Source organism: Oryzias latipes, chromosome 5, assembly GCF_053564925.1.
Source record: "Oryzias latipes strain Hd-rR chromosome 5, Olatipes_Hd-rR_3.1".
NCBI lineage: Eukaryota > Metazoa > Chordata > Actinopteri > Beloniformes > Adrianichthyidae > Oryzias > Oryzias latipes.
In genome coordinates, this window is record NC_136241.1 from 16751785 (window position 1) to 16823548 (window position 71764).

At 38.2% G+C, this 71764-nt stretch overlaps 3 protein-coding genes across 6 annotated transcripts; all 3 read right to left on the minus strand.

Annotated features, from left to right (window-relative positions):
- Positions 1-2287: 2287 nt before the first annotated feature.
- igfn1.3 (immunoglobulin like and fibronectin type III domain containing 1, tandem duplicate 3) lies at positions 2288-13983 on the minus strand. Its single transcript, XM_011475006.4, has 24 exons — positions 13801-13983; positions 12187-12254; positions 11888-12010; positions 11666-11802; positions 11482-11581; positions 11351-11392; positions 11233-11278; positions 10924-11107; positions 10498-10611; positions 9884-10046; positions 9482-9754; positions 8850-9257; positions 8640-8764; positions 8416-8557; positions 8018-8311; positions 7605-7901; positions 7353-7532; positions 7056-7184; positions 6480-6788; positions 6318-6403; positions 4973-5165; positions 4550-4846; positions 3030-3356; positions 2288-2934 (listed from the first exon to the last, which is right to left on the minus strand). The coding sequence occupies exons 2-24, from the start codon at positions 12236-12238 to the stop codon at positions 2930-2932; spliced, it is 4026 nt and encodes a 1341-aa protein (XP_011473308.1). The 5' UTR covers positions 12239-12254; positions 13801-13983; the 3' UTR covers positions 2288-2929.
- Positions 13984-15115: 1132 nt separating this feature from the next.
- Positions 15116-37481, minus strand: igfn1.1 (immunoglobulin like and fibronectin type III domain containing 1, tandem duplicate 1). 4 transcript variants are annotated; one of them, XM_023954965.2, is made up of 24 exons: positions 37265-37481; positions 33044-33121; positions 27786-27905; positions 27418-27560; positions 27230-27329; positions 27086-27130; positions 26607-26640; positions 26337-26520; positions 25994-26107; positions 25726-25894; positions 24203-24475; positions 23211-24068; positions 20786-20910; positions 20561-20702; positions 20178-20471; positions 19752-20048; positions 19186-19365; positions 18969-19097; positions 18568-18876; positions 16865-16950; positions 16559-16751; positions 16161-16457; positions 15654-15980; positions 15116-15530 (listed from the first exon to the last, which is right to left on the minus strand). In XM_023954965.2, the coding sequence occupies exons 2-24, from the start codon at positions 33090-33092 to the stop codon at positions 15526-15528; spliced, it is 4473 nt and encodes a 1490-aa protein (XP_023810733.1). In that variant the 5' UTR covers positions 33093-33121; positions 37265-37481; the 3' UTR covers positions 15116-15525. The 4 variants fall into 4 exon arrangements, with proteins under 4 accessions (XP_023810733.1, XP_023810734.1, XP_078803390.1 ...); XM_023954966.2 differs by having other exon boundaries at positions 23211-24065; positions 37265-37480; XM_078947264.1 differs by having other exon boundaries at positions 31867-33121; positions 37265-37422.
- Positions 37482-48770: 11289 nt separating this feature from the next.
- Positions 48771-51771, minus strand: LOC111947445 (uncharacterized). Its single transcript, XM_023954967.2, has 5 exons — positions 51685-51771; positions 50167-50344; positions 49929-50076; positions 49662-49771; positions 48771-49342 (listed from the first exon to the last, which is right to left on the minus strand). Exons 2-5 carry the CDS (start codon positions 50323-50325, stop codon positions 49055-49057), a joined length of 705 nt encoding a protein of 234 aa, XP_023810735.1. The 5' UTR covers positions 50326-50344; positions 51685-51771; the 3' UTR covers positions 48771-49054.
- Between the last annotated feature and the right edge of the window lie 19993 nt (positions 51772-71764).

Here is a 71764-nt window from a genome sequence, read left to right on the forward strand (position 1 = left end):
AGTCTGCTGTGATTGGGCCCCCTTGAGATCTTAACTTCTACTCCATCTCTGAGCTCAAAGCTGTCCTTAAACCGGCTGACAACCAGAGACTCCAGAAGTGGAAAGGCCATCTTGAAATGTTGGCCCACTTTGATTATCAAAGACTTGAAGGACCTAGAACCTGTCTTTTCTATAGCTTTGTCTATAAAGCGTGAGTGAAGTGATGGTTGTATCACTGTATTACTGTAATTCTGTTTAAGAAGAAAATGTAAATACTACATCCAACATTTACTTTTTCATTTGAGCTTAATATCGTTTAATGTTGATTGGTTAACTACTACATTTTTATCTGTTTTATATTGATCTGCGAAAGGTTTTTTTTTTTTTCAAAACTGCAAAGTCAACAAGAATAGGTTAGGAGTATAACAATCAAAGACATATTCTTAACCCTTGTGCTATCTTAGATGATCCCACCCTTACATTGACGTGTTCTCCCTACCATGACAAGGGGGATAAAGGTGGAAAGATTTCATGTAATCCATGGACACCAGTGAAGATCACAAATCATTGAAGAAAAAAGGTTCAGTGCACTGTCTAGTGGATCTGGATGACCCAACTCCCAACGTTAAAGTGCCTAGGATAGCACAAGGGTTAAATATCTTCTGTTATCACCAAGTGATTCTTTCAGAAAGGGGATACAAAACACATTTAACCTAATTTTATCTTTAATGTGCCATCAACATGCAGGAACGGGAGTGCCCCACCTGGACGGCACAAATGTGAAACTGAATCTAGCACAACTTAGACTGATGAGGCCACTTGGATGAGTGGCAAAACGTTTCAAGACAGAAGAACTGAAGACCATTTGCTATGATTGAACTTCTGGACATCACCTGGATAGAAGAACCTTCACCTACATACCTTGAAAGAGCCTGGCAAAAAATAATGTTGAGATTTGTTTATATATTAAATGAAAAGGTTTCAAAAGCAGAGTAAGAATCAAAAGCTTTCAGTATGACAAAAATCTGTAAAAAAATCATTTTGTAACCCTTGTGCTATCCTAGGCACTTTACCATTGGGAGTTGGGTCATCTAGACCCACTAGACAGTGCGCTGAATATTTTTTCTTCAATGATTTGTGATCTTCACTGGTGTCCATGGATTACATTAAATCTTTCCACCTTTATCCACCTTTGTCATGGTAGGAAGAACACGTCAATGTAAGGGTGGGGTCATCTAAGATAGCACAAGGGTTAATAGAGCATATACACTATCATTCTCAAATCACAAGACATTTCCTTAGTTTACTTATTGGACGTGAATTGTCTTAATAATAATCAAAATGGTTTTAATTCAATTTGACCCATTCACCCAAATATCCAATCAAACTTAATGGTTGCAGAGGTGCTGAACTCCAAAGTCTTACTATGGCAATGTGTTTGGTTTTGATTGGTACCTCATGTTTCTGAAAACATTCTACACGGACAAGGATAGAGCTCGGGCCATGTCTGCATCATAACATGCTCCCATTCAATATGTCAGAATCCCACACATTTAGACCTAAACATTCAGACATTAAAACATGGGAGGCTTGATAATGATATCTATGCTTGAAGATGCACTCAAATTCACTCAGATAAAATGATTACATTGCAAGTCATGATTTTTTTAAATTGAAAATGACTGTTCATATTTATTAATATTATTATTAGAAGAATTGTTTTGTCTGTACAATTTATCCAACAGTTATACATTTCCAGTAAAACTTGGGCAACAGCTGCTGGTTCAGTTTCTTTTTCCATCAAAGAGGAACACTGTCAGATTCAGTGTGACATGAATCTGTTAAAAATGTTCCCTTTTTTCACTTCCACTTAAAGTACATTGATTAAACAATGGTTGCCCAGAACAATGTCTTCCTCTACTGTATAACATCATGCTGAGCAAGCACTCATAGCTTTTCTGAATAAGAAGCTTTTGTTGCTTAAAGTTCAGCTAAAATTGGAGCCTGACAAGGAGTTTTTTTTTATCCCTTTTTAAACTACTCTTTACATTCTTCTCTTAACTTTTCAAATTTAGCTTGTTGCTCTTGGACAATTTCATGTAAATCCACCCTGAATCCACCTGCCCTTTTTGTTTTCCTTGTTGACTTTTTGCCCTTTCGCACAGCTTCATCAGCTTAATACACACACCCGCACAATTCATCACACTCAAGAGGGCATGAGGCAAGAGTAAATATTCATACTTGAGAACCAAAGACGAATAAATTGACTAAGTAAATTAATTCATAATCAATTTAGAGGAAACACTTCTCTCTGCTCAGTCTTTGTTTATTATCTTTTACCTATATCAATTATAGACTGTGAGTCTTTTGCATTGCAGCAAACATCTCAGGATTCAATAAGTTCTTGTCCAAAGCTATGTATTACTTAACAGTGAGTGAGGTAAGCTTGTCTTCAGACACCTTAATTGCAGTCATTATTACCTTTTAACAATGGGATATTATTTTTAACTACAGACTATGGAAAGGTGTGATGCGACGCAGAATGTTTGTTTGTCTTTGCCACTCACTTGCTATGGGGCTTTCTGCCCTGGCAATATACACCAACTGTAGTTTCATGGTAGTACATTTTAGGATGCACAAACACAAAGTGTCACACCTATAGACTCAGGCAAATGTACATACATATACATACTATCTTATAATTCTCACACAATAGAATACAGGTACATGCTGTTTAGGTGTATTTCTAAAAAGGAATGGATTCTTAAAAGATGAGATGGCCTTCTTATTATAGATGACTGCATAGATCCCAGTGTTGTATAATTTATTACTTTTTCTAGTAGTTGTCATCACACTTTGTTAAAATACACTGCAAACACAAAAGTCCAACAGCTGGTTATCTGTGGCACTCCATTTAATCGAAATGAGAGTTCTGGATCATGGAGTTATGCTAATCTGGTGACAGAAGAAAAAAAAGTGAATATGAATGCCACTTTCAGTTAAATCATAATATAGACACAACTATGTAAGCTATGTGTGCTTTATATTACCTTGAATGACAAGTTGTGTTGAACATTCCACTCTTCCCAGAGAATTTTCTGCGACTACAGTGTACACCCCACTGTCTCTCGGTCCAACTGTCAGTATCATCATGGAGCAAACTCCACAGGTATTGGTGATATAATAGTTGATGTTAGTGTTGAGGCTGATGTTATCTTTATACCAGGTAACATGGGGCCTGGGGTTTCCTGTCACAGCACAGCTCATGTGACACTCATAACGCTCAGGACTTTTGTGCATTTTTAATGGAACAGAGAATGAAGGAGGTGCCTCAAAGTTGCAGTTCTTGGAAGCTGGAGGTGTCAATGAGAATTTTACTAAATAGAAGGAAAAAAACAAGAGCATTAAACATACTGACCCATCGGCAGTTTGTTTTTGTTCTCTTTCTTTAGAAGGAAAATGCATACTTTTGAACTTGATGGGTTTAACTCTTTACCCTTTAGCGAAAGCTCCAGTGTTGACATTCTTTCAACTATCCTAACTCTTCAACTCTCCTTTACGGAGTTAACAGTCTAATTCAAGTGGATTCTGAAGAGGATATGCAACACTTTAGTGAAGTGTTTATTCGATAAACGTTTATCTGCTGATTCTGTTGTGGACAAAAGGGGCATAACACCAACACGTGATCCTTTACTCTTCATTCTTTTCTTCGCGTCAGAATCAGCTGATTTTGTTGATTGCGTAAATGGCTGAAGAGTTTTAGAAGATCAAAGAGCGTGTGTTATGTAGGTGACAAGGACATTATCGTCAGTGTTAGAGTTAAATGGAATTACAGACTAAATTATATTCTATTCCTTGGAAAAACTACTGAGAATTTCTTTTTCTACCTAGTGTCTAAAATGTTTAGACACATCAAGTCTCAGTAAGAATTACTTTTTCTGAAACAGATTTCCTCCATCCATTGTTCTATTCCAGCTCATCCCTATCCAGGCACATAGAGTTATTGGATCCTACCCAATTTCAGGTGAAGGTGGGGTACACCTTAAACAACTAACTCGCAAGTTCACCCACGCTCACTTTGACACTTACTGGTAAACTATTTAGTATAATCAATTAACGTATGTAGCATGTTTTTGGACTGTGGGAGGAAGCCAGAGTGGCCCAGGTATGCTTGAGGAGAACAAGCAAACTCCACACAGAAAGGACCCAGGTGGGGTTTGAACCTGGGCCACTCTGAGGTTAGAGCCCTATGCACTACACAACTGAGCAACCTTTGTTAAAGAATTTATGGTGATCAAATGAAGCATATCATGTTCATGTATGCATTTAAACCAGTGCAGACCCAAAAAAGCGTTTGATTGTACTGCATTGTGTGTGGCTGATCGAATTCTGACTCATTTTATGTTGTGAAAAAATGATCTAAACTGGGAACTGTTTTATTTAGTCACTTATCATCATATTATTCTAATCTGGATTTTATTTAATACAATGTTTATATATTTAACCAGTGACTGTTCATGTTCATTCTTTGACTTTTTTTTTTACTCAAATAATTCCTATTGACACTTGCCTTTAGTCTTGTTTATTTCCCAGACAGCTGACTCAGATGCATCAGAGCGTCCCATGTCATTAATAGCATAAACCCTGAACTTGTACTGTCTGCCCGGCATGATGTTAATGACAGTGAACCTATTATTAAAGAGATGATCTGCCACAGTTTGCCAAGTGCACTTGACAGAGTCGTGCTTGGTGACCATGTAGTGCAGTCTGTCATCTTTTTTCTCATCCGGAGAGGGAGTCCATAAAATGGTCACTGTTCCTGAAACATTCTCCTCGAGCTCAATTGGACCAGGAGGTTTGGGGTCATCTTTGGAGAAGCAAAAAAAGGTGTTAGTTCTGTTAGTTCTTTTAAACTTTGATCATCACATCAGCCAGATTTTATTGTTTTCAACACATTTTTAATAGCAACTTTTTAACTGGTTTTAGACGGTACCTGTGACTCTTATCTCAATACTGGAAGTTTCTTGACCAACAATATTCTTGATAATAATGGTGTAGATCCCGGTGTCATGGCGCTCTGATGAGGGGATCATTAGCTGGGAGGATGTATCTGTATTGCTCACTGTCACATGTTTTGCAACAGGCAAGCCATCTTTGAGCCATGTGATGGTTGGTATTGGAGAGGCCTGTTTTAAGGAGGGACCAAATAAAGGTTATATTCTGGTGTCCTTTTTTTTTCAAGCAGTTGAAAATAAATCACATATGGAGGTGTATTTATAAATTTTCCGCTCAGATTTTAAGGAAGCAACTGCTGTTAGAAGCTCAAGACAGAATTAACATGACACAATTGTCTAAATACTATCAAATGTCAATAACGTGATATTTTATTCACATGCCTTTAAAAAAAAACGCACTTATTGTTGCACTTGTATTTTTAATGCTTAGATAAAATATGTTTTACAAAAATATTTGCCATACCTTATCTTAATTGAGTTGTAAGTTCAGGTATCATTTAAACATTGTAAACCTTTAAAACCGGAGCTTTAGCTCCAGTTTTGACGATCTTAGAATTACCATGACTTTTTCAACTGTTTGGGGAATTAATCTAATTCTGAAGTACTTTTCAGAATCCTTACACAATACTTTCACACCGCCCTCTGCAAAGTGCATTCAAGCGGCCACTCCAGTGAAAAGCAGAGAAGTGTAAATCCTTGTTACAGGATTCCATGTTCAAAACTCTCGTGTTCACACTTTAGGTACAAAATGTGCGGATATTGAACGCAAATCAAATGTTAAACCAGATCAAACTTTGACTAAACAGAAACTATGATTTGGTAGTGACATATGGATGGCGTCCCCTTTAATTTATGGAAAGGCCAACCATTTAAAAATTGATCAAGGAGGAGAAAATAATAGTTGTGGTTTGTGCTCGGCCAGAATTATATGACACCAAGTCTTTTGTGTATCGGAATAGAGCTGCAAAGAAAATGGCCTGAAGGAAGATTTGCACGATTTGCACCACTTCCACCAACAAACATCTTCCAACTGTTTGTGATGGACATGCATTAGTAAACAGTAGAAAACAAGAAGGCATTCCATGCTTCTGCAGTGTGAACACCATGGGCTAAAGACGTGTTCTTCAATGGGCATCAAATGCCCGGTGTAAGCATAGCATCACAGTAGTGAAGTCTTTATGAAATCAACGTAAATCAGCTGACTCTGATTCTTGTTCAGAGAGTGTGTTCTATTTTTTTTCACCGACGACAGCTCTGGTGTAAAAGGGTTGGTCCTAAAAATAAAAAAATAAAAAAATAAACAGGATAAAAATAATGCAAAACCTTAAAGTTGAGGTTGATTCGAGCAGAGTTACCAGCTTTCACCACCATGAAGTTTTTTGTTTTTCTGTCAGTGATTTGAGGCCTCACTGTGTTAAAAGGAGAGTCTTTTAGTCAATAATATCCATAAGTTTTAAAATTTACAAAGATTTTCAGATGTCTCACCTGGAGGAGGCATTGCAATGATGTAGTTGTCTAAGTCTTGGGGTTCACCATCTCCACCCTCATTAGTGGCAATCACTCTTACCCAGTACATGGCCATAGACTTTAGACCCACAATCGTGAAATAGGTCAGACTGACAGGGCTAGAGTTACAGCGACTCCACTCTGGGTTTTCTGCTGGTCTAAGTTCCACAAAGTATCCTTTGGCCTCATCTTGGACGCCTTCCTCTTCTGTGGGTGTGATCCAACCCAGTGTTAAGGTTGTATATGTGGAGTCTGTTACTTTTAAGTCAATAACCTTCCCAGGAGGTTCTGCAAGGAAACACAAATTTAGCGATTAAATGTTTATATTTCGACATCTGGATGTTCTCATGCTGAACATTCAGATGTTCAGCATGATGATCTGGTTTGTAAACCTACATACTTGTATATTGGACTGCAGCCCTTTAGAGCGCTGCAATACAGTATCTTAAAAAACCTTAGCTGATAACTGGTTGTAAATCATTGTAATAGTTAAACTAAAGAAAACCAATCTTAATTTAATCAATTAATACAGATATTTACTAGCTAGTTACTTACTCTTTGGATCTCTTGCAATTACAAATTCTGAAGGTCCACTTGGCTCTCCAGCACCAGACGTGTTGACAGCTGATACTCTGAACTCATATTCAACTCCCTCAATCACATCTTTCACAGCACAATGTTTCTCTGTTGACATAGGGATTTCTATTAAACACTCAATAATTAAAATAAAAAAGCAGTTTTCTAGTTTATTAGACAATTGAGTTTTAGATTTTTGCTATGTTTAAACAAAAAAAAAAACAAAAAAAAAAACAAGTTGAAGGTACAAATTCAGACTTATCAGGCAATCCTGACCTTTTATCAGCTGTTCTGGTGGATTGACCATGTTCCATAAATTACTGCCATTTTTGCGTTTCTCCATGATGTAGCCCAAAATATTTGTACCTCCAGTGTTAGCAGGTGCACTCCACGCAAGGTTAATGCAGTCTTTAAAAGCACTCACAATTTTGGGTATAGATGGAGGTCCAGGATATGCTGGAAAAGAAATACAAAATGTGTTTCAAGCGATCAGATATGGCTGTTTTTTGTGTTTCTAAGAGGCCTCACCCTTTGTCCCTGCTTGGATGTCATCTGTCTCCATCATTTCACTGATGCCATGATCAGTTTCAGCCCTGATATGGTAGCAGTATTTCCTGCCATGATCCACATCAGTGTCTCTGTATTTTGCATCTGAGCCGATCTTTCCCAGTTTTTTCCAGCTGTTGCGACCAATTTGCTGCCGCTCCAGGATGTAATTGCTAATAGGTAAACCCCCGTCATCTCTGGGGGGCCTCCACTTAAACTCAATGCAAGACGATGAGCTTTCAATGATTTCCACAGGACCCATGGGGGGTGTTGGCTTATCTGTACATTAAAAAAGGGAAATGTATTATACAATGTATGTTACAATGAATATGTTAAATGATTGCATGGGTTATGGATCAATAATTAGTGTAAGCAGTCTAATTGAGAAACTGTACCTAGCACAATCAGTTGGGTTATGGCCTCATTTGTTCCCCACTGATTTTTCACTTTAATCTTAATTTCTCCACTGGCCTTGCGTTGGCATTTGGTCAGAAGCAGGCGACTATGAGAAGAGGACTTCTCAATCTTGATATTGGTGTCCTCTACCAACTCTTCACCATTGTGGTACCACTGAATTTTCATTGGTTCATTTCCAACAAACGATAGCTTGAAAGCTGCGTCTTTACCAGTTTTGATTGTAATTGGCTTCAAGAACTCAGCAAGATCATCACTGTTAAATCTCGGGGGATCTGTTTAGAAAAACAAAATGAAAGCTGTGTGTCTCAACAGTTAAGAGTGAAGATGGGATTTGCTTGTGTTTTCCACATTGTTTTCAACATTTTTTCTTAATTACCTTCAACAAATAGCATAGCTTCAGTTTTACGCCTGTCAGCTTCACATCTGTACTTTCCAGCATAATCTTCTTTGCAGTTTTTGATAATTAGCTTCCGATAAGTTCCATCTTTAACTATACTAATATCCTCTGTTTCTTCTATCTGAAATGCAATCAGTCAAATATAAACATTTAAAATTGTTCCAGTTAATTGTAAAAGTATGTTTCAATTAGTGTTGTCTTACCTCCTTCCCATCTTTGTACCAAACTGCATCACAGTCTTCACTGCTGAGCCTGCAGACCAGTTCTGCTTCAGTTCCAATAATAGCAGTCACATCAGAGAGTCCACTGGTGAAGTAAACTCCTGGGTCTAGAGACGGCATGACCACATTAACAATTGGAGATATACAGAATACAGCACCATGTTTGGTGGGGAACTTCTAGCCTTGACTCACCTATCACAGTGTCGGGAACAAGTGGGCCTGTTCTTGCTCTCTTTTTTATCTGTTGGACTGGTTCTTCCTCCTCAGCTTTGTTCTCTGTTGGTGCAGGATCCTCAGTTTTCTGTGGCTTCTTACCTACATCGCCTTCTTGAGCAGGTGGATGTGTTTTTTCAGGATGTGCTATCCTTTCTACTTTTGGCTCTTGCTCCACCGCTACCTTAGGTGTATTCATTTCACTCTCTGGCTTTTCAGCAGGCATAGATGCTGCCTCCTCCTTTGCCTTTGCAATAAGCTCTTCTCTATCTTTTTGTAACTTAGCCTGTTGCTCCTGTGCAATCTTGAGAAGATCCTCTCCTCCTCCTCCAGCTTTAGTTGTTTTACGAGCTGCTTTTTTCCCAGCTGCTCCTCGGTTCTTGTCAGCTAAAAAATGTTATTAAAAAGGTTCACGTGTTCAATACATAAATAATCAAATTCAGCTGCAAAAACATAATTCCTTATTTCTATTGAGTGGGAACAATATTGCAAAGAAAAAGAGCATTTAAGGGCTGGTGTCAACTTCCTGTTTGGATTAAAATAAATCTGAAGCTTAAATATCAGAGATCTGTTCTTCTGCTAAGAAATGAGGTGATTCTTTTAAACTTTACCTTCAACTACAAGCCAGGCGCTGCAAGATTTAAGTCCAACCACAGCGGTATAGATTCCTTTGTCCAGTGGCAGGCAGTCTTTAATCACCAGAGTGTGAATCAGCTTGTCCTCTGATACAGTGATATCATATTTTTCACCTTGCTCTACTGCAAGGTTCTTCCCCATCCAAGTGATCTTTTGCATTGGATGGGAGACGACACACTGAAACACAGCATCTTCTCTTTCCTCTGCTTTCACATCCGTAATTTTCACCAAGAAATCTGCAACAGGAACTAAGGAAGAAAAAAGAAATAGATTAACAAAACCTATTCCTTATAATGCGTGTCCAGTCCTGTGAGATTAGACCCTTTTGGTCAAATGTGTGATCTGTAAGTGGTCCTAGAGCAGATGCTTCAACTTACTTTTTAGATCTGTGGAAAAGATTTTAACTCCATCAACTTCCACTTGATATAAGCCAGCATCCTCTGGGTTTACACCATCTATGCTGAACACAAACCTGTTTCCCACTCGCTTCAGTCCATGCTTTACCTCTGCATCAGCATCATAGGGAATCATGACTCCATCCTGTTCGCACATAGACGGACACCAAAGAGGTGACAATGACAATCTTGATCGTAACTTTAACACTCGGTCCACTGGAATTCCATAACTACTAGAATATCCATGTCAGTCATTTTGACTACTCGGACATTATTTGTATATAATTTGAAATATATTGAAAGAGTATTTGAGAAAATAGGACACTAAATCAAACAATAATAATTGAGTTTTCCATGGTCATTTTAGTAATCAGACATTATAGCCTGATTACTAGGTTTTAGCCTCAGAGAGTATAACCAAAAAGACTACAGACCAGGAGAAATATCAGGAAAATGTGGCAAGTACACACACATTTAAAGAAAATGTCAGGATCCTACTGGTCCATAGGTCATCTTTTTAACTGAGTTACAACTTTGCAAATTTACAAAGCAGCAAAAATGACTAGATAGTTCTGGTGTTAAGTGAAATGTCTTACCTTGAATAGGAATATTTTGCTGTTGGCGTCTTTGAGCGACATCTCAAATTCAAACTCTGCACTCCCGGTGGGTTTCAGTTCAATGGGTTTTAGGTTGCAAAGTTTTTCAACAACCTGCATTTTCAAAATTAAAAAGTGTATGTAGAGAATGGTGAAGCAAGTCATTTAATGTTGAACAGCCTTGCACTTTGCTGTATTCTTCCTTAACTGACATGTTTTTCACTTACACTGTTAGAACTGAGAAGCTAACTTATCAAAGTTAGTTTAAGTAATTTGTTGTTAATTAAAACATTGATCACTACAGCCCTGAGGGACATTTAAGGGACATTTAATCAAATCACTGAACAATGTCAGCTAGTGGTCTCTTTATTACTATGAGTCTGCCGGTTAATGGTTTTCAGTCAGTCAAATGAGGGAGAGACAAACCTTTTGCTGCTCCTGCTCTCTCTCCAGCTTCTTCTCGCTCAGTTTCTTGAGCATCCATCGGAAGTCAGTGACACCATATTGCACACAGATGCTCTCATAATCTTTTTTGTCTGCACTCAGCAACAATTCCCAGAACTTTTCATCAATTTCTAGCTTTTTCTCTTCTCTTGGTTCAATGTCAGCCCTCAAATGAGAAAATTATATTGGTATTTACAACAAATAGCTAATCACAGTCTAAGTCATCATGCAAACCTTGAAAAAAAAATATTTGTATATATACTGTACTGGTATATCTTTAGTTTTACTTACGTGCTTCTTAAAGTCTTTTTGAAATCTTCTGGTATCTCCCGTGCAGCTGCAAAATAAACAATACTTAAGCCTTTTAATAAAATCCCATAGGTCCTCTCTAAGGTTGACAACGTTTTACCTGTTCTTGATTGTTGCATGGCTTTGCTTTTTTTAAAGCCCACTGAATCCAGAGAATAGAGGCACAGTTAGAATTTAGTAAGATATAAATAATAAGTTTTGAGTCAGTTAAATACTAGACCTTTTCCACACCTTCAATTATGTTCAGAGTGACTGTAACAACTGCTTTCCCATACTCATTTCTGGCAAAACACTTGTAGACATCAGCTTGATCAACGGATACATCAGGCATCTATTAAAAAAATATGTGTTTATAAAAACCTATATGCCAGTGCTGCTACATAATTTTAAACATTAAACTTTAGTTATGTTTTACCTGGAGTTGGTGTTCACCAGAGATTGCATCAAATACTGTTTTGTACCTCTCCTCATTGATTTCCCCATTGCTTCTTACCCAGGTCACAGCAGGTGTTGGGTTACCAGTAACTATTGCTTTGAAAACTGCAACTTTACCTACAGAAATAGTAGAAAGAATGTGAAAATGTCTGTAAAATATTTACATTGTTAAATGAACTTAAAGGCTAACACTGTACAATACCTTCTTGAATAGTGAGTGCAATAGGTTTGCGGGTAAAATCTGGAGTGGACATGCCTTCAGGAAGATTCTCCACATACTGAGTAATCATGACCCCAGGAACCCGAGACTTCTTTTTGATTTTCACTGTCATCATATAAGATGCATGAAAACATTTGTTATTCAACTGGCATTACTAAACTTAAAAACCTAAGTACATAAATGACTTTATAGCAGTTTAACCGACCAGCTTGAACTCAGTTCTTCCCAGGTGCAATAATGTATTGTAAATAGAATACAATAATGAATCATTTGTGTCTTACCTTGTCCTGAAGCTGTTGGCTGTCCTTCTTTGGCTTTGGGAATCTTAAACATCTTGATAAACTTTTGTCTGTGTATATATATATATATATATATAGAGAGAGAGAGAGAGAGAGAGAGAGAGAGAGAGAGAGAGAGACAGACAGAGAGAGGTTTTATTTTGTTTTTCTGTTTTTCAAGTTGCGCAAAATAAAGTTTCTTTAATTTAGTCTTTGGAAGCATATTTCCATGTTCATATCATACACAACACATTTCAGTCCTGTTGAGAAGTATTTTTCAGGACACTCTCACTATAACGGATCTGACAATCAAAGCAGATGATTGGAATGAGCTCTATGTGTAATTTACCATAGTCCAAAGGTTTAAACTAGAATGCGTTTTTAGGAAATTTCCTGAAAAAGTTGGACATTGATCACCAATTCATCCCAAAAAATAAGTACTGTGATGATTTAAATGGTACTATAAAAAATGTTCATTTAGTTTTTTTTTAACAAACAGTTTCAATATCAGTTTATGCGAGTGCATAATTAGTTTGCAAATAGACAATATCATATTTCTAATGTCAACATAGTACTTGCATTTCATCTCTTCCAAATGTGGCACAGTAGGGCAGCATACCAGTAACACTAGTATTATGGTTTTTTGAATATTTGGCCCACATTATGTTTTATTATAAATAGTGACTTAATCAATATAGTATTTGATATGCTTTATTATAAAATAAAAAGTTTCAAGAGTATTTCAAAAAATTGAATACATACTTTTTATACTCTTAGGATAAAATAAAATAACTTCAAGTCCATAATGTAATTTACATCACGATTATTAATTTTAGCTGAAACCAAATAAAATGTCGTTTTTGTGTTGAGATTGAATGCAGTTTACTACATTAACCAATTGATGTATAACTTGTAAATTTATTCAGAAATTCAGAAATATTCATTTGTGATAAATAATGTTTTTTTTTAACTTCAGCTTATTATAACTTATTCCTTTTTCACTTGCCCTTGCCTTGACTTTTAAAAAGCAATAAAATTCTGTAAATGTGTACATTTCAATTCTATTCCAAATAAAAGGAAGAAGAAAAAAAAACGCATAGATAAAACCACTATAATCTAAAATTAGTCCGAAGGGGCAGCTTTAAGAACCAATTTTAGGCTTTTCTTTGGGGACATCACCTTCTTATTCTAACAATACAGATTTTATTTCCAGTGGAATTCCATTTATTTGCAGTTTTCTTAAAAGCTACTAAAATTATCATATCAAATCAATAATTTGCTTATAAAAATGTGCTTTTTGGCGGAAGTTTACAGAAGTCAAATTCTGAAGCCTTCTTAAAAATGTGCAGGCTTTTACTTAGTTTTCTCATTCAACTATTTGTTTAGAAGTAATATTTAGAAAATCTCTTTTTTTTAGTTAATTTTTGCCTTTTAGTTTATGAAGTTCTGCATAGTAGGACTGTGTGCACTTTCTTTTAACCACATCATTATGACATAAATTTATGGGAACTTGCAAAATACTGACAGCTACATGAAAAAAAGTCTTAAAAGAAAATAAGTAATGAAATACATGCTAAAATGTTTAAATGTTGTGGAGTTCTCGTTAAATGTACTTACTATTTTGTCACGCAAGCAGCTGTGTACTGGAGTCTGTTGCCAGCAAATTTCCAGGTTGATTCTGGTGCGTGTGCTCTTCGTTTTACAAAGCTATAAAGTCTTAAAAAGACTCAGAGCAACACAGCCCTCTAATTTTTCACTGTGGCTCTTGGAGATAGGTTTACCGACATGTTCCTTAGCCTGATAGTGCTGTAATTTCATGCAAAGGAGATGCCTGAGCAATAATGCTGGGAATCTCTGTAATGTCATCCTGTATAGTGGTAGCAACATGTTGGCAGTGACATAGACGCACCTTCATGGCACGTTTAGGTTTTACATTTACAAAACATTTTATTTTAACCAAGACAAAAGTATGTGAACTGGTGCTTAAATAATCTAAAACTGAAATGCTGTATTTCTGATTAAAGCAAAGTAAAGGGTAAGATAAAATTTGCAAACTTAGAAGTGGTTATAAAACTGAACTATTCATTCTGAGAATATTTAATTTAGAAAAAAAATAGAAGAAAAAAATGAGCAGTGTGGTTATGGTTGTCTGCTCCATTTGCCCAGAGTGCAACTTCAATGGACCCTTTCCTTCTCAGTGAGGCTAAACACGGAATACAGTTTGAGACCTCAAAACATGCCCAGACTGGTAATACAAGAGGACTGGGCATAAATTATTCTCATAAACCTGCATGAAGTTGGACAACTGGCATTAGTTATCGGTAATTGCGTTCCACTTTAAGACTCAACCCAGGGATCTTGTATCTATTTTTGGTGATGCACAATGTCAAGAATCTTTGAACTGGTCAACATTTTAAGCGTCAACAGTTTTATTTAAGTTAGAGATCCATTTAAACAGTTCACATCAAAATGTTGAAAAAATATTCTTCCTTTACCCTAAATCTGCACACAGTATCTGCTGTCTATTCACAAGACCCACCGGTATTTTCAAACATCTGACAATAAGGTGTAATACTTAATCTGACAATAAGGTGTAGTACTTAATGGGAGGATTCAAACATACAGTAATGGAACTAAAGGGAACAATAAATAATTTTAGTCACTGGCTTGTAATATCAAATATCACTATCATGCATTGAGGAAAAAAAGATTTTCATGCAAAAGTCACATGCTCATTTTGTGTCCATTTCACTTCAAGTGGATCTGCTTAAGAGAGGTCTACAGCTGTAAGGTCAACATGAATAAACAACTTGACACCTAAATGGAGGGAGCTTAAGCTTAGCAGTCAAATGGGGCCACCCATCGTCTTGGGGAGCAGCAACGTCCTAGAAAAAATGATGCCGCAAGGCAAATGAATCAAAACACCTTCAAAAACATTTGTCACTGCTTTTTATTACACAGATTTTTTTGGTTAGTATCTGCAGTTGTTCTACACAAGAATCACCATCATCTTTTATTTAATCTTATAGTCCATAGATATTTATGAAAGTTAAAACATAAAAGGACCAAAAAATGAAATGTTATTGAACAAAACAAAACAACAACTAACATTTTGTCCCTTGTTTTCTGATGTTTATTACGGTTGTTAAAGGTAGAACTGTAGTGTCGATTCTTGCAACTTTTAATTCCGTGAGATGATCTTAGATTTACACAATTTTTGTTGAATTTTTGAATCAAACACATTTATAAGACTCGTTATAAATGAATTTTAGGCTTTGCTGAATTAAAAACAGCTTTTTAAAATATTATCAACGTAGATGTGGCTTTCTTCTCTCAGCTCTCTTATTCTGAAAAGGAAAAACAAAAAACAAAAAAAAGACTGTGATTGGTTGCAGGTTTTTAAGATAATTACATGACAGAAACTTTTGTAATCCAATCTACCTATAAACCAGATCCAAGCTCTGATTTACCTCTGACTGTCAGCTTGGTGGAACACTCTGCCCTTCCCAAAGGGTTTTCTGCAACAACCTTGTACTCCCCAGTGTCCTTAGATCCAACCTTTAATATTAGTAAAGAGCAGACGCCACAGGTGTTGGAGACGAAGTAGTTGGTGTCTGTATTAAGACTGATGCTGTTCCGAAGCCATGTCACATGAGGTGTTGGATCTCCTTTTACAGCACAGCTCATGTAACATTCATATCCTTGTGGAGCGGTATGCTGTTTCAGTGGGACGATAAATTTTGGAGCACACTGTAGATCGCATGGTTTGGACTCTGGCATGTTGACTGTAAACTTTTCTGTTAGAAAGTAAAAACACACTGAGTCAATTTGCCAATCTATCCACAGTATGGAAAACTTTACAGCTTCTCAAATTCAATAGATACATTCAATATTTTATACAGTATATTGAGAAACTACTGCTTTTAAGGATTCATACCAGAATAAATTGTATTTTGGTGCGATATGTTTTTTCATACCTTTTTTGGCAGGAATCAGCCACTTTTGTGACTCCGAGTGTTTTGAGGAGCCCATGTCATTTTTGGCGTATACTCTAAATTGGTATTCTCTGCCTGGCAATATGTTGCAGGCTGTGAATTTATTGTTGAAGATTCTATCGGCGATGGTGTGCCAACTCCTTTTGACAGAATCACGCTTGGTCACCATATAGTGCAGCCGGTCGTCACGCTTCTCGTCTGGAGATGCGGTCCATGAAACGGTCACAGTGCCTGGGACGTTTTCGTCCAGCTCCACTGGGCCTGGGGGCTTCGGCTCATCTTAAGTAAAAATACATCATTTTGATCACTATTTATGCTCGAGCAGTCTTAACAGATTCTCAATTGGTGAACAGTGAGGTGTAATATTTATATAGACTTACCAGTGACCCTAATTTCAACGCTGAATGTTTCTTGTCCAACAATGTTCTTCACAATGATGGTGTAAATTCCAGTATCCGAGCGCTCAGCTGATGCAATTAGAAGCTGAGAGTTACCTTCAGCGTTGCTGACTGTTACTTTCTTTGACACTGGCGCTCCATCTTTCAGCCAGATCACCTCTGGCCAAGGGGAAGCCTGCAAAGAATGAAATGTTTAAAATGACCATATTTAGATGGTAAATTAGATATTTATTCATTTATTTTTTTATGAATACATATCTAATATTTAGTTACATTTTTTTTTCTTACCTCAAAGTTCATATTGAAACGAGCAGAATTTCCGGCTCTTACCACCATGAAACTCTTGACTTTTGCATCTGTGAACCGTGGTCTCACTATGTAAACAGCAGGGAGAAAGCAGTAAATAAATTAGTAAAAATAAAATAAAAACAGTAATCTTTTAAAGACAAGTAACACAAGAATAAATCAACTCTCTTTTTTTATTTAAGTAAATTGTATTTTTAGGTTCTAATAATTCTAAACATCTGTTATGGATTCAAATAAAACTTTATAATCCTATTTTACAGTCAAAAAGAAATTAAAAAGTGGTCATTTCAGGCTAACGTGCCTTGAAATAAGTCCTGTAACCTAGCTTATTAACACATACGTATCTAACAGGAGGCGTTCCACAAAGGTGGAATAAAATCACATATACATACTAAAATGGTCACTTAGATTTAGAAGAAAAACTGTTTTTTAGGGTGTTTTAGCTTGCCTCATAGTGAGATGGCCCTGGTTAGAATCCCGACTGTGACCTTTCTATGTGGAGTTAGCATTTTCTCCTCATACAATATATATAAATGGGTTTAGGCATTTTGGCTTCCTCCTATGGTACAAAAACATGCTTCATAGGCTCATTTGGTAATCTAAATTGTCCTTCAGCGTGACTGTGAGTGAGTAAGATTGTGTGGCCCTGAAACAGACTGTTGACCAGTTTAGGGTGCACCCTGCCTTTGCTCTTTAATAGTTGGGTAGGTTGTGTGCAGTGTGGAAATGCAACTTTTTTTTGTCACCAATGACCCTTCTCTTGTAACCCATGTATACACACACTAGGCAAAGCGCGCCACCTAGTGGGTGGCACTGGCTTAGGCGGTTGAGCATTTCGTCCAATGATTGAAGGGTCGGCGGTTCGATCCCCTCCCCCCAGCCAACTGTTGTTGTGTCTTTGGGCAAGACACTGTACCCTCCTTGTCTCCAGTGTGGCTCCACTGGTGTGTGAATGTGCAATAATGATCCCGGTGATGGTCAGAGGGGCCGCAGGCGTGAACTGGCAGCCACGCCTCTGTCAGTCTGCCCCAAGGCAGCTGTGGCTACTACAGTAGCTTTCCATCACCACATATGAATGAGGAGTGAATGATTAATGGACACACTGTAAGCGCTTTGAGTGTCTGGAAAAGCGCAGATCAATCCAATCCATTGTTATTATTATTATTAGTGTGGGTATGGCTCAGTCAACCTTGAACTGTATGTGTGTATTTCTATTGTCTGTCTGATCTTGTTTGGACTGTTCTGAAATGTATTTCCGTGTGCCAGTGAAAGCTCTGCATATGATAAATTAAAGAACCTTGAAACTTTTCTACAATCCACGTAACCCTAAAAGGCAGTCAGCACATTCAGAAAATGAATAAATGGATTTTTGTGTCACTTTTGTATTGTCTACATTAAAAAAAAAAAAAAACAATAATGAAGATGTCAACTGCATGTGTGTTTGTGAGTTTTTCATTGCCTAACAGTAATAGACTTTTGTTTTGATCAAATAATTAGGAACAAAACAACATAACTACTTTTCTTTATTAAACATTATCTTTAGAGGTTTCATTACTTGGTGTGTTCTGTGGACATCTTGTAAATAAAATAATTAAACTGCTAAATAAAAACTTCAGAAAATTATTTAATTTTGTTTAAATAAAATTGCAAATATAAATTGACATGGTTGCTGTGAGTTCCCTTACCAGGAGGGGGCATGGCAAGGATATAGTTGTCTAGTTCCTGGGGGTTTCCTTCTCCTCCATCATTTGTAGCAATGACTCTCACCCAGTACATTGCCAATGACTTCATCCCCTTTACTGTGTATGAAGTCATAGTTATGGCGTTGGAATTGCATCTGTCCCAGTCTGTGTTTTCTGCTAGCCTAATCTCCACAAAGTATCCCTTTGCTTCATCTTCAACCCCCTTAATGTCTTTAGGTTTGTTCCAAGACAGGGACAGTGTGGTATATGTGGAATCAGTCACTTTCAAGTCTGTGACTTTTCCTGGAGGTTCTGTAACACAAAATTAATCAGATTTGCTCTTACATCCCATAATTGTTCAGAGAAGGTGAGAACTGTCATAGTTTTGGTACATGTCTGCTTACTTTTAGGGTCTCTGGCAAATATGAATTCAGACGGTGTGCTGAATTCTCCCGCACCCGAGTTATTGATTGCAGCCACACGGAATTCATACTCAATTCCCTCAACCACATCTTTAACGGCATATCCTTTAGCTGCACAGGAAAGTAGCACATTAATAAAGTTAATCATATACTGCAAAGTTCATTAGATAAAGCCTAAATTATTAGTGTATTGCTAAACCTTGGATTATCTCATTATGCGGGTTGACTGGGCCCCAGAGGTTGCTACCCTTCTTGCGTTTCTCAAGGTTGTATCCCAGAATGTTGGTTCCTCCGGTGTCGGCAGGTGGAGACCAGGTAAGGTTGATGCAGTCCTTAAAAGCACTGGCAACCTTTGGTGCTGATGGAGGTCCAGGGTATGCTATATGCACAAAAAAAGTATGTCTGAACTTGATTATGATTATAAGCTAACTAAATTGCTTTGTAAACATTTGAAATTTCAAAACTTGAATGAGCATCACCAGTATATGTGTGTGTTAAAAACTTTGGCATTGTATAAACAATTGATGGTAAACATTTGCGAAGGTTAGTGTCATGAACAGTGAATAGTTGGGCTATAAACCTGGAATGTAATCATTATGGGATGTTCCAGTGGATGTATGGAAAATCTGTCCAGCTCATCACTGCTTCCTGCTAAGTGTTCACTCATCAAATTTGACCAACTTTCTCGTCTTATTTCTTACATATCTGATGATATTTGTCCAATTTGCAGACTTTAGCTCAAACCATTGTATAGCAGTTCCTCACCTTTTGTTCCAGCTTGAATGTCCTCTGTCTCCATAAGTTCACTGATTGCTATTTCTGTCTCCACTCTGATACGATAACAGTACCTTCTGCCGTGGTCCACATCAGTGTCCTTGTACAAAGCAACTGGACCAATTGGCCCCACTTTTTTCCAGGTGTTACGGCCAATTTGCTGTCGTTCCAGGATGTAGTTTTGTATCTTGCAGCCACCGCTGTCTTTTGGTGGCTTCCACTTGAATTCAATTCCAGAAGATGAGGCCTCAATAATCTCTAGAGGTCCCATTGGAGGTGTAGGTTTATCTATCAACAACAGCACATGAACAACTTCTCAAAACACTGCACATTATTAAAACACTGCTTTAGTTTAAAAATTAGTGTTTTAAATAGCATGCATCAATCATTCTTCTACAATATTGGTTTTGTGCATACCCAGTACATTAAGCTCAGTGCAGGCCTCCACGCTGCCAAACTCATTTTTCAGTTTTATTTTGATTTCTCCACTGTCCTTGCGTTGCAGTTTCAACAAAAGCAGTTGGCTACTCCCCTCTGAGTGCTCAATCTTGATGTTGCTTTCATCTGAAAGCTCTTCCCCCTCAAGGTACCACTGCACTTTAATAGGTTCCCGTCCAACATAAGCTATTTTGAATGTAGCTTTGTGTCCTTTCTTCACAGTTACAGTAGCTTTAAATTTTTCCAACTCCTCTGCATCAAACCTGGGTGGATCTAAAACCAGTGGGAAAAATATACATACAATGTAGTTACTTATTATACAAGGCACAAACAAACATATTTTTTAAAAGAAGAGTGTTCACCCTCAACAACAATTTCCGATTCTGTTTTGCGTCCATCGGCTTCAAATTTATATTTTCCGGCATGTTCCTCTGTGACTTTATCAATTTTCAGCCTGTGGAAACATCCGTCTTTTGAAATGGTCACACCTTCAGATGAAGTAATCTGAAAAATCAAACACATCCCCACTCTTTACATTTATAAGCCGGTATATATTACTGACATTTGCATTTAGACTCTGAGCTCACCTCCACTCCATCTTTGTACCAGATCCCGGGACAATCCTCCCTGCTCACTTTGCACTCTAGCTCTGCCGCTTCTCCAATATTGGCTTTACAGTCAGACAGGCCAGCTTGAAAGTGAACTCCAGGGTCTGAGAATTTACCCGTTAACATTTGTTTAGTATTTATTTATTTATTGAGTACATTACATCTTGTATACAAAAGCCACACACCATGATGCCACCTTTATCGGCATTGTGTCTCTGTAGTTCTGAGATCAGATTTTCAACTGTTATATATATATTCATAAATCATAAATATATTCATAAATCAACGTTATTGTCATTGTCCATGTTCAGGACATTAAGATCAAATCAGAATGTGAAAGTAGCAATGACAAGGTCATGTGCAAAAATACCACACCTTAAAAGAGTGACAAATGTTGCCTTTTTTTGTGCTTGCATTAAAATTGTGGTCATTTATTTCTCCCTCAGATAACTATAAGATAACTATTTAGATTATTAAGGAATATACAATTGTTTGATGCTTTGCAATTAAAAAAGCAACCCTTGAAACAGCACTAATTGTAGTTTTCCTTTTTTGTCAGTGAACATCCAGAGGAAAATTCCTTAAAAAAAATGTTTACTGTTATTCGAAACTATCCAAGGCACAAACATACATCTCTCTTGATGCTGACAACTCTTTGAACATTTGAAGAATTTATTTTTAAAATATTCTTTAGTAAAATAAAAAAAGAAGAGATGTGACTTTTACAGTGCTGTCACTCTTCAAGGTCTCCTTCAAGTTTGATGTCGTCTTGAATTATTGTAAAGATGTATCCACATTCTGGAAGGCAAATGTTGTATGGTCTGTTGTACGGAGAGCATGATCTTTTTTTCTATATCATGATTAAGTCCTGTTCCCCAATGCACCAGCTCATCCTGATGTGACATTTAAAATGGCAAGCACAGATGTTAAAACGGACACAACACGGCGCACAGATGCACGTCAAGCATTACACACACTCGGAGCCTCCAAACAACACAAAGACAAGATGGACTCAAACAAACAGTAAAGTTTCTCTTGATGTGAAACCTGTAGGCAAAATAAATACAATTGAAAAAAAAATGTTATTTAGAAGTATGATTTGATTTAACTTCACATAGAAGAACATAATTTTTCACCTCATTTGTGTCATCTTAACTGGATTACGGAAAAAAATCTGTTTAAAAAAAGCGCTTACAAGGAAACGTTTTCTTAGTCTCACATACAGCAGTAAGCCCTCTTACCACAAACCGTCTCCTCGATCAACGGACCTTTCCATGCAAAACCTGAACATCCAGCTGCTGTTGCTGAATCACCTCCACCTGCACCCCCAACATTTTCAAAGGGGGTCCAACAAAACCTGTTGCAGGTCCAGTGCCTGTTTCTCTTATATGAACACCAACTCCTTTTCTTATTCCCATTTCAGATTTAGAAGATCAATATCACTTCTTTTATTTGTGTTTTTTTATTTGGTGTTTTTCATTATGACTTATGAATTATTTCTGAAAACAATGATAACATTGGTAAGAACAACAAATAACATAAAAACATGCTTGAAAACAAGTCCAAGACTGAATGCAGATAAATAGGATGATTGTTTGGATTCATTGTGGCACATCAAAATAATAAGACACTTTTTTTTTGTTAAAAAAAATCAATCCAAATCTTTGTTTTATCTGTTTTTTATCATTTAATTTTTAGACTGCTATAATTTGTGACTAGAAACAAGGATTAACAACCAGTCAAACAAGTCTGTATGGCAAAACACAATATTCACAAAACATAAATATCTTCTGTGATTAAGTAAAATAATTAGAATCAAGTTTTTTCTTTTCTTATTTTTATATTTTGTTTATGACAGCTGCTAAGGTAAGTATAGTACAGCTGATGTGGTACTCCATACCATAGTGAAGCTTTGAAAACCAAGTCTTTGGTGCAATTTGGTAAGTATATGCATCATGTTGAAGGAAAGACTCAAAATGTTTGTAAATCCTTATTTTTGTTGAAAGATTTTTATTTTATGCAATAATTTGGACATTTGGCTAAGCATGTGAGCTTTAACATTTTCTAGTCATGCAATGCAAAAATAGACCCATAGAAAGAATTCAGAAATGCTTACACCAGACAGGTGCAGGCAGATTTTCTATAAATATGAGAAAAAAATCTGCCCAGAAAAATGGTCTTGCCAATATTTATTTTTTTAAAGAAAATTCTATTGTCACTTAGATATTTTTCCTCAAACTAAGATTTTCTTTGCTACTGAAAAACTCTTTTGCAACACAGGAAATAAAACGGCAAATTTATGTAGAAGTAGCCATGTAATTTTTGATTATTTCGTGTGTTAAGACGAAATTGCAAAACCATTTTTACAGTTAGGAACATGCAGAATAAACAAAAAACATCTTACCTATTACTGTATCTGGAACAAGTGGACCAGCTCTCACGCGTTTCTTGCGTTTTCCTTCTGTTTCTCTTTCTTCTCCTCCCTTACCTCCTTCCCCTGCTTCTCCTGCACCTGAACCATCTACTGTTTCTTCTCCTTTTTCAGTGCCCTTTGCATCCATGTCTTCATCTGAATCCTCAAATGAATCATAATCCTCATCTTCTTCAAAATCCTCTTCTAAACCCTCACCTCCTGCACCAGCAGCACCATTGCCTAATCCTGCACCTCCAGAACCAATTGACATTCCTGCTCCCCCTGCCCCTGCTGTACCAGCTGAACTTTCTGCTGCTCCTGTGGTTCCTACCACTCCTGCACTCCCTGCTAGTCCTGGGCCCCCTGTTCCTCCGGGAGTCCCTGCTGCGTCTGTGCTTCCTGCTACACCTGAACCACGTGCTCCCTCAGCACTACCTGCAGCACCAACACCAGGAGCTGCATTTTTACCAGCACCAACTCCAAGAGCACCTGCCTGAGCTTCATTACCAGAACCTGAGGCTGTCCCAGCATCGGCTCCTTTTTTCTTTGATTTTCTTACAGCACCATCCTTGCCAGCTGCTGCTCTCTTTGCCTTTGCAGCGGCCTTGGCTGCGGCTTTGGCTTCAGCGTGGGCTTTTTTAGCTGCCTCTTCCTCCGCTTGAGCAGCTGCTTCTAAAGCTTCTCTTGCTGCTTGAGTTTTTTTGGCAATGTCCATCTTCTCCGTCAGTTCTTGCTGATATCTTTCTTGTTGTTCTTTAGCAATTCTCAACAGCTCTTCATCATTGCCAGCACCAGCCATAGTAGTTTTGCGAGCTGATTTCTTAGATTTTTTAGCAGGATCTTTGTCTGCTGTAAAATAAATTACAATCAAATGCATTTGGCATTGGTCTGGGTTTTTATCCTCATTTAATGACATGATAAATACCTGCAACTTGGGCTGAAATTAAGTTCATGATCAACTTTATGCTATACAAGTGTCCTACCTTCAACTATAAGCCAGGCATTGCAGGACTTGATTCCAGCCACAGCTGCATAGATACCAGCATCCAAAGGCAGACAGTCTCGCACAATCAACTTGTGGATGAGTTTATCTTCAGATGCAATAATTTCATGTTTCTCGCTGTTTGAAAGCAGAGCACTTTTGCCGTACCATTTAATCTCATTCATTGGTGAAGTCAAAACACATTGAAAAAGGGCATCTTCTCTTTCTTCTGCCTTGACCTCTTGTATTTTGACTGCAAAGTCAACTTCAGGCACTGTAGGGGTTTAAGAAAAGACATAAAGAAAAAAAAAAACATTAAATGTCTTTTATCAGTTCTGTTCACTTTTTTTAATTACAATTTTGCTCTGGGTCACAAATGACAATCATTTCTCATTGTGTTCAAATGTTCTGGTAGGTTTAGCTAAATATATATTTGGCAAGAGGGATGAGAATAATTTTATAAATGGGTTCATGATAGAGGAAAAAAATACGAAGCTGAACAGCCAGTGTGAATACAATGACCAATGCACTTTTAACATTACATCTTTCCTCTTCTTCTTCTTTTTAAAATTAATGATTGTACAAAAGACATTTTATTGACCAATGTCTGTCTTTATAGGTTAAAGGGGTGGGAGGTGTGACAAGGGGTTGTGTTTGGTTCTGGTGGAAGGGGGTAACTCTATTTTTAAATTTGTTTGCTCGTCTTATTATTTATCATGATTTAAAGCATTTTGTGTTACCAAAATGGAAAATATGCATTTTTTGCTGACTGATAAAATAGGTCCGATCATTTTTAATGTTCCTATTTTGTGAACAAAAAAGGGAATTTATTTAATTTCAAAATCTTTCCTCTTTAAGCTTGTACTGCAGAGTCACCTAAGGTTAAGTTATAGTTATTTGATATTGTTATTTTTATTAATGTTTTTCAACACAGTATGACAGTGAAAGTGTTTCTTTTTCATTATGTTTTATATGTTAATGCTCCTGAGGATTCAATAATAAGTATTATATACATAGGTGTCTTCAATTTTATGTCTCAGTTTATCCCTTGTGCTATCTTAGATGACCCCACCCTTACATTGACGTGTTCTCCCTACCATGACAAAGGTGGATAAAGGTTGAAAGATTTCATGTAATCCATGGACACCAGTGAAGATCGCAAATCATTGAAGAAAAAAGGTTCAGAGCACTGTCTAGTGGGTCTAGATGACCCAACTCCTAATGTTAAAGTGCCTAGGATAGCACAAGGGTTACCTGCATCCACTGGAGCTGCCAAATATATTGTATGTTAAGCAGCAGTAAACCCAGGATCCACAGCTCTTTCTAGTTTTATGACGTAAAGAGGGAAGGTACTCTATTATGCTATGTACTTTTATTTTTACTACAATTATGTTTAAGCGAAATATGCATGTCTATATTCATAAAAATATAGTTTTTTATCTTTGTATCTAAAGAAATGCTGAATAATCCTCTGTAACAACAGATGAGATGTAGAAAGCATCACTCATAGTTATGGAAACATACCTTTAAATTCAGTGGAAAACACGTTTACTCCACCAACATCGACAGAGTAAAGTCCAGCATCATCTTTACCCAGATTTTTGATGGTGAAAATATATTTATTGCCAACTTGTTTCAAATTATGCTTCTTCCCATCACTCTCCTCTCTGGTGACTGGAACCATTACACCATCCTGTAATGTTTGGGGGGTATGAAACTATTTCAGTGAGCTCTGGAAAAGTGAGAGCCAAACCTCAAGAAAACAGAAAAAACAAAGTTGTCTTTACTCCACCTTGTACAAGTAAATTTTGCTGCCGGAATCCACAAGGTCCATATCCAATTCAATTGTTGCACAGTCATCATCTTTGACCTCAACAGGTTTTAGTGTCCCAATGTGTGAGATAAACTGTGGTAGAAGACAAAAGCAAGTAAAACAATATATATGTGTTTATAAATAAATAAATACGTATATATGTATAAATTTATCCAATATTTTTTTGATCCGACATGTTTTAAATCTAAACCTAACTGACAACTTAACTAAAACAACTAAACCTCATAGGACTGTGGGTAGTTAGACAATTTAAATAGATAATGAGTTTCCTTTCTTTCATTGAAAGCACTGACTGATGTACCTGAGCTATTTCCTCTTCTCGTTCTTTTTTCATTTCCGTCAGTTTCTTCAGCATGCCTCTGAAGTCCGTGATGCCAAACTCGCAACAGATGCGCTCATAGTCCTTCTTGTCAGCACTGAGCAGAATTTCCCAAACCTTCTCCTCTGTCTCCATAGGCTTGTCCTCTCGTGAACCATCTGTCTTCCTGGAGAGGGGAGAGTTATGCATATCTTCTGTCAAACACTAATAATCTTGTGAGAAGTTTAACATTGGAAGTAAGAGTTTACTTACCGTGCTTTTAGCTTCTTCTTGATTTCAGAAACATCTGCAGAGCACAGCAAAACAAATTGAGACTCAATGACTTGTTTTTTAATAGTGAACATGTTTTGTAAAAGAAAAAAAATCTATGTAAAAGGACGACATTGATTTTGAGTTTTAAAAAATTTCCTTAATTATTTTAATGGGAAAAATCTTAATTGACCCATTCCCTGGGAACCATTTGGTGGTTTACCCCCCCCCCCCCCCCCCCCAATCCAACCCTTTAATGCTGACTGTCAAGCAGTGAGGCATTGGGTCCTGTTTTAGAGTCTGTGATACGACTCAGCTTTGGATTTGAACTCACAACCTTCCAGTTTCAGGGCAGACACTGCCACAAGCCCACTATGCTAGTAATTTCACATCTTGTTTAAAACATACAGACAGTAAATTTATGAATAACTTAAGTTAATGTTACAACAAAGTTTTTTTTAAACTGTCTTTTAAAACCCCACCTTCCATTTTTGCTTTTTGAAGTTGTTTGGTCATTGAGAATCCAACTGTAAAAAAACAACAATAATAATAACAATAAAACATATGTTCATTAAAATAATAAAAACAGATTTCCCACGATGAAAATTTAAAATGATAGTGGTTACCCTCAATAACATTAAGAACAGCAGTGCAGACAGCTCTCCCGTATTCATTTGTAGCGTAGCACTTGTACGTGTCAGCATCTTCTGGTGCCACTTTTGGGAACTAAAACAAAGAGTTGTTGCAATGACTTAAGAAACAACTTATGTTGTCATTACAGATCATGAATTCTTAGTGATGCAGTAAAGCGTACCTCAAGGTAATGTTCTTGAGCTGCCTCATCATACCTCTGAAAGCACACATTGGGGTGAAAGAGTAGTTCTCCGTTTGCTCTTTCCCATGTCACAATGGGTTGTGGATCACCCACCACAATGGCTTTAAAGAATGCATGTTTACCTGTTGGCAAAACAATAAAAAACAAGTTATTGCTATATGTAACTGTTGCTTCTATCGGTAATACCCCAAGTGTTCCAAGAAAATTGGGTTGTGTGCCATAAAAGCATGAAAAAAATGAAGCAAAGCAGTTTCTTTTTAAAAGCTTTCACATTTTATTTTATTTTTCATGTATGTTGATGGTCGTTGGTAGCCCTGAGTCTATGAGTTAGACAGATAAAAACTTACCCTCTTGAATGGTGAGAGCAATGGGTTTCCGAGTAAAATCTGGAGTTGTCTTTCCTTCTGGAAGTTCTTCCAAAAATTGGGTTATCATAACACCAGGCACCTTTGACTTCTTCTTTATTCCTTAAATAATTAAAAGAAAAATGTTTATAATGAGACAACCTGATTATACAGACCAACTTAAGATCAGTGTTTACAAAGATAATGTAGAGTCTGCAAAATGATTCATTTCAAGTGACCATTTGAACCTCTTTTTCATTTAAGTAAAGATCATAAATCATAAAAAATAAAAAGTTAGGACTAAATTAATGTTTTCCCCAATATTCTAATGCAGTTCTCCAATACTTAACCCTTTTTTTTTCAACAGAGGTCTGAAACCTGAGGCTCTGGAGCCACATGCGGCTCTTTTATCCGTCTATTGTGACTCTTTAGCTTTAAGGAAAAAAAGTAACAGTTTGAACAAAATAATAAATTCATTGTTTTGGTTAGGTCTTTTAGTTAATAAATCTAACCCAAAATATTACACATTAAATGTACATTAGGCCTACTTTTTGGATACGCTTGTGTGTCATTAAAATGGTATTTTCAAATACTCTGTCACTCAAGCAGAAAAAATACATAAACTCTCTCATCAAATAAAAAATTAAAATAAAACAGATATCAAAGAAGCCAAACACGCAGGTTGAGAGTCACTCATCCAGTTGAGTTTATACATTTATGCACGAAAGATCTTAATTTATTTTCTTTACCTGGAAAAAATGAAGACAAAAAAATGTATACCAAAATCATCGACTTTAATATAAATATATATATATATATATATATATATATATATATATATATATATATATATATATATATATATATATAGTTTTTTAGAGAAAGTTTTGTGGAGAAAGCATCTGCAAAGTTTGCTATGCCTAATCAAATTCTCGCTTTGTTAGAGCTATGACTCTGAAAATGGTTTGTTGACCTTTCTCTTAGTGTTTGCAAAAAAATCTTAGACCTTTCTGTATTTTTTTTATTGCAAGAACCACAAGCTTTTGTCAATACATTTACATTTCCACCTACTCTGCTCTTCTTGTGCATTTGCTTCGCCCTGACCCTGCACCCTGAGCACATGGTAAACACAGAGTATGCATAAATTGAAAAATAATTTCTGTGAGGAAACAGCCACAGGACAGTCAGAAGCCTTTTGAGAGAAAACAAATTTATTCACCCAATTGGGTAAAACCAGAAGCTGTTTTTATGAATAACTATGCCTCATGGACTCGCAGAGTACTTGGATTTGGTTGCATTTAATCCTGATAGGCTCTCTCCCTCGGTCATCGTATTCACATAATCTTCAAACACAGTAAACAAAAGGGATTATCGTGCATATTCAGTGTTTCTCCTTAAACATTGTGTTTACCTAAATTAACATTTGCTAATAATATAACATTTGTATGGGAAGTTACATATAAACTAACCTTTTTTTTAAAGTTATCTTACACTTATAAATGTAACTTTATAATGTATAATGTATAAATGATTATTTTTTTAAAGTAACCTTTAAATAATTTTCACAATGCCTTGCTGTGCATGTAGTTTGCATGTAAATATTTGAAGAGCAGCACCATGAAACCCTTAGGAGAGTAGGAACTGACCCCTAGCAATCTTGATAGCAGAATCCTTGAATGATGACGAGAAGGGTAATCCTGCTCTTTCTGCTCTTATTTTTATTGCTAGCAAGGAAATAAATGCAAGTACGAATAAATTTTTATTTTATTTTAGTCATTTAGAGCAGAACATGCATAAGGTGATGACCTTATGCTTACAGTCCTAAACTCTGTAAGAAAAAAAGTTCTTGACTTCTGCTTTCCAGCATTGAAATAATCAGATCAGTGTGAGAATATGATTGTTTTTCTAAATCTGTTCAATCTAATGAAATACATATTTTAATTTGTTCAGTCTATAGATCTGGCAAAATTCAATATTAAACTGGTAGAAACTCTGAAAGATTAAAAAGACTTACCAATGTGGGGTTATTTTCACATCCTGTGTGTGTAGGAGTGATCAAACAGAAAAAAACATATTTATTGAAATCCTATTTAAATGCACATGGGCTGTTTGCAGAAAAACCTCTGAAGGGAAGAGTATAGCTGTAAGATGTGTCAACCTGCTATCACTGAACAGCAGAAGGTTTAGTCTTTGGTCATTAGCTATAGGAATTTAAAGACTGCAGGTCTTTCTGTTTGTTGGAGATGTCTTTAAAGTTTTCTAGTAAAAGTGTTTTCATAATGACTTTTTCACTGCTTCATTTTGGGTTTGCATGATTTTTTTTTCTTTTATATCTCATATTCTACAATATTTGGAATTCTGCATGTTTTTTAAATCATTTACAAGCTATCAGTGCTTTCGGGGTGTTTTGTTTTTCTTTCACAAAGTTCAGATGAGATTATTCCTTTTTCCCAACTTTGATCATTTGAGGGTTACAGTTTAAAGGCCCGTTCACACCGGGACGAATTTCGCCGGCGATTTTCGCCCACGTTTAACGCCTCGTGACTAAACAAAGGGCACCAATGTGAGTGTGCACACCGACGCGAATAAACGCCACTCGTCAAAGCGTCAAAAAATAAAACGCCTCGGGTTCGTTTTTTTTTATTTTATTCGACCAATGAGAATGCCGCTTTTGCACACGTGTCTGGAGCTTCTGAAGTTACAGTAAAACACAACTTGGGGGCGCTCAAACACAAAACTGCCTTGCTGAGCACACATACCAGCGAAGAAGATAGACGTCAAGTAGCGTCTACACTGCCGCGAAGAAATAATGACGGACATTCTAAAATATCCCCGAACCAAGCACCAGTTGGAGCAACTGGTGCTTGAAATATTCATGTTTTCTTTGTATGATTCTGACAAGTGCGTAAATACTTGCTCTCTTCTTCTGAGTGAAAAGCGACTTTAAGAAGCGTAAAGTTGCGCAGCGCCACCTTGTGTACAGGAGTATTTCTGTTTACATTAAGCGCCATCTAATGTCAGGGAATGAAATTGCACGTTCGCTCGGCTCATCGTCAGCGAAAATCGCCTGGGTGTGAACACAAAAAACGTGGCGAAAAACACTGGCGAATAACGCCTGGCGAATATTCGTCCTGGTGTGTACGGGCCTTAAGGTCATGACCTCAAAAATGCAGTGCTGCAGTTTCATCCACATAACCAGCATTGTTTTGTTAATCACACCATCACATCATTTAATGTCCATTTCGGTTCACTTGAAGTTTCTTTGTAAACTATTATTCAAAGGGAGTTTTCCTCTCCACTCCGTTCAGTTGGCAGGATGAGGATCACACCTAAACTTCTTTGTCACTTGAAAAGCCTACTTTAAAAAATAATTGTTTCACTTTTGACCTATTGGAATAAACTAGACCTGGTCTATATTGATCTAGACTTTATGGAATGGATTATGACAATTCTGATTATTTAGTTCTGTTTGATGTTTCTTTCCCTTATGAGGTGAATGGGCCTTTTATATGTAGCTGTATGACATTTGTTTTCTGCCCTAAAGGTACTGTCAACTATTACTTGTGGAAATTCTGATTTAATTTATATATATCTAATTTATGTTTTTTACTCCTCATTTTTGAGTTTAGAAATTTCTTTGACACACTGACTTTCTCTCTCCTTTCTTTTCTTAACAATAACTTATCAAGCCTGTATTGTTTTTTGAAAAAAATTAAAGCACTTCGATAAATGACTGTACAAACTTCAGTGCAAGTTCCTTTATTTTAAGTAAGAAGATTTTATAAACGGTTAATATGAAAAAACGTTTTCTTTTTTTTTGTGGCATTGTCTCTTTAAATGAAAAGAGGTGTAATTACCTTCAGATCCTTTTCAATATAATTGGTGTTGTTTACACAGTAAGGTTGAAAAAAAAGTGTCACAATTAAATGCTTCCATTGTGACATTGAAAGTTTCATCATCCATGACTGGATGGCAACTTTCACAGGTCAATGAAAAATAAAACATATATCACATGCACCCCACTCAACTCAACAGGGATTCATGCATGTATACAGCGTGAATCGACTTTTTGAAGCTCGCATACCTTTGTTGTCAGGGTGAGCTCCATCAGAACCGCTGAATTAACACGTAACGTGACAGCCGGAGAGGGCAAAGGACAGGGAGATATTAATCCTGACAAAAGCACCATGGCAGGCTGGAACTTCGACAGGATCATCAACACTTAATAAACACACAAGACTACAATGTACAGTATGTCCCAGAAATGGGATGTACAGAGACAGACAGACTTGAAATATTCAGACGTCACACAATAAAAAGACGTTTTGACGAGATTGTTAGAGACACACATGACATTGTGGTGTTGCAACAGCATGAAGGCGATTGTGCTGTGCAACCCACAATTAGACTCAACACAAAACTTGCTTACGCGTTTTCTCATGGCAGACATCTCAGGATGATCCTGTGGGGTGCTTGAGATACTTAAAAAAATAATTTTTTTAAATCAAGTTTAAACAAGCCTTGAATTTATCTTGAGCCAAACAATGGCATCTAACTTGTGACAGCACAAGTGTGTGTTGCATTGATTTTTTGATGTAGGGTGTATGTTGGAGAACTTTGGGGAATTCTTGCATTTAGATTTTGTTTCCCAACGTGGCTTTGTTCAGTGAATTATCTGCATCCCATTTTCTGGCTTCTGATATGACAGACATAAGCGGTGGCCCTCCTCTTCATGGTTTCTGTCCTTGGCATGGAGAGACTTCAGTGGCCGCATTCAAATCAGAGTGGTTTTGTAAAAGCCTCTTTTCTGTGTTGGAAAATATGTATTCACCAACAGTATTGACTGTTTTGTCCAGACAGAAGAAAACGACTTTGCCGTCAAGGTTTTCTGACATCCTTGCTGAAGTGCAGGGATTTGAAAATTCCACATTTTTTCGTGCTACTTCTTGTTAATGAATTGCTATTCTTCTGTATTTTTATCAGAAATGTCCATTTGAAACTTGATTTAGCATATGTATATGCCTTTGGCTCCAAATGTTCACAATCCATTTCTTGACACAACGCAGTCCTCTTGATATAAGTCTTGCCAGTGATCTCCTTATCTTGCCAGTGATCTCCTTATCTTGCAGGTTTGTGTTTCTTAGATGCAATCTTCCAAAAAATGTGATGTGGTTTAAACTAACCCAACATCATTGATGAGGGTAGGGAAAGTGAGGTGGAAACAGCTCAAACATCACCCGAAGATTGATTGCGGGACTTACCCGCCTGCCCAGTGGCAGTCTGGTCAGCCACCTTTGTCTTCTTCCACATCTTGGATTACTCTTGAGCTTCAGAAGCCTCTGCGCAGGGAAGTAAGACACGTTTCAGGTTGATGGCCTTTAAATTAAAGTCTTATTTAAAACAAGCACATGATACTCAAAGGGGTTTATGGACATCAACAAGTGGTTTTATTTGGCCTGGATCTCTTAGGTGGTATTTTTAGTTACATCACAGGTGCAGTTATTCTATCCAGCCAGTGAGAGGCAGCAGCCGATTTAACATGCAGAAGCTGTTGACGTAACCCTTGTGCTATCCTAGGCACTTTAACATTGGGAGTTGGGTCATCTAGACCGACTAGACAGTGCGCTAAACCTTTTTACATCAATGATTTGTGATCTTCACTGGTGTCCATGGATTACATGAAATCTTTCCACCTTTATCCACCTTTGTCATGGTAGGGAGAACACGTCAATGTAAGAGTGGGGTCATCTAAGATAGCACAAGGGCTAAACATGATTTGAAGCACTGTCTCAGAAGTCTTTTACAGACATTAATTAAAGAAAATCCTGCTGAAGCATTATAGGGTGAAACTGGATGAAGCATAAAGTAGAAACACAACTCCACTGCCCTAACCACCCAAAAGAAAGAATCCTAGTGAGAAATGAAAAGCCCTCAAATGCATTTCAATATTCATTTTTTTTTGTCTGAATTGGGATAGATTAGGGTTTAATTACTTTTTATAAACAACTAATACATTTTTTTAAAAATTATTAGTGATTAGTTGGCATTCGCTCATTTAGACCAAAATGCATCTTTTTTGTGGCTTTTGGATTTTTTTATGTAGATCTGTATTCTTGTTCAGTGCCGTTCATTTTTATAAAAAAGCTGTGGTTAGTAATTTTATTTATTTATTTAATTTTCATTTTATTTTGTTAAATGCCTAAAGCACTAAGCATGCTCATTAATCCCTGCATTAAGCCCAGGCTTCTGATGGTGGATCTTATGACTTATATGAGTTATACAGTGGGTACAGTATGTAACCCTTGTGCTATCCTAGGCACTTTAACATTGGGAGTTGGGTCATCTAGACCGACTAAACAGTGCGCTGGACCTTTTTTCTTCAATGATTTGTGATCTTCACTGGTGTCCATGGATTACATGAAATCTTTCCACCTTTGTCATGGTAGGAAGAACACGTCAATGTAAGGGTGGGGTCATCTAAGATAGCACAAGGGTTAAAAAGTCACCAAATGTGCAAGTTCCCTCATTTAAGAAAATGAGGAAGCCTGTAATTTTCATCGTAGGTATACCTCAACAATAAGAGAAAAAATGAGAAAAAAATACATCCAGAAATCACATTGTCTGATTTTTAAAGAATTTATTTTTAGATTATGGTAGAAAATAAGTATTTTGTCAATAACAAAAGTTCAACTCAGTAATTTGTTACTCTTTGTTGGCAATGACAGCAGTCAAATGTTTTCTGTAAATTTTCACAAGGTTTTTAGATTAGATTAGATTAGATAACTTTATCCCATGATGGGGAAATTCACCATTTGAAAAAACTGTTGCTGGTATTTTGGCCCAATCCTCCATGCAGATCTCCTCTGGAGCAGTGATGTTTTGGGGCTGTTGCCTCCAAAGATTTTGAATGGAATTGAGATCTGGAGACTGTCTAGGCCACACAGGTGCCATTTATATAGGTAACGAGTTGAAGACAGAGGATGCTCTGACAGAAAAAGTTACAGGTCTGTGAGACCTGTCAGGGACCAAAATTTTTTTTTCCCACCATAAATTGGAAATTCTTTAAAAATCAGACAGTGTGATTTTCTGGTTTTTTTATTCTAATTTTGTTTTTCATAGTTGAGGTATACCTATAATCAATATTACAGGCCTTTCACATCTTTTTAAGTGGGAGAACTTGCACAATTGGTGGCTGAGTAGGAACTTTTTTGCCTCACTGTAATTCTTGTGCTGTTGCAACCTGGCAAATGTGATTTTTTATCTGAAATTGTTTGACAAACAACAACCCAAAATGTTCTAACAATTACAACCTTTAAAGAAAAACTATGTCCACTATTTCTTTAGAGAAAATTGTTAAATACTAACCCATGGCTTTAGCATCCCCCCAGAAAAGTAGATGTATTTACATTCTTAAGGTTTGCAACCACAGATGCAAATTGTGTTCAGATTTTTGGCCTTATGTCTGTATGGAACATTTGAGAATAATATCTACTGTTAACTGATAAGTATTTTTTTTTTTGGCAAAATAATTAGATTTTGTATCCTAATGTCACATTTGTCTGTAAACTACAATTTAAACACAAAGAAGAACTTATTTTAGTTGAACATGCTAAAAATACTTGACATGGAGAGATATATTGCAGTGCCAATAACAGTGAAGGATTTAGAATAATCCCACAAAAGACTGTGAACCTGTGGATACCACGCTCTTTTATCACCAAAATAATGAAATTACAATTACCATTTATTCATGAATTTTTTTCATTTGTCTGTTATCTTAACAATTCTTAAATATAAATAAATTATTTTCTTGAATTTCTGTGCAATTTATGACTGAATCCCTATACAAAAAATTGTGACTGGCATGTTTGCTGTTTACTGTTCTCACTGCATATGAAAAAAAAGACCTTGAAATCCATACTGTCACATCGTGTCACATGTTTACTGTAACAAACTGCATGCATGCCAGTATACAAAATAAAATAGTATGCTTTCTTAATTGCCAGACCTAATGCAGGTTAAATCGTAACACATTCCCCTTTGTGTTGGGATTGCTTATTTAAAATGTTAATTTTCTTACACTACTATGCTGTATTAGCCCTTGTGCTATCCTAGGCACTTTACCATTACCATCTAGACCCACTAGACACTGCGCTGAACCTTTTTTCTTTAATGATTTATGATCTTCACTGGTGTCCATGGATTACATGAAATCTTTCCACCTTTATCCACCTTTGTCATGGTAGGGAGAACAAGTCAATGTAAGGGTAGGGTCATCTAAGATAGCAGAAGGGTTAAATAGACATGAATACAATAGATTTTTTTGTGTGAATATAAATCTATTAAAATCAAAAGTACTTCATAAGATTTTTGTGTAATAATAAGTAATAATTAGTAGCTGAGAGGAAGCACAGAAATCAGAAAATAGAACATGACACGTTTTCTGAGAGTCCTCCATGCACTACAGATAACTCCTGCACTGACCACATACTCTGGAAATGGCATTTGGTAGCTTCTCAAATGTCCTTGACTGCATGCTTTGCATTTCCCCGGCTGCAGAATAGTATTACAGGATGGAAGCCAGCTTCGACTCTGTAACTCATACAAAACTGGGCTTTTTGCCAATGTCGTTTTGAGTCTAATGGTGCAACGTGAACTGCCCCATGGATTTACTTTTTTGTTCACCTTATGTGAGAGGGTCCTGTGTCATGATGCATCTGAGTTGCAAAACCTAAAAAATAAATAAGCTGCTCAAACCAAATTGTGTGGTTAGTAATCCTGGTAATCTGCTTTCTCTAATTTTAAATGCTTTGCATGAAATGTTATTATCATGGTAACAGCAGTTGATTTTTACCTAAACACTTTTAAAAGAGGCCAAGCAAAACCTTTGTTCTTTAAAGTAAAAAAGAAATCGATCTTCTGCCAAACTCCTACCCACTACCTTCTGGCAGGTCCCTGGATCTCGGGTTACATATTGATTTGATACCTCCATCTAAAGTTAGTCATTACCCAACAACCTCACTGCTCTGACCATATTGCCATGATCCAGCCTCCCAGATTTAAAGCGATGCAATTCAAGCCGAGAAGCAGTGTGCCTTGCAATATAGATTTTTACTCTATGGAACATGTGTCATGTGTGTAACTTCATCTAGAGAAACTGCAAAAACATACCTATGAATAAATAATTTGAGAAGTTACAGTTTAATTTGAGCCACTGTATTCTCTAAAGAACATTTTTGCTTTAAAGATCTGTGAAGATGAAATGGAAAAGTCTCTACCATCCAAACATGCACAACATTGTGCTTTATTTTCCTGTTCCTTTCTGTCCTTGCTTATAGCCATCCCCCTTAATGTTCTTGTAATGGCAAATGTATTGCACTTATCTCAATGTAGTTAACAGACAAAAAGGGTTTTTGCAGCTCCTGCTCTTTGCTCTGTTCAGTGCATTTTCTCACCCAGCCTTCATTCTGAGGGCCACCTACCTGCTCCGTCCTCAGTGTGCTCTTCCCTCTCAGACAGCAGTCTGGTCGCTCTCTGCCTTCCCCTAAATTTTTCACTGTAATAGATCCTTTCAGTGGTGCGCTTGATGCTTTTCTAGCCTTCAGACTTGGTGACTGCTAAAAGCAGTTTAGGCTTTTTTGTGGTACGGATGACTCCAAAGACATTGGAGGTTGAGTGGGCGGTGGAGCAAGTAGGGGGACTTGAAGGGGGTGGGAGGGGGACAGGGTAGGTTAAGTACCTCCTTAAAAATTATTTGTTTGTTTGTTTCTATAAAACAGGTTAAATGACACAAATGAGGATGGAGTTTTCACTTTAACAAGCATCAAATTACATGTTCAGGATTAAATCAACGGTTAAAGTCAGAAATGGGTCACGTGTTGCATATGTACTGCAGTTTAAGATCTTACAGTAAAACAACAAGAGGATTTACTTGTTTTATGATTAATATGGAATCTGGAATACAAATATATATAAATACATGTTATTTTACACTAACCTTGGGTTTCAAAAGTGTTATTTTAGCCACATGCCAAATTTACTGCATACCAGAAACTTTACAGCCCACACAGTAAACTTTGACTTTGTCACACAACAACAACCATAAATCTGATAGACTGTACGTAAAGAATTTTGCTAAGTGACAAGTGTCATCTTCCAGTAGGGCCTCAAAGGTCTGTGACCATTTAAAGAGAGGTGCATGCATCATTTTTATAGGCATTTCTTTGAATACAAACCAGAATGAAAGAGGTGTTATTCACCTCATTTAAAGCTGTTTATTTATTGTTGCTTGCTCATTTGAAATATATATTTGACTATGTTTTAAAGGATGTTCCAGTCATGTCAGGACAACAGTCCTGACATGACTGGAACATATATTTTAACAACATTTAACATATATTTTAACAACATTTATCAGGCCATGATCTGAGAAAGGCTGACAGAACATGAAAACTAATGGATGAATATTTTTGTTTCTTTTTTGTACTTTTCCTTAGCTTTGTGAGCACCTAATTACCCTCAATTTAAGACCATCCATATTCGTTTTCAAATGCAAATCATCTATTCATTATTTGAAACCTGCTCAATTCCTCCTGGGGTTCTGGGGTTGCTGGAGCCTAGCCTGGCTACTGTTGAATAACTGGTTGAGTACACCCTGGACAGCTCACCAATCCTTGGCAGGGCACGTGTAAATTAAATTTTACATATATTTACATGCATCTGTGTAGATGTAAATATTACCTTTAGGTTAAATAGAGATAAAGGGTAAAAACCGAATCCTCATTTAAAAAAGGGCCAAAAGTGACATGAAGCTTAAACACGGCTAAAGTTACTATTTCTGCTTTTTGCCATGCTTCTTCCAAAAAAAACTTGAAACTACACAAACTAGAGATTTTCTTTTTATTCAAAACTTGGTTTTGAAGTTTGGAAAGCTTAAATGAAACGTATTGCTGCTTTTTATCATCCAAAGTTGTTCTCTTTTACACTATAATTCTTCCTATTATAACTTTTTTGGGAGATCGTAGCTCTCAGCAGGTTACAGCAGGCTACTTTTACAACATCACCACTGATAGATGCCTTTATTGCACTGTGGCCACAGATTCAGACACATACTCACGTACGGCGTCGAATACTCTCCAAGTAATGTGACCTCATGCCAAGTGGCTCTTTCAAAGCATCTGTTCCTAATGGTGTGTCTCACAGTTTGCACTGCTTCCTACTTGCCTCCTTTCCACTCCACTTCCCATCTATATCTATCTGTTCTTTGACATTCCGCCCCTTCCCAAAAATTGGCTCACTCAATCAGCATCTCATCTCACATCCTCACGTTGCGCTTTCTCAGTCAGTTAAGTATTTTAAAGCTTTTCTTTTCTTTTTTTTTACTGGAAGTGATTATAATTGACTATTTTCCAGCAGTGGTGCATTGGAAAATGAGGACAGTTTCTTTATTTTTTTTCCTACTTGAAAATCCTCTCCGGTTTCCTGACTTTTTAAATTTGCAGATTTTTCTCTTAATGGTAGATATAAGAATAATGCTTTTCCATCATTTACCAAAGCCAGCTAAAATTAAAAGGTCAATAACTCCCTGAGAAAGTGTAGGCCAACAGGTTTCCACCTGCAGGTGTCTGCACATTTTTATCTAAAGAATATTAATGTTTGCTTAATCAGGACAGTATTTTTATCAACCAGGGCTAATGAGTGCCTAAGGAAGTGTGCCATGTCATCAGTGGGTTGGAGCCTCCAGTCCTCCACCGAGAGTCAGCAGCATTTAGATAAATCAAAAGCCACTTAAGGCTGTAAATATGTGCCTCTTCCTTCCCACGTTACCTGAGTTCTTACAGATTTTGCAAGGGGGTTTGGGTTTGTATGAGTCTGTCTGCAGAGCTCCTTAGAGGAGCACTTCTCAATTTTTAATAACTTTAATTTTAAAGACTTGTTCTCTGCTTGACCTCTGAACCAGTAAATACAACAATTTAGCTTTGTGAATCAAGCACATGCTCAAACATTGATGAAAAAGGAGCCCATAAGCTTCCAACTTTACCTCCAGAATAATTGAACGCTTGCTTTCCACAATTCTCTGGTCCTAAAGTGGAGCTCATCATGTTCCGTCATTGACTCAACAGTGTGGAAAACTCAATTTAAGATAGATTACACTTTTACAGCATTACTCAACTGAACATGCGCAGAAGGACCTTGACCAGAGTCATTCTAGTCTTGTGTTTATCTCACCCAGAGAACCTTTAGGTTTTAACTTTCTAAGTGTGTCAAAGTACCAATATTTCACTACATTGAGGATGTAAACAAGTTTTGTAGGCTGGAGATAGGTTTAGACTGGCATTTAAATATCATATGTCTAGGTGTTGGCAGGCTTTTACTGTATCATCACCGTGATCAGTGATGCAGGGCAAAACATGATGTTCTGTCTCGTATTCAAAGTGAAAAGAGAGCCTTGTCGTGTTCCCCCCGTGAATTTAATAAATAAACCTTAACAACAAGGACCACTAAAATATGTTACCTCCATGTTGGCCAAAACAAACATCTGCTTATCTTATTTTATTTATTCAGAATTTTAAATACTTGTTCATCTTGTGGGGCTGCACATACCTATCAGAGAGTAACAAACCCATTTAACTCCACTATTTTAATACTCCAATTAGAGCTGAAGAACACAAACACACACTTAACTGGAAAGGTTAAACCATGCCAAGAAAATAGTCAATTATAATCACTTTGAAATAAGGTTTTGAATAGAAAGCAAACACTAATCATAGAGTAAATGTAGAACTAATGCTGTAAGAAAATGAAACATGATTAGATTTTCTTTTGTTTGTTTAGAATCAGTGAGATCAGTGGTGTAAATAGTTTATTTTTAACAACAAAATAGTCAAAGTCCTGTTATTTTCTAAAATAACTTTTTTTCAACATTCAGAATTTGGTCCTGATGATGAACATAATTTAGCAATCATAAATTATATGATTTATGATTGCATTTATGTAAAAAATGTGAACAGACCTTTTAGATGAACAGTTTAGCAAAAACATGGTGCTCTGGTGTCCTAGCCGTGGTTAAACAGACATGTGCTGCAATGTCATTGATTGTTTATTAATTTAGCAGGATTGGGCATGGAAACTGCTTAAATGTTGATCTCTTTCTCTCTCTTTCTCTTTCTCTTTCTTTTTCTCTCTCTCTCTCTCTCTCTTTCTCTCTATATAAATATATAATATATATATATATATATATATATATATATATATATATATATATATATATATATATATATATATATATATATATATATATATATATCACCAGAATATATATTTTGGGTCAAGAATAGACCATTAAATTTTCGTCAATAAAGTTGTGAGTGTGCCTATGGTCTAGTGTGTGGAGCCAAAAGCTCTCTATCCTTTGTTCATCCTTTGCTGTGAGATTCCAGTAGTTGTTTCTGTGCTGCTCATGGTAACAGTTCACACTTCAATTGCTCAACTTGATGGCTAAGAAAGAAAACTGTATGAGTTAATCTTTCAGCTTCCACAAACAAATGTTCAGAGATGTTGATTTGATAAAATGATCAGATGTTTTTATTTCTCTTTTTTTGGCTCATGTTGACTTCAACAAGCTCCTACCACCTACCAGTACATGATTTTCGCATTCTTTTTGATCTGTTTTTCTTGTACAAAAGACTCAGGCAACTACTGGTTCACCCAAAAAACAAGATTGAGCAAAACAAGAAATGCAATGTCATTCATGAAATACCAGGTCATACCTGCAACAAAACATACATCGGAGAAACAGGATGCGCCTTCATCACAAGAAAAACAGAACATCAAAAAGGGTGTGAAAATGAAACAAGTAAAATACTGACAAGAGCCAGACGACAACAGGCAGTTCAAGAAAATATGAAATCAGCCATAACGAACCACTGCAAACAAGAAAACCACATCAATGACTGGGAAAAGGCCAAAGTCCTCCGTACTAAAGACAACAGACACTGCAGATGAATCATAGAGGCGGTGGAGATACGAAAGCGAGCCCAGACCTCTATGAACCAGGATGAGGGAGCCTTCCTGCTCTCTCATACCTGGAGCAACATCCTCCAGCAAAAAACGGACATCAAGGGGCGGCGTCACTTGTCAAAGTCTGACAGGTGACCACGCCTCAGTCACAACTATCTGTTTTTAACCCTTGTGCTATCTTAGATTACCCCACCCTTACATTGACGTGTTCTCTCTACCATGACAAAGGTGGATAAAGGTGGAAAGATTTCATGTAATCCATGGACACCAGTGAAGATCACAAATCATTGAAGAAAATAGGTTCACTGTCTAGTGGGTCTAGATGACCCAACTCCCAATGTTAAAGTGCCTAGGATAGCACAAGAGTTAAAGACGTCACACATTACCACCTGATGACGACTCTGACAAAGGGGGAAGGTGTTCCGCCGAAACACGTAAGGAACGTTTGACAAAAACAAACCCTGTCTGAAAAAAAAATAATGTAAGAACTCAGTTTAAATTTTTAGACACAATGAACTTTATTGAATTTCTTTGGTCTGAATTTTGATGCAAAGCTGTTTTAGCTTCGAGTGTGTTGCAGGTCGAGGTCAGAGTGACTTCAAATGGTATTTTCTGCTCATAAGAGTGTGCAGCAGCTGGAGGAATATGGGATGGCTGTATAGTGCCTTTTATTATTGGACAAAGAACAGTGGTAATTTGCTTTCATCATAAAGTGAGAAAAAGTTCCAAAGACCTTTTATTGTTACTGGTTGTCCTGGAAACACTTAAAATTATCCGCCAAAAGGAAAAGTCTTGTCCTTCTTCTCTTATTTTCCAAAAAAACTCAGTTGTTTTTGTCATGCTACACTCATGGCCGTCATAAATGTGCCACCTGTTTTTGGTGCATGCCAGTACACTTTTACCTTGGATGTTGCCAACTTGGCATGACTCATTCAACTCCTCCCACTACAGTATCTTCTTACCAGTGTCATGAGTGCAACTAATGCTTCTGATTTTGCTGCTAACACAAGGCATATATCATACAGAAAGACATGAGACTTGTGCATCAAAGCAAAATTAAGTATCTTGTACTTTTTTCACGATTCAATCGAGAAAAAAAGCAGACGTTGACCAAAATTGCAAATATCTTATCAACTGTCTTCACACTTTCAAATGATGTCATGAGTTACTACTAAAAACAAATATGAATAAGAAAAATAATGCATTTAGAACATTAAGAAATTATTATCTTTTACGACACTCCAATTCGAACTTTCTTTTTTTTAAAACTGGCTTGTTTAGACAAGAAATACTGGCTTGTTTTAATTCAAATGTATGTAATTTTAAATTTTAAAGTTTATTCAAATGTATTTATGTAATTGACTGGAACATTCTAAATGCAAAAGATCAAGTCATCTTTGAATGTGACAATGCCTGAAGGAATAGACAAAAATAGCATTGACTGAAAACACTTCAGCAGATTCTCCTCAGTGTCTACATTTCCTCATCGCGGTGCCAAAACCTAATCTTCATTTTTCTCAACAATGTCAGAATCATAAAACAGATTCAGACAGATTTTTGGGGACGAGCAGGAGTACAGGGGGGTCATCTCTGACTTTACGGGCTGGTGTGAAAATAACAACTTGCTGCTTAACACCAGCAAAACAAAAGAGCTGGTTCTGGACTTCAGGAGGTCCTCACAACCACACACACCGGTGAACATCCAGAGTTCAGACATCGAGATTGTGGACACTTTTAAGTACCTGGGTGTTCACCTTAATAACAGACTGGACTGGTCCAATAACACGGATGCTCTGTACAGGAAGGGTCAGAGTCGCCTTCACCTGCTGAGGAGACTGAGATGGTTCGGCGTGTGCAGACAGCTGCTTAGGACCTTTTGTGACTCTGTGGTGGTCTCAGTGGTCCTTTATGGAGTTGTGTGCTGGGCAGGGGGCAGTGCAGGCAGAGACTTGAAGAGGCTTAACAAACTGGTTAGGAAGGCCGGCTCTGTCCTGGGCTGCACACTGGGGTCCATGGAGGAGGTGGCGGACAGGAGGATTTTGGCTAAGCTAACATCCATCATGGGTACCCCCCTGCACCAAACTTTAGAGGCGCTGACCAGCTCCTTCAGCATGAGACTGTTGCACCTAAAGTGCAAGAAGTAGAGCTACTGCAGGTCCTTCCTCCCCACAGCCATCAGACTGTACAACACTGTGTTAAAATGACACTCCACATACCCACAGGTGTTTTCTTCTTTCACACACTCATTTATTTATTACAAACTGTTTGCAGTCGTTGTTATTTTTCAGTTGTTTTCATGTTCTTTAACAGGTTTTTTTCTGTGTATTTTTGTTTTTATTTATTTTCTGTTTAAATTTACTTTATCACTTTATCACTTTACGCTCTGTGAATCCCACTTTTTTTTGCTGTTTGTATTTGTGGATGTCTTCTTATACTGCTGCTGATGACAAGAAAATTTCCCCATTGTGGGATAAATAAAGTTTTATCTATCTATCTAATTCACATTGCTATAGTTGACGGATGTTCAGAGGAACAGTGAATGCATCTGTAAAATGATGCTGAGGTTTGAGCTGTCAAGAAGAAGGCATAAAATAAGACCAACAAGGATGTAGTCAAGGAGGACATGAGGATTGCTGGTGTGTACAAGAGGGATACAGAGGAAATGATTAGGTCATAGCAAACTAGCAAAAAACAAAGCATACATTTTGTTTTGTTTTTAGAATCTATAAACTTGATTGGAAAATATGTCTTAAATGACTTTTCACGTACCCAAAGGGGCTAAACAAATGCCTAGTTTTGTAAATTGTGGATTGGCCTCTTTAGGTTTTGAATACTTTTGGTGCTTCTGGTTCCCCTTTGGCCTATCCAGCCCTGCACATGGATGATATTATGCTCCTGAGATTTTGTCCTACTTCAACCTCATGCCTCTGCAACAGTGAACAGAAGTGACTAATGTTAATCAGCCTGTTTGCACAAACTCATGCAATCTCACTTTTTTTCTAGGTCTTTTCAATTGATCCTCAAACTAAATTTCCATCTATGAATCTGCTGAATCCCCTTCCAGGTTACAGGGTTGCTGGAACCTGTCCCAGTTACTAGGGCAGTGAAACTGGGTACATCTTGGACAAGTCACCAGTCTGTTGCAGGGCCACATGATAACATACGCACATTCACACGAAGAGACAATTTTTAAATCTCCAATTATGAAATATGTTTTTGGACTGTGGGTGGAAACCAGAGCAAACCCAAGCATGCATAGGGAGACCATGCAATTGTCTGTGTAGAGTTTGCATGGTCCAGGTCCCAACTGGGATTCAAATCAGGACCTTCTCGCTGTGAGCACTAACTATGCAACCCACAACTAAGTTTAAGTGTGTTTTAAAGCTGGTGCCCAGCAGCGTTAAGATTTTGCTTAAATCTAAGATGTCAATTTTGAAAAAAAAAACACATGCAAATCTGTTAATGAAGCCAAATTGAGACAAAAACATTGAGGTTTGCTTACTTTTTTGCCCTTTGATATCAATCATTCCCCATACTATTGTTTTATGTGGTCCATGTCGAAAATTCTGCTTGGAATTTCAAAGAAGCCATATCTGACATTTATCTATGCAAAACATTATTCACGAAACTAAACTGAATTCATACTAATTTGAAGACATGTTGTTTTAAAGCATTTCAGACAAAAGGCTTATCTTGTAAAGTGTATTTTAAGTTTAGTAGATAATAGTAGTGATTTGGGTTCTCTGAACAGATTTCTTCCAAATATTGAAAAAATGAATGATTACTTTTCTTTTGAGCACGCTCAGTCACTCAAATTTGCTGAGCTGCCAAAGGCATTTTCCAGCATCAGTGGCCTGTGTGTGTCTGCAGCCAGCAGGGTTTAAAATAGGTCTTTGGAAACTGATCATGATGCTGAGCAGCAGTAAAAACCATGCAGTTCATATTACAACCAAAGCACAACTCAAGAATCATGAGATATACTGTGGACATGTAGCTTAAAGTCATTTAAGGTATTATATTTAGTTATAAAAGTAATATCTGATTAAAAAATGACCAAAATAACAAACTTACATTTTTTTTTACTGGTTTGCTACATTAAATTAGTTGTTGCCACTAGATGGCATTGTTACACTTTATTGTTTTGCAATATCGTCGCAGGACAGCTTTTGTCAAAATGTTAATCAACATCTTGCAAGTGCACAGACAACAGACACAACAGACATAGCGATACAGCAGCCTCAAGAGGCAGCTTCATTATTATCTGTTCTGGTAAAAAAATACCCACCACCCTCCTTATAAAATATGATATAAAGAACAATGACTTTGTTAGTAGCATCAGCCAACATACTAGAGACTGAAGGTGGCTTTGAAGAACAACCTATAAGGCATCAAAAGAAAAGATGAAGTCTGCTTGTTTGAATATATCTATATTTATTTTATATTGTTTTACTCATAAAACTGTCAAATGGTTAATAAAAGTGCCAAACTTTCGCAAAAGTCATGCAAACATGCATGAGTATTGCATCGACTTTAAGTCTAAAACTGCACATAGTTTAAAAGTTGTAAATGTTTATGTAATGATGCGTAAGTCCAGCAAAAATGGCTCAACCCAACCCAGTACTACTCTTGTGTACGGGATGATGGACTGTGCATTTCAAATTTATCAAAGCCACAATTTCTATTTTAATGCTAAGAGCAAGAAACACAGGAAACTATAAATGACTCGTAAAAATTGCTACTTTGTTTAACAAATAAAGGATTTTGTTTAAACTAGACAACATATGACTACCGGTATATAATGCTGGTTGGGGTTAGTTTTCTGTTTGATACTCTAACTGGAGTCCGAACTGTAGCTAGTTAGTTTTATCCTCTTGCAGTTTTTTGTTGTTATACTTTTGTTATTTCATGGCACAGTCTTTCTTTGCATTTACAATTGAATTATAGGTGTATGTTATATGTTGAAATATCTGTTTACCTATAAAAAATTAAATCAGGCTTTATAAAAATATTACTTTAAACTAAAACTGTTTTTAATTAACTTCAAAACATTTAGAGACAAGGTCTGCTGTACTGTCTTAATTTTCCATTTAATATGGCTTTAAGGAATTTGATGTGACCTTTTCAGAGAGACTATTTTTTTCTGAAGTCATTTTTCAAAGCACTAGTCTTCAAAGCAATGGTTCAGAATGTAATAAATCTGCAAGTGAAATTATTTTTCTAATGACTTGGATGAATTCTTCCTTTCACCTCAATGTCTGATCTAACAAAGGATTATTTATATCAGCAATGTAAAAAAAACTAATGTTCTTTGCAAAAATAATTAGCATATCACTTTTTCTCTGAGAAAATAATTTGAAACATCAAAGGAACAAATGGCTTTTTTATAAAAGGAGTCCTTGAAGAGAAATAATTGTATTCAGATTTTTACATGCATTATAGAAATCTAGAACCTCTTTCAGTAACACATATTTCCAGGAATACACAAGCTTTCAGGTACATGGTAAAACAAATGTTATAAATGCTATTATATTACTGCATTTTATAATGCTTCTGCAAGATTTACAGCATTCTTTTTTGTTTATAGCAATTTGGAATTTCTTTGTAACCTTGAGTCAACCAAAAAAATGGAAATTTCATATAATCGAGAATTTTTTTGGTTGAAATTTGATAGTTGGCTGCAGTACAGCTGTATTTAATCAAATAGAAGCATTACTGATTGAGCCACATTAATTGTATGCTTTTAATTAATAAATTATGAAAGATGACACTTTAAAACTAATGAAGACATGTTATAATTATCGAAGGCAAACCTGATTACTTTATAAATATTTAAACCAAAAAAAAAATACCCATCTATCTTTGTAACCCGCTGGTTCCCTTTTGAGGTTGCGGGTTCACCGGAGCACATCCCAGCTACTGTTGGGCAAGGGCGGGTACACCCTGGACAGGTTACCGGTCTGTTGCACGCCCACACACTCACACCTACGGACAATTTAGCATCACGGGTGCATGTTCCTTAGTCACATGCTGCGGGTTTTTGTCTAGAGAGGAAGGGCTGCATCTTAGGAGCAGCACAGGTGTGTCTCGTAGTTTTTTTAGGCTCATGCAGCCAACGTAAGTGACGTTAGTAAAACAAACGAACTTGGGAGTATTTCAGGTAGGCAACTCAAACAGTGCGTTTCCCTGGTTACTCCTGCCTGTGGGCGGTTCAGTCTAATCAACTCTCCTGTTCAGAGTCCTACTTGAGTTCCATTTGTGTGGTCCAATCCCTCTTCATCCATTTCCGCGACCTCTGCTTTCGTCACCCCACCTTCCTCCCCGGCTTCCACCTATGAGCTCCGTTACGGGTAGTTTTATCACCCTAAGTTTTCTATGGAGATCTTTGTTTTATGTATCTGAACGGAGCCTTCTGCCAAACTAAAAGAAATATGAAAATAAATCTTCTTTACTGCATGAGTTGTCTGACTGAAATGTAATTGTAGAATTGTGGTGCTTGTGGTAAGTTTATTCTGAAGTATTTTAGGAGCAATGTACACTGCAAAAATTGACTGTCTAAATACAAGAAATTTAGACTTATTTTTAGATTATATTGTCTTAAAACAAGTGAAATTATCTGCCAGTGGGGTAAGATAATTTCACTTGATAAGATATCTTAAAATAAGAAAAAATATCTTGGCTTTTAGAAAGAGAGAAACAACTCAAAATTAGTAGTAAAATACTCATTTCAAGCACTATTTTTTAGGTAAAAAAGTCTCAAAACTAGTTTATAAATTCTTCTTTGACAGTTGTTTATTACTCACTTTGAGTAAAAAGGCCCTTAAAACTAGATAACCGTAAGAAGATATGCTTTTAATTCAAGAGTTATTATACTAGAATTAAGACTTATTGCTAGCTGAATTAAAGCTAGTATTGTGTAATTACTAGCTTTTGTAGCTCAAACCAAGACAAGAAAAATACAAGCATACAGGATTAGTATACTTAACAATATTTATTTATATTGCTTTTTTCAAAATTGCTTTGAATACACTGTTAACATAGAATACTTCTGCTTCTACAAATACAAAGAACTGCTTGAAGCATTTCAACATAAAATTTAACAGGTTTACAGCTAAATCTTAATGAACGCTGATGCAGGCCATACTAGTAAATAATCTGAGGTTAAGAGAAATAAGAAACAGAGTGTCTCTGGTTAACATCACCAAACAAGGCATTCATTTCTCACTGTGAGAGCTCTACCACTCAGTAAAAACGTTTCACTCTGCCAAAACTTTTTTTATGAACTTGTGGTGTCCCGCTCGTGAATATTGTCCTTCAATATTTCTGTCTGACTGACAAAGTAGGGTTGCCACAAACTTGGGATGGGTAAGATGGAAGGTGTAGTGGTAAGCCAACAGATAAAACAACCTATGGCCAAGATCTTCTTTGGCAAAGGTGGTGATGGGAGTTGCTCCACTTGCCACGAGACAGCAGGACCCATCAAAGAGCAACACCGGGCTGGAGAAAGATCTCTTCTCCAGGTATTTGGCAGGATCATCTGTTGGCTAAAGATAAAAATTATTAGGGTAAAACAGTTTATGTTGTAACTTTTACTAAAAATGTTTTGTTAGTAATAATGAAACATCACTAGGGTCGTATTTGCCATTTTGAAAATTAATATAATGTTTGTAGATGCTTGTATTTAGGCTTTTTAGGTGTCATTAACACCATTTTGCATATCTAGTGGCAGAAAAAAAAAACAGAAATAAATGCTGGGATCCTCACATTATTCCTTCCAGTCTCTACCCACAGTTATTACAGACCATCAGAGACAAACAAAAATCAAGCACAAAATCAAAGTTTCAAATGGGAACAAAAACTCACCTCTAGAACATGCAGCAATGCTTCACTAGCATGTGCCAGTTTCTTAAGGGGTGAAGTTGGAGATGGGAAAAGCGTTGGGAGTGCTCTGAAGAGTGCAACGTTGTGTTCAACTAAAATAGAACAATATAATAGAATAACTCAGTTATTAACTTCATTTTCAGCTTAATGTTGAGTTTACATTAAATTGAATATCAGTTTGCATAATAACGCAATTCTGACCAACACCTCTGAAAACATTATGGAAAAAAAGACAGTAAAATGAGTTACCTCCACTTAAGTTCATGGGAGGCTTCAACACTTTTTTCCAAACTCTGTAAAACTGCACTAGTGAGCAGAAGTCTTCCCATCTGTCCTGTACTTGACATCTGAATTTGCCGTTTCCCATATCCTGGATCCACCGTAGCTCCTCCATCACCTAAAACACAAGTAACATACAAAAATGCCTCCTTTGTAAAGATGGGCGGTGGGGGGAACAACCAATCAAAAACACAAGTAAATTGCTTACATGATGAAGCTCCTTGAAACATGGATATGCCTCCAGAATCTTTGTAGGTCTATCATCTTCTTTTAGGACATCACTTTCAATGAAGGCTTTTCTTGACTGAAATCCGAGGTCAAGGATCTGGCAGACAGCATCTTGGTTTGGTTTTGGTTCTCTATACATCTATCGAGGCTATCCGTTTCTGCCAAAATGAAAAATAAAAATCATTGAAGATATCAGACATATTCTGAATTATACAATGGGTTTTAGCCGACATGAACTGTTATACTTCCATTATTTATTAGAGCAACATAAATGAGAAAGCATCTTACACTGCTGTATATAAAAGCTTGTTTACAATGTAAATGTAAACAACAATAGCTGTAATGTCTCAATATCAACAATATCAATATCCAATGGTATAAGGATAATTAAGGTGGGTCAAAAAAATAATAAAAGGTAAAGCATTTTAAGTGATCACATAGAGGGCATAATTTTATTCCTGAAGGAAACAGCAAAACAACAACATATTTGCGATCTGAATCAAAGATACGAGTTCTTAGTGTCATAACCTTCTCATAACTTGTCTAATCCAAGTAAGGGAGGTATCATTGCAAAGCTAGTCAGAGAACTACATGAATTAAGGTTGATATCAAATCCATTTTTACTTCATTATCAACAAATTATAAGTAATTACGAATATAACCAAAAAGATTGTACAGTTCAATTAAGCTAAACAGATGCTGTGAGGCAGAGTAAACACTGAAATCTTCTTCATGGCATATATAATGTTTATAAAATGATCCATTTAGCTGACCAAAAAAACCTTTGGAAACAGATATCCTATTTACACTATTTTCCTTTTACATTTTAACTTTTCAAGTTAATAAATAAGAGAGATTCCAGACTCGTTTCCTGGGTTTGAACTATCATGTGGCTCTATGTGTAAAAATACTTTGAAGTACTTTTAAAAGTCATTATTGATTTTTATAAAAAAATCAAACAATAATAAAACTGCTGTTTTATTTATTTATTATTTTATACCACAATCCAATAGTATTTCATTAAGCTACGGTTGCTCCTTTATGTTTGTAGACATTGGTTGCAGCCGATCAGTTTACTCAAAACCTGTCACATGACCTCATGTCCCAGCATTCACTTCTTGGACGGAGCCTTGCAAACGGGGGGAACAGCACCTGCTCGCTTTTGATTACTGATTAAATTTCCGGGAGGTGAAGATAACTACAACAAAAAATATTAGCCTGCATGCATAGTACGCACCGATCTAGTGACGCTCATTCATAAAACGGAGAAAACACTGCAGCCTCGCGTTCCTCTAAATGGAAGAAATTCTGGTGGCTAAGCTAGGTCATACGAACATGCCTAGAAGAGACGGAATGCCGCTCTGCTACTGGCTGCCTCGTCACACTTGACGACTAGCTTGGATACCTAGCTGTCATTAGGCTTCGGGTAACAATATTTGTTCACATTGAGTGAAGTAATAATATTTAATAAAATAAAAATAGTCTCAGAAAAACTTACCGAACAGGCTATCAGAAGGGTCTGGTTCAAAGTGGCTGCTGCTTTTCCCTCTCTTTCCAACCGTCAGGACAGGCGCAACCAAATGACTTTAGGAGGGTGGGGGTGAGAGGGTTACCGCAAAACATGTACCTTTGTCCACAAAGTTGTATGATGTAATTAGAAGATATTATACACACTACTTTAAAACTCACCTCTATTATTGTTGTATGGTAATACTAGGGAAAATAAATTTTGTGTTATTTATGAAACCCTCCCGTCCCCCCATTCCCTTCTTAGCTGGTATTGACCGCAGGAGGAAAAGGAGTACCGTATGTTCATGTTATTTCAGACTTTGAGATAGTCTAGATTGTTTTTGCACCCGTTTTACCAATGCAGAGCGCATTAAGACTTACAAATCTGATTGAACAGCATCTGAAACGATTTAAGCCATTGTTTCCTTAGAAAACTAATTCCTAAGCAACACTGCCTTTGCATCTCCCTGTTAAAATTATTTATCTTGGTTGTTTAGACATATGTGTATTATGTTTGAGTCAAAGCACATTTTTTAAACAATGGTCATCTAAACTAAACTTCAGAAATGTCTGTTAATCACTTGTCAACCATAATCAGCTTTTTGAATGCTGTCAAAATGATATCAGCACAGAGCATCCCATATATTTTTACATGAGAAGGAGTTGGGCCTTGTCTCAGAAATAATTAATTTGGAACACATTACAGGAAAGATTGGAAGGTTTTGTGACAGTTGTGTTCTGTTACTGATTTGCACAAGGGTTATCCCTTTTTCTATCTATCTTAGATGACCCCCCCCCCCTTCCATTGACATGTTCTCCCTACCATGAAAAAGGTGGAAAGATTTCATGTTATCCATGGACACCAGTGAAGATCAAAAATCATTGAAGAAAAAAGGTTCAGAGCACCGTCTAGTGGGTCTAGATGACCCAACTCCTAATGTTAAAGTGCCTAGGATAGCACAAGGGTTACAGAACAGGTATAGCAATATTACTTTTCTTAACAGCTTTGTTGCTGTTGCAGTGTTCAAGTCCACATGTTACTAGGTCTTGAAACAAGTCTTTACAGCTAAAAGTGGTCACAAAATAAAAATTCAAGCCTCTGCGAGTAATTTATCTTGTTGTACATGTAAAATGACTAATTTTAGCCTTTATAAAACTAAGTAAGAAATAAAAGACTAATAATCTTGTAACAAGATTAATAATCTAATGAATTCTTCTCTTGCATAGTAAATTATTCTTAAAACAAGTTTTAAATGATTATTGGACTAAATTTAAGATTATAATTCTAGGTTAGAAACTTCATTTTTGCAGTGTAAGTTGCATGTACTCACGACATTCTGAGTATGCTGTTGTACGGTGTCTTAAGCGGTCCTCCAGTTGTTAGTGAGGTGCACACACTGGCTCCTTACAGACCATGGGCAAATGCTGCACACACAAGGTGTGCACATGACATAAAAGTGCCCGTAGGACGCCCATATTATGCCTACACAAACTACACTCTGAATGTCTATTTCCTGAATTGTAACCATCAGACTGCACGCAAGGAGCAACTTTTACTTAAACAGCACTAGAGGCTCCCTGCACTCCATTCGTCATCTCTGAGTTTCATTTCGTTCTTACTTACTCTTATGTGTGGCTTAAGTGTTCACTACAACCTGTTGTCCGCTGCATGCCCGTAAAATAAAAATAAAAAAGCGCAGTAACATTTTTGCCTTACAGCCTCACCAATCTTAAATTTTTGTATTGGTAATTTCCTTCCCCATACAGATTTGCTCATTTTTCACCAACAGACAGCCTGTTTCCACATGTTAGGGCAGTTGTGACTAAGACTTAACCTACAAAGTATGTTTTTGTACTGTGGGAGTACCCAGAAAATAGGAAAGCATGGAGTGCATGAGGAAATGAAAACTCTACACAGAAAGGTGCCATATGGAATTTGAAGGGCCATCTTGCTGTGAGTCAAGAGCCCTAAACACTGTGCCACTACGCAGCCCTCATTGAAAAACCTCTGTCTGAATTATGATGTCTTTAATCTATTGTCCTACCTTTGCTAATGCTAGTCTTCTTTTATGTGTTACAGTAAATTTTAATATTTGGGTAGGAAAAATTCACTGAGAAAATGACTAATCAAAAATGATGCTCCTAACACAATAAAGCTATGATGAAATAGATGATTTGAGGATATATGCTTTCTATTAATCTTTTTGTAGCAGATTTGTAGTAGATTTAAAGTTAAAAAAAGCATTTAAATACATACAGTATTATATTATTCCTCAGCTAAACCTGACCAACACAAGTCTTCTAATCTACAATAAGATTGCTCAAGCTTCACTTGTGGAAGGTTGTTTTAAGCTTTTTTTTAATGAAATTCTGGAAACTTATATTGTTAAGTAAATAAAAAGTGCATTGCCTGAAGTCACAAGACCATGATTGATTGTGTTTATCAGTTGTTATAATGTCTGAAAATACCTCGCTTAAGTTTCTGAATCAGTTTCATAAATCCAAATTTGTGTAATGCATTCCTTTTGTAGGGGATATATTGTGTGTGTGTGTTTTAAACCTTTTTAGCTCTTGGATTTCCCAGATTGGCAAGAACACTTGGCCCTTTATCAAAAGTATAGCAATGTATAACAGTTCTTAAGGTTTGTTGTTCTTTCAAAAAACCTCATACACAGTGACAGACTAAGATCTTTTTAACTTAAAAAGAGGATATTGCTTTGTAAAAGATAAAAAAAAGTTGTTGCAAGAATTAGTGCAAGGAGATAAAAAGGTGCAAAAATTAAAAACAAGTGTCAGTCATTCACACTTTGCCCTTCTTTTTATATATAAATGACTAAAACAATCTAAGATAACAATATAACAATAGAAGACAGAATCTTTTGAAAAAAATAATAAAAAGAATGAGCAATATCATGAGACTTGGTTGAGAGATTAATTAATGTTGGGTCATCTAGACCCACTAGACAGTGCTCTGAACATTTTTTCTTCATTGATTTGCGATCTTCACTGGTGTCCAATCTTTTCACCTTTATTCACCTTTGTCATGGTAGGGAGAACAAGTCAATGCAAGGGTGGGGTCATCTAAGATAGCACAAGGGTTAAACAAATACATGTTTACAAAAAACTTCTAAAAACTGAAGTCATATGTAAGTTAGGTTTGAGAGGAACAGCTGTAATACAATGCAAAAAAGAAAAAAGAAAACAAAATAAAAATATGGCCAGTGTTATTCAGTATGTTTGATAAAAAATAGCTATCTAATAGCCATTAAGAAAACTTGCATATCATACTGATGTATTTATTGATTGTTTAAACATTCTTCTTAGTGCAGCGAAGCATGAGGCAATCCAAAATCAGACAATGTTTTTCCAGTCAAATATAATACCTGCCTTATTGTTTGTTTGTTTGTTTTTTTTAACTATTATTTAGTGCCACTCTTTTCCTTCGAGCTCGTTTCTCTGTCTGATCGCCGGGTTTTCAGTTTATATCACAGACGACCATAAGTACCAACACAAGAAAAATGCCAGGAAAAGCAGTGATATGTCACACCATGTCTTGCTGTTATATATCTTTCCATCCTAAGCAACATAACTCATCCTTATAGGAGCTGTTTGAGTAACGCTACCATGAACAGAGCAATAACTGCACAGCCATGATGACAAACAGGGCCTTTTGGTTGGGATCTACGGTATTTGTTATAAAGAAAAAAAAAAGAATAAAAACATAAAAAACGAAAGTACCTTTGGAAGCTTCACTTTTGGTCTTGTGAACTCATTACTTTACTTTAACTAGCTTTGGTTGAACTATGACTGTGCTTTGTCTTTTATAAATCTAATATAAAGTCAACATGGTAAAATATCTTTCCAGGATGCCACCAATGCATCTCCAAGTTAGAAATATATCACAAAAAAGTATTGGAAATGACTGTGTGGGTCTACAAGTGTTACTACGTACTACGAAAGGATGCTTATAACGCTAACTGAGATAAGCATAATTTAAGAGCTGAATTAAATGAAAAGGAAAGCCTGTCAGTTTAAAGACATTTGATCATTTACATGGTAAGAACTCTAGGAAACTGCAAAAGTACAAATATTTAGAACAAAAATGAATAAATAAATTCAACTACATTAATAATAAATCAAAGTTTATTTCTGTGGTTCTTTACAAGAGTTTAGGCTCAAAGTGCAAAACAAGAGCAATGACAGAAAAAAAAATAGAACAGAAATAGAACTGTGAACAGTGGCATATTTAATCAAACACCAAACTCTAAATGAAAATGTTTTGAGTTTGTTTTTGAGTCAGTGATAGTCCAAATTGCAATGAGCAGGGTTTCAGAGCTCTGTTGAATTTGTCCTTCCCTAGATGAAGATGATCCAAGGCAATTAACTGCTCCAAAAATACATTTAAAAATACTGTGAACCACAGAAGAGAATGGAGAACTAGGTGATACAATGTTTTTTTTGAGTATTTGCCAGTAACCAAGCTACAGTGTTTTGGAAAAACTGCAAGCAATGATGGCCATCTCAGGTCATTCCAGCATAAAAGCCATCATAATAGTTAAGGCAGATCTCGTCAAAACATTTCTAAAGTGCACTTGATCTGGTACTGATTGGTGGATAGATTAATGAGTCATCTGCATACAGGTGAAAAAAGCATAAAATCAGGACTAATTGATCTATGCGGCAGCATGTACTGGGGAAATAGTGCAGGTCCCAAGATTGATCCCAGTGGACCAACAGTGGTCAGAGAGTGGAAGAGGAGGAAGATAATCAATTACGACAGAGAGGTTCCTATTGACAAATAGCTCTGAAACCATTTCAGTAATAAACCAGTTTCAGTCTACATCAGCTGTCTGATGTAGCAAATGTGTTCCCTATCTTCTATTTAGCCATTTTACACAAAAAATGCATGAATTTTCTAGACTCATAATAAGGGTGTGTCAAACTCACACAGGGGCCTAAGTTAAAAACACGCTGTTATGGTTGCCCTCTAGTGGTGTTTCTTTTGGTTGCATTTCTGGCATGTTAGCTGTGGTCCCTCACTAATTGATCACAGCTGCCTGCAATCATGTTGCTTCCTATTTAAGTTCTGTTCTCTCTGTGTTTTGTGTTGGAGCATCTTCTCTGTTTGGGTCTGGTTGGTTCAAGTAAAAGCTTAAAACTTTATGGATTTGTTTGAGTCTTCCTGCTTCTGGGTTTATCCTCTCTGACCAGCCGTAACATTATGCTCCAACCATGTTAAACCCAGCGGGAAGTATGGAGAACAGAAACTTACCCCAGCCATCTGCAGATCTGGGCTCTGCTGCTCTGTACCAAGAACTGCAGGGATATAAAGCCGGATTACAGACACTCCGTGACCGTCTTTCGACATTAGAGCACATTTCCTCATCTTCCGACCAGATCCAGCTGGGATCTCCTGAGTCATTTGATGGGACAGCTGAGGATTGTGAAGCATTTTTGTCCTCCTGTCGGCTCCATTTTGTGTTTAGACCAAGTGAGTTCCCCTCTGAGCAGAGCAAAGTGGTTTTTGCTCTGAGTTTCCTGACCGGTCGGGCCAAGCGCTGGGGTTTGGCAGAGTGGGACAGACGTGCCGAGTTTTGCAGCTCGTTTCGAGTTTTCTCCTCTCACCTGCTCTCAGTGTTCAATCCGACCACGCCCCACCGAACAGCCGCCGCGGAGCTTGTCCGTCTCCAGCAAGGCTCTCGTAGTGTCATGGATTACGCGGTGGAATTCCGGACTTTGGCCGCCAGCACCCGCTGGTCGGACGAAGCACTGGTGGACGTTTTCCTTCAGGGTCTCTCCTGCGCACTCAAAGACGAGCTGGCGGCGAGGGAGGTACCAGACGAGCTGGAGAAGCTGATCGACTTGGCAGTTCGCATTGATCAAAGAATGAGGGAGCGAGGACGTGCAGAGGTCCACGCTGCAGAGGCCCACGCTGCAGGTGCCCCTTCTGCATTCCCCCCGCGTTCAGGACCTCTCTCCCCAGCTGAACGAAGGAGGCGTATGGAGGCGGGGCTTTGTTTGTACTGTGGACAGTCCGGGCATTTCCTCCGGAACTGTTTGGGACGCCCTGAGTATATGAGGGATCTGGTGAGTCGTGTTTCCTCCTTTACCCCACCATCACGGCCATCCTTAAAGGTCCTAGTGACTCATGCAGGAGCAAGGGAGGAGTTCGAGACCCTGATCGACTCCGGTTCTGATGGTAATTTGATTTCACAAGACTTTGTGAACAAACTGTCCATTCCTGTCGAGCCTCTGTCTACTGTGTTGTTAATTCATGCCATAAATGGCTCAATCACGTACAGAATTTATGCACGTACTGTAAATATAAATGTGACTGTCTCAGGTAACCACAATGAACTCATGTGGTTTTATGTGGTGGACTCTTTGAAGCCCCCGATTATTTTAGGTTTTCCTTGGTTGTGTGAACATAATCCTCACATTGACTGGGTTTCCGGACGTGTATTGTCCTGGAGTTCCTTTTGCATGTTAAATTGTTTGGTTGCGGCAGCTGTACGATCTTCTATTGATGGGCAACCGCTTCCTGAACCTCTAGACCTACGTATGGTTCCTTCTGAATATCATGACCTGAGTGTGGTATTCAGTAAGGTTCGTGCCAAGTCCCTGCCTCCCCACCGCCCCTATGACTGTGCAATAGACCTCCTTCCAGGGACTCAACCACCTAAAGGTCACATCTACCCTGTGTCTCTACCTGAACGGGAGGCCATGGAGGAGTATCTACAGGAGAGTCTTCAGGCTGGAATCATCCGTCCCTCCTCCTCTCCAGCAGGGGCTGCGTTCTTTTTCGTGGGAAAGCAGGACGGAGGACTACGACCTTGCATTGATTACAGGGGGTTGAATAACATTACTGTCCGGAACACTTACCCCCTCCCTCTGTTACAGTCCGCTTTTGATCTGGTTAAGGGGTCCCAGATCTTCACTAAACTAGACCTGCGGAGTGCATACCATCTGGTTCGCATACGGGAGGAGGATGAATGGAAAACTACATTTAACACTCCCAGTGGTCATTTCGAGTACCTTGTTATGCCCTTTGGACTTACAAATGCTCCCGCAGTTTTTCAGTGTCTTATTAATGACGTACTCAAGGACATGATTAACAGATTTGTGTTTGTATACCTTGACGATATTTTAGTTTTTTCCCCAGACCTTAACACCCACGTGCAGCACGTCAGAGCCGTTTTACAACGCCTCCTCGAGAATCAGCTGTATTGCAAGGCAGAGAAATGTGAGTTCCACACTACTCGGACTAAGTTTCTCGGGCATGTGATAACCCCAGGGTCTGTTCAGATGGACAATGCCAAGGTTAAAGCTGTTCTTGAGTGGCCAGTTCCTTCTGGACGAAAGCAGTTCCAGCGCTTCCTGGGGTTTGCCAATTTTTACAGGCGTTTCATCCGAGGTTTCAGTGGCGTGGCTGCACCTCTTCACAGACTCACCTCGGCTAAGGTACGTTTTGTCTGGGATGAGGGAGCTGATAAAGCGTTTGACGGGCTAAAAAGACGTTTCTCTGCAGCCCCTATCCTGACTCAGCCAGACACCTCTAAACAATTCATTGTGGAGGTAGATGCGTCTGAGTCTGGGGTGGGGGCTGTTTTGTCCCAGAGGGCGTCTGATAACAAAGTCCATCCCTGCGCGTATTTCTCCTGCAAGCTCACTCCTGCAGAGAGAAACTACGACATAGGGAACAGAGAGCTGCTAGCTGTGAAGTTAGCCTTGGAGGAGTGGCGTCACCTGTTGGAGGGGTCTGATCAACCGTTTCTAGTTTGGACAGATCATAAAAACCTGGAGTACATTCGAGCAGCCAAAAGACTTAACCCACGCCAGGCCAGATGGGCCCTGTTTTTTGACAGATTCAATTTCTCCATCTCCTATCGGCCTGGCAGTAAGAACATCAAGGCGGACGCTCTTTCACGCCAATTTCAGCGGGAGGAGGAATCCGAGGATTCTACGGCAGCTGCCACCATTGTTCCTCCGCATCTAGTGCTGGGAGCGTCTCGATGGGCCTTGGAGCGCAGGGTCAAATCTTCAGTCCCTGATGTGACTACCTTTCCTACTGGATGTCCTGCTAACTGCCTGTTTGTTCCTCCCTCTCTTCGCCCAGCAGTTCTCAAGTGGGGGCACTCCTCCCGGTTGGCTTGCCATCCTGGAGTGACAAGGACTGCGTTTCTGGTGGCCCAGCGGTTTTGGTGGCCCACAGTGTCCTCAGACATTCGGGCTTTCGTATCCTCATGTCCTGTGTGTGCCAGCGTCAAGGTACCCAGAAAACCACCCGCCGGTTTCCTACAACCTCTACCTGTGCCCTCCAGACCTTGGTCCCACATCTCTATGGACTTCATTACTGGGTTACCCAATTCTAAGGGTAATGTTGTCATCCTCACCATCATTGACAGGTTCTCCAAACTGGTCCATGCTGTGCCTCTGCGGAAGTTGCCGTCAGCCAAGGAGTTGGCTGTTATTGTTTCCAAGCATGTGTTTCGTTTACATGGCCTTCCGCAGAACATTACTTCTGATCGAGGACCGCAGTTTGTTGCCGCCTTCTGGAACGAATTCTGCAAACTCCTTGGGATCAAGGTCAGCCTAAGTTCAGGTTTCCACCCCCAAACCAACGGCCAGGTAGAGCGTTACAACCAGGACTTGGAAACAACCTTACGAGCCATGTGTGCCAAGAACCAAAGCACTTGGTCTTCTCAGCTGCCCTGGGCTGAGTATTCACACAACACCCTTCAAGATTCCTCTGGTTTTTCCCCTTTTCAAGCTGCCTATGGCTATCAGCCACCTCTTTTTCCCCACCAGGAACAATCGGCTTCAACCTCGGGTCCCGCTGCTTTTGTGAGGCGTTGCCGACGTACATGGAGCAGATATCGTCACCTACTTCTGCAGAATCAAGAACGGTTCACTGCTGTGGCTAACCGACGCAGATCGGCAGCTCCTGAATACGAGGTGGGGGACAGAGTGTGGCTTTCTTCATCCGATGTGCTGTTGAAAGGGGGAGCTCGGAAATTACAACCCCGGTACATTGGTCCTTTCCCCATCACCCGGATCGTCAACCCTGTGGCAGTCAAACTGGACCTTCCGAGCAGCTTGCGGATCCACCCGGTCTTCCACGTGAGCAAGCTGAAACCTGTGAGAGACAGTTCCCTCCACTCCACTGTTCCGTCTCCTCCAGCCCCCCATTTTGTGGATGGGGGACCAGTCTATACCATCAGCAGTCTTCTCGCCTCTAGAAGGGTTGGTCGGGGAATCCAATACCTCGTGGATTGGGAGGGGTAAGGTCCTGCCGATCGACAGTGGGTTCCGGGACGTCATGTTCTGGACCCAGATCTAATTGATCGCTTTCATCGGGACCATCCTGATCAACCATGTCGTCCGTCTAGAAGCCGGACTTAGTGTGGGGGGGTTATGTTATGGTTGCCCTCTAGTGGTGTTTCTTTTGGTTGCATTTCTGGCAGGTTAGCTGTGGTCCCTCACTAATTGATCACAGCTGCCTGCAATCATGTTGCTTCCTATTTAAGTTCTGTTCTCTCTGTGTTTTGTGTTGGAGCATCTTCTCTGTTTGGGTCTGGTTGGTTCAAGTAAAAGCTTAAAACTTTATGGATTTGTTTGAGTCTTCCTGCTTCTGGGTTTATCCTCTCTGACCAGCCGTAACACACGCTTAAGGTTTTGGGCCGAAGAAGTTAAACATTTACTGAACACACTAAAGCTAAACTTTTAAACCTTTCAAACTGAACTTTTTGAACATAAATATGAATAAAAACAAAACAGGAACATTAATCCAGAATAACTCAAGTTAAACCTTAAATAACTTGTAATATTTTGCTCTCCATAGAAATATATTGTCAATATTATACAAATATGAACATGCTGCAGAACAAAACAAAGAGCCTGGAAATATAAGAAATTACAAATCAAATAATTCGTTTTTTTTTTTGCTCTTTTATCATTTTTTAGAGCATTATTTTTTAAAGCTGGACTCTTGCTTCATTTTAAGCAATAATTTCTTAATGTGTGACGTCCTGTGTGTGTCTTTGTGAAACATATCAGAGGGATTAGATCTAAAAAAAAAAACTTATTGTGATTAATATGTTTAGGTCTTATAAAACATTAAAGACTAAATCATAGAACTCATCAGTGGGATTACTCCAAAATTATTTGGCATTTCCCTAATTTTGTGCAACACCAACAGTAGAAATCCTCCAAAAAAACTCAATCCATAAAAAATGGTCTGTGCCCACCACCCCTCCCCCTCCCCTTCCCTCTGACCGTCTCTATGACGGGAGGCGCAGCTGCGGCCCAGAGTAGATTGTCAGATAGAAAAAGACTCCCAATCACCTGTTAGTGTGATTCAGCCAGCCACCGGTGAGTTGCGCCCCCCTCCCGAGTTTTTTGACTTGTTATGTTCCAAAGACTACCGCAAAGAGGTGTGGCCGCAAGCGTCTTGCAGCAGAGGGCGGTGGTCACGTGCGCGTCGGGTCTGCTGTGTCGGAGCAAGGAATTTTGGGAAATAATCCCCATTGCCTGTTTTTGTCGAAATTGGGTTGACCACGGGTGTTTCTTCTGCCTAATTCCTTTTCATGTGCCTGTTTTACGTTGTTTCACTCTGAGTTATTTCGTCTTTTTTTTTTCCTTTTTCTGCACCATAAGTGTGAAGAGGAAATAGGATGAAGACATTCTTAACAGTCTGATGTATCAAAGCTAAAGCGTATATTGTCGGCAGCTGAAGCAATTTCAAATTAAAAGCTCTAAACTTCCTCTTTGAAAATAGTAGCACATTATGTATAACGCATTGGGCACGGCAAATGCCGCCCCCTATGAAGTGATGCCCTGGGCAACCGCCCACATCGCCCATATCAAAAACCGCCGCTGATAATCGCACAGTCTCACCTTCCACTATAACAACAATTAATTGTGTTGTCTGGGCCTAGCATCCCTGACCCAAAACATGTAAAAGTGACACATTATTTAAAAAAGCTCAGTCTTTTCTTGGGTGTGATTCCAGACTCCCACATTTGTGATTGCTTGCTTTACTTGTTTGTCTCATTGGACTTTTAAAAATGATAAATTAGATAATTGTAAACCTAAGTTAAAAAAAAATTAGATAAGTGTTGTTTTTTTCTCTTATGGTCAAATTATTTTAATGTTTACTTTATTAGGACATCCATCATTGTTTGGCAGGTAATTCCGATGACATTTTTATTCACACCACTTTCATTTAAGTGGAAGGTAGTTCTTGCAATTATGACCCAAACCAAGAACCGTGCTCCATTAATGTGTTTGGTTTGTTTTTTTATTTTTTGCAAAGAAAGCACTTTTAACACCAAAACACAAATCGGTACTTCACACCTTGTGACATGTTTGGGCAAATAAAGGTTTGACATTTGGGTTGAAAGACTGCAACATGCTAGTCCTACAGTGGTCCTAAAGTGCAAATCACAATGCATAAACACAAAGATCATAACAACTGAAAATCAAAATGAAAAATTATTAAAAATAACGATATTATATTTTAAAAAATAAAAAATTGAGAAACCAAAATATGATTCCAAAAATAATTAAGCAAAATAAAAAGGAAATGTTTCAGAAAACAAGAATCATTTCCAGAAATTAGAACAACATATAAAAATGATACAAGTGAATAACACGGATTGATATGAAATGTTAAAAAACAAAACAAGATAAAAAAATGAAGGTATGGTAGTTCTACCATGTGACAACACTGAATGGATTATGATGTTTAATCTTTGATCTTTAAATCTTTTCAAATTTGTCTTCAATGTCATCATAATAATACAAGTTTAATGATTAGTACAGAGCATATACAGAATTGCTTTTTGCCCAATAACTTTTAGTTAAAATGATGGACAAACGTCATCATTCAATCAGCGATAGCGATATAGCAGAACTACCTGCTTTTTCAATTTTTTTTAATCTTGTTTTGTTTTTTAACATTTCATTTTAATTTCTCGAAATTACTTTTGTTTTCCGAAACGTTTCATTTTTATTTCATTTGTTTTCTTTTATTATTATTTTTTTAATTATGTTTGGTTTCGCATTTCTTTATTTAAATTTAATTGATCTCTAATATGTTTTAGCATTAAGTGATTTTGTGATTTGCACTTCAGGCTCACCGTACAAATCAGAAGATGTTAGGGTTAGGTTCTTGGAATGGCAAAAAAGAAGAAGTAAAAGGACTAAAAAAAAACAAAAAACATAATCTGTACAGGCAATATGTCAATGAAGATTCTCATTCATGCAGGTGATGTCTTGAAGTTGAGTTATAGCTTCTGAAAGCTTGTTCTTGAAATGCTTTCCCACTTGTGTCATGGCTTCATTAGTCCTTTAGGTTCTGACAGACTCATGAGGCAACCTGAATGAGTGGCAACACCTTTCAAATAAGATCCACAACTCACCTTCAGAACAATAACAGGATATATACATTTCGAGAATAACAAAGGAGATCTCTGTCTAGAGGAGTACAAACTAGAAAACTGCTGCAATACTGCAAAAGCTATTTAAGTTACACATAACAAATACATTTAATATGTGTGTTTATATAACACACACAACTGTGTATTGTCGAGGTTTTAATGCTCCAGAGACATACAGCCTTAGGTCACACAGACCTTTTCCAAGGCTGCACCAAATGCACTCTCAACACGCAATTCTGTTCAATTTCTGTTTTATACAGTGTCTCTCAATCAGACAAAAGCTAAATACTAATGATAAAGCTATAAAAACTGGTATGTTGATAACAGAAGACATGAGTTCTAAATGCTTATCGCCAAGGAGTCCACCAATCACCATGGTGCACAGAGACACAAGATCCATTCATTACAGAGCAACACATTTCTTACATACTCTCCACACACATCTTTGGTAACTCTCTGAAACATGAACTTTGATGTTTTTGGATGTTAATATCCTTTCTTGTATAAAAAGAACTGCAACATTACACTTTGGCTTCTGGCTAAAATGCTCATTCAGTGGTCCTTCTCTATAATGCACTTTGCCTTTCATGGCCACTCACTTTCATCGATTTATTTAGTGCGGTTTTATCTTTTTTATTTTTTAGCCTTCTGATTAGACCACTGTCTATCAGTCTCCTCTGTGTCATGTCTCATGCACAGGACAGGATGTGTTCAACTTGCCAGATTCTCATATATTGTTGATTGCTAGCAGTGTGACTTTGAAGTGCTGTGCTGCATGTTTGCAAGTTTTCTCCTGAACAAACCCCTGAATGTTGCTACCCAGAACGATACCTGCACTAAGGCCTTCAATGGCAAAGGCAGCTAAAATGAAGCAGCATCAGCACTGGTGCTACACTCATACCAGAAATGTGACACGCTTTCGAAAATGTGCTAAACAATCATTCTCAAACATCAGCACTGATGTCGCTACTCAACACTAGCGCATGTACCCACAGTTGGAAGAGGTTTGGTGCAAAATGTCGAAGCAGTAGAAAATCTTGTAAATCTTGCTCCAGGGTTTACGTTCACAGCTCTCTTATATGCTATATAAAAGATTTGGTGTTTCTGGTTGAACTTTTAACACATTTTTGTTTGTAAAGCCTGACAATGGTCTTAAAAACCGTGCGTAGCAATACGCAAGAGTTTTGAATGCGGATGCCTAAAACGCGCATACACACACGTTTACATTTCATATACAATTCGTTTAAAGTGGTCACTTAAGTCTGTGTTGCCGAGGCCGGTGTGAACGAGGTCAGAAGAACTGAGGAATACTCAATTTCATTCACTGGACTTTTCTGCAAGGATTTGAAATGTTTAAAAAAGAGAAAAAAGTGGGAAAAGTTTCACGTGTGTCTGAGAAATGTGTGTAGTGAAGAGTTTTACAGCTTTAAAAAATCTATAATGATTATGAAAAATAAAGCTGACAACTTTGCGGATTTTGTCTATTAATAGTTTTCTTAGATCGTAACTCCCACAATTCATAATGGACAACAATACATGACCTTTAAAAATGAAAGGACCTACAATGAAAAACTCCATACATCTATTCCCCTTTTCTTAGAGGATTTTACATCACTGTTTTAGTTATATTTGTCTTCCTTTAATAAACTAAATTCAGTATACAAGTAATAACTACTGTAGGTTGAACGATTGTCCATTTTTAAACTATGACATGTTTTTTAAAGTAAAAAGCAAGTATGACAGGGCTGAATTCTTTATCCATATGGTCTGCTGCATTTCATAACACTTCTGAAAGGTAGTATGACAGTCATTCGTAAGGATGGGAATCATAATACTTATTTGCTTTATCCCTTCATGTCTTCTGACAATGAATCATGAGTCCATCCAATGAAATCTATTCATGTCACGGTACATACGTAGCACCAGCACACCTTTGTCCTGGGCTGTTTGTTCCATCTGTGTCGTCAGTCATTAGAGCAGGATGACAGCAGTTAGACAGCTTCAAGGACTTGTGATTGCACAAAAACAAAGGCTTCGTGGAGGCTTTGCAAAGAGCTGAAAAGCAGTTCAGTGAATCATACACCTGCAGGCTTGACAACACAACCAGTATATTCAGAAACAATATATTCTCTGTTGCACCAATTTGTGTTGGTGTTATTCTGATCTAGCGGCTTTTTCAAAATCTTTATTTAGACAGTTTTCTCAAAATAACTACAAATGGAAAGGCTATTAAGCCATGGGAGCACAAAAATGAATATAAATATAACATAATGTACAACCAACATGAGTTTATATTTTACACCAACAGTTTCAATGAAATTTAAATAGATTGCTGAGATGAAGATGGACGGTGGAAGAGTAACCTCTTGGCTGTGGGGTAAAGACAGTCAACAGGAAGTCACAAGAGCCAAAAGCTAAAACCTTACAAAAGCACAATTGCCGATGCCAATTTTCCTACTAGAACTGCTCCAAAGGGTCATCTTAACAACAGTTTAAACATTCAGTACAAATGACATGAAACAATACAGGGACCACCCTAGAGCTTTAGGGTTGTCAAACTCCAGGCCTCAAGACCTGGCCTCCTTCTAGTTTTCCAAAATCCCTGCCTTTGTCAGGCGTCGCGGTCATCCCCGCACACCTGCTTGAGGATCCGGTCTCACACACCTGTTCAGCATCCAATCAGTGAACCTATTTTAGTCAATCTCGTCCTCCAGCCTCTGTCGGTTCGTCTGCTTTAATGAAGGACTCACCGATCCAAGCCAAAGCCAAAGCCCAAAGCCTACGCCAAAGCCAACGCCCACACCCAAAGCCACCAAAACCAAAGCCACCAGAACCAAGGCCACCAGAACCAAAGCCTCCAGAACCAAAGCCTCCAGAACAAAAGCCACAAGAAACTCTCAATCCATCCCAAAGAACAAAACCCCAAAGAACCAAGACCAATGCCAAAGATCCAACGCCCAACCCCTTTTTCATCCTACAATAAAATTCACTAAATCAAACTTAGTCCCTGTCTGCCTTTTTGGGTCAGCAACTCCAAACCTAACAGCCTTATCTGCTGCTGATTACCTGGATCAGGTGTGTTTAACCAATAAGCAGCTTCAATGACAGGTTGGTTGGAAAACATGTTGGAAACCGGACCTTGAGGCCTGGATTCTGACAACCCTGCTTTGGGGTATACACCGGGCATGTGAAGTGCATTCAAGAACGCCCATGGCATTCACACTGGAAAAGCAGGGAGGGGCTTAATCTTCTTTTTTGTTATTTGTGATATATTTAACATTTAATATCATAATTCAAGAGGAGGGATATCAGTCCTAAGTCACTACGGCTACCTCTTAAAAACGTGTTTGGACAGCACTACTGCTCCAAATGCCCCTGCTCCAGAAAACATGGCTATATTTTTCTTCTTTAAAGAAAGCAAACCAGGAGCAAGGGTGTGAATTCCCCAGAGATGCTGCTCCCTCCAGTCACCTCCTCTGACACATCTTTCCCATCTGCACATGTGGATTCTCCATCACAGTGTGAAACTAAAACCTGTAGCTTCATTGTGTCAACAAGCCCACAACAATTACTTTTCTTTTAATCTGATTTGTAATTAATGCCAAGTTAACACAGACTAATTTAATTAAACTGTTTCATGTATCAGAAGTACTTTAAGTATGACCCACTTCTGTGGAGGATTTAATAAAAATATTTAACAAATTGTTAAATATTTGGGGGGAGGATATGAAGATATATTAAGAAAAGTCGGCAAAAAATTATGTTTCTGAGTATTTCTTTCAGAAGCAGACGAAAAGTATCATTAGATAAAGCCTGTAGCGGTGACATAGGTGCTACAGTCATCACAAGCTTCCTACTTTGCTCCATTCTGATCCTGCCATCTGCCTCAAAACTGTAATGTTAGGTTGTGTGACGAGGGCCGGTAGCTAGTGGCAGAGAGTGTACACAAAGGGATGATGGGAAGTCAGGCAGGCTTACTCTTTGCCAACACTCCCACCCACAATTTAGAGGCACATTTCTGATGAACTCCTGCCACTATGCAGAAACTGTCTTAGAAAACGACAGTTTTTCTTTTTTCTCTTTTAGCCCTAAAACAGCAAAATCCTAGTTAAAAGACCACTGCAATTGCTTTTAAAATAGATCAAAAGATGATTGGAAAGGGACTTTAAGTTAAGGCTAGCATATAACTGTCATGGTGCCTCTGTCAGCTCTCCTCCCCCTCCCCTCTCTGCTTGGCCTCTGATTCTTCCCAGCTGCGTCCACTCATCTCATCACCCTACCTGACCTACTTAAGGAGCCTCAAGACCAGGATTCAACGCCAGATCGTTGCCCCTGATTGTGCTAGTCTGGTCTTTCTCTCAGTCTTCTCATGCCAAGTATCTTGTCCTTGTCTCACGTACGTTTCCCTGTCTCCAGGACCTTCATGCCCACGAGTGGACGCCTCGAATCAAGTGATTACCGAGCAGAACTTCACCGGAAGCCACCTACCTCGTCACGGAGCCTCAGCCACGTTCAGAACCATAGCCGAACCTCCAGCCACGCCAAGAGCCGCAGCCGACCCGAAGCCACGTCGGAAGCCGCAGCCGTACATCTAAGTCTCACTCCGGATTTTCGGCGGCCTCCCAACTTCACCGTCCTCCTGCCACAGCAAACTACGTCACCCTCTGGAACAATAAACTCGTTTACTTACTTCCATTCACCTCCTGTCCTCTTTCTGGGTTCCAGCATCTGGGTCTGCCAAGTTAGCGAGTCATGACAGAACGATCTGGCCAAACACCCGACCCAGCTGACCCGGAGGGACTCCGCCTCGCCGTAACCCAGCAGGGAATCATGCTAGGACGTCAAGCTGACGCTCTTTCCCAGATGGCATCAGCTCAGCAGGACTTATTTCGCCGTTTAGACGGTGTGACACAAACTCTGATTGAATTAACTGGACAACACGCTAACTCTACTACAGTTTCAGCCATACCATCTTCCGGCAATATCTCCGCTTCCAGTTCTGCTGACGCACCGGAAAACTTCCGACTACAACCGGAACTGTTTTTAGCTGACGTCGAAGCCTGCGGCGGTTTTCTATTGCAATGTCAACTCATATTCCAACAAGCCCCCAGGTACTATCACACGGACCACAGCAAAATCACTCTCATCATTAATTCACTTAGAAACAAAGCCCTACAGTGGGCTCAAGCCTTTATCTCGGCTAATCCCATCCCTCACCTTAGTTATGACCGTTTCCTAACAGAGTTTCGTCTGATTTTTGAGCAGCCCCGTAAACAGGAGGAGGCTACAAAACGCCTCATAAATTTGAAACAACGTAACCGAACTGTCAGTGAACACATCATAGATTTCCATATCCTGGCAGTTGAAGCTGGCTGGCCAGACGTGGCGTTAAAAGGCATTTTTCATCAGTCACTGAACGAGTCCATAAAAGATAATTTGTGTACCCAACCTGAAGCTAATACGTTTGAAGATATCGTCACAGCAGCTCTCAGATCAGACATCCGGCTCAGAGAACGTGAAAATGAACGTCCACAGAACTCAAAGAAATCTACCACCAACACAAGCTTCTCTACCGCCACGTTCCAGTCGCCTCCCCGCACAAATTTTAATCCAACCTCCAAAACACCGGAGGAACCTATGCAAATAGGTCATTCAACATTGTCAGCGGAGGAGCGACAACGACGCAGGAATGAAGGTTCATGTTTCTATTGCGGGGCTCAAGGACACTTAGTTTCTCAGTGCCCTTTGCGTTTAAACTCCCGAACCCCCCGCTAAGCGACAGGTCCCGGGGGGAAGAAGCTGTCACCCATTCAACCATGAGTTTCCTTTATATTCCTGTCAAGATTGTTAGTACGAACAAAATTCATTGTTCGAAGGCCCTTATTGATTCCGGAGCAGAACAGAGCCTGATAGATCATGAGCTGGTTAACAAACTTTGCCTTCCCACAGAACCGTTGGATACCCCTGTCGAGGCCTCTGGCCTAGGAGGTCAACACCTCTCCAGGATAACACATCGCACCAAACCTGTTCAACTGCTTATGTCCGGTAACCACTGGGAAAATATACAATTTTTTATCACTCAATCTACTCACACTCCTATTGTTTTAGGCTTTTCATGGCTTAAACGTCATAACCCCCAGTTCAATTGGTGCCTAGGTCAGATCACTAACTGGAGTGCCTATTGTCTGGCCAGCTGTCTTTCGTCCGCTATACCTACCACTCCCCATCATCCCACTGTGCAGTCTAGTAAAGTTAATTTAGAAAAGATCCCTGCATGTTATCATGACCTTCAAAATTTTTTTTTGTAAGACTAGAGCTAACGCACTACCTCCCCATCGTCCCTACGATTGTGCTATTAACTTAGTGCCCGGCTCCACACTACCTAAGGGGAGATTATTCAACCTTTCCGGACCAGAAAAGCTCTCAATGGAAAGCTACATACAGGAGGCGCTCTCCCTGGATCATATCAGCCCCTCCTCCTCCCCAATGGGAGCAGGTTTTTTCTTTGTGGAAAAAAAGGATAAATCACTTCGTCCCTGTATTGATTATCGGGAACTCAACCAAATAACTATCAAGGATAAGTACTCTCTGGCTCTAATCACCTCTGTATTTGATTCTGTTCAGGAAGCACGCATCTTCACCAAACTGGATCTGCGCAATGCCTATCACTTGGTGCATGTCAAAGAAGGGGACGAGTGGAAGACGGCATTCAACACCCCCCTGGGGCACTATGAATACCTTGTAATGCCCTTTGGGTTGACCAACGCCCCTGCCATCTTCCAGAGACTCGTGAATGACGTCCTCAGAGACTTTCTGAACCGGTTCATTTTCGTCTATTTGGACGACATTCTCATCTATTCCAGCAACCAAACTCAGGATGAGCAACATGTTCATCAGGTACTCACTAGATTATTGGAAAACCAACTGTTTGTCAAATCTGAAAAATGTGAATTTCATGTGGACACCGTCCAGTTTTTGGGGTACATTATAGAGGCTGGTCGTATACGACCCGACCCCTCCAAGATTGAGGCAGTGTCTAAATGGGAGCCCCCTAACAATCGGAAGAAACTGCAACAATTCCTTGGGTTTGCCAATTTCTATAGACGTTTTATCAGAAATTATAGCAGCATAGCTGCTCCTCTCACCCGCCTGACTTCCACTAACATCAACTTTCAGTGGACCCCTGAGGCTCAACGGGCTTTTGATCATCTTAAGGAACTATTTGTCACTGCTCCCATTTTGATTCAACCGGACCCCTCACGCCAGTTTATAGTTGAGGTGGATGCCTCGGACTCCGGGGTCGAAGCCGTCTTGTCCCAGAAGGAGCAAAAGTCAGGTAAATTCAAACCCTGTGCCTTTTTCTCTAAGAAATTGTCACCAACAGAACAGAACTACGACGTGGGTAACCGTGAACTGTTGGCTATTAAACTGGCTCTAGAAGAGTGGCGGCACTGGCTGGAGGGGGCGGAACAACCTTTCATCGTTTGGACTGATCATAAGAATCTGGCTTACTTGAGAATGGCTAAAAGACTTAACTCACGGCAGGTTCGGTGGTGCTTGTTCTTTGATAGATTCCGTTTCACCATCACCTATCGACCCGGAACCCGGAATATCAAGCCCGATGCCCTC

Bases quoted from the DNA above. Each gene is read 5' to 3' on its own strand.
- igfn1.3 (XM_011475006.4), bottom strand. From the start codon at position 12,238: ATGTTTAAGATTCCCAAAGCCAAAGAAGGACAGCCAACAGCTTCAGGA. The intron at 11,108-11,232 runs GTAAGTAAAACT...TTCTCATTTGAG, and splicing joins AAAAAGACTTTAAGAAGCAC to GGCTGACATTGAACCAAGAG. The intron at 8,558-8,639 runs GTAAGACAACAC...ATTGCATTTCAG, and splicing joins GGTACAAAGATGGGAAGGAG to ATAGAAGAAACAGAGGATAT.
- LOC111947445 (XM_023954967.2), bottom strand. From the start codon at position 50,325: ATGTATAGAGAACCAAAACCAAACCAAGATGCTGTCTGCCAGATCCTT. The intron at 49,772-49,928 runs GTAACTCATTTT...GTTCTATTTTAG, and splicing joins TCCCATGAACTTAAGTGGAG to TTGAACACAACGTTGCACTC. The intron at 49,343-49,661 runs GTGAGTTTTTGT...TTTTATCTTTAG, and splicing joins CATTGCTGCATGTTCTAGAG to CCAACAGATGATCCTGCCAA.
- igfn1.1 (XM_023954965.2), bottom strand. From the start codon at position 33,092: ATGTGGAAGAAGACAAAGGTGGCTGACCAGACTGCCACTGGGCAGGCG. The intron at 26,521-26,606 runs GTAAGTAAACTC...TCCCCTCTCCAG, and splicing joins AAGAAGAAGCTAAAAGCACG to GAAGACAGATGGTTCACGAG. The intron at 24,476-25,725 runs GTATGTTTCCAT...AAACCCCTACAG, and splicing joins GTTTTCCACTGAATTTAAAG to TGCCTGAAGTTGACTTTGCA.